This window comes from Cervus canadensis, chromosome 1, assembly GCF_019320065.1.
Source record: "Cervus canadensis isolate Bull #8, Minnesota chromosome 1, ASM1932006v1, whole genome shotgun sequence".
NCBI lineage: Eukaryota > Metazoa > Chordata > Mammalia > Artiodactyla > Cervidae > Cervus > Cervus canadensis.
In genome coordinates, this window is record NC_057386.1 from 64,272,618 (window position 1) to 64,344,706 (window position 72,089).

The 72,089-nt window shown below is 43.8% G+C and overlaps 1 protein-coding gene and 1 non-coding gene across 2 annotated transcripts; both read left to right on the forward strand.

The window, feature by feature from the left end:
- The first annotated feature begins 379 nt into the window (after positions 1-379).
- On the forward strand, positions 380-49,503 carry TMEM154 (transmembrane protein 154). Its single transcript, XM_043484515.1, has 7 exons — positions 380-561; positions 24,402-24,659; positions 24,750-24,788; positions 33,260-33,287; positions 34,427-34,512; positions 36,512-36,572; positions 46,873-49,503. The coding sequence occupies exons 1-7, from the start codon at positions 474-476 to the stop codon at positions 46,886-46,888; spliced, it is 576 nt and encodes a 191-aa protein (XP_043340450.1). The 5' UTR covers positions 380-473; the 3' UTR covers positions 46,889-49,503.
- A 17,389-nt stretch (positions 49,504-66,892) lies between these two features.
- Positions 66,893-66,999, forward strand: LOC122424896. The gene has a single exon (XR_006264604.1). It is a non-coding gene; the product is annotated as a U6 spliceosomal RNA (small nuclear RNA).
- Positions 67,000-72,089: the final 5,090 nt, after the last annotated feature.

Sequence of the window (72,089 nt, forward strand, 5' to 3'; positions counted from 1 at the left end):
AGCAACCTATGTAGCTAATGGCTACCGTACTGGACCACACAGATTCAGAACATTCCCATCATTTCATAAAGTTCTGCTGGAGAGCGCTGCTCTAGACTCTAGGCAGAACAGGACGCTGACCTGGGGATGGAGTAAAGTCACAAACCGAGAAGGCGTGTGGTCCACGCCCCCAGCCCCAGATCCTGAGTGACATCAGAGCGCTGGACACTGCTCCCACGGGGGCGATGTCAAAAGATGGGGGCCCACGCGGGCCGGGGTGGGGAAGGCCTTGAGAGGCGTGTTAACTGAATCAGTGCTTGAAGAGCAACTTCTCTTTTGCAATTCTTGCTGGTCTGACAGGCTCCTGCAGAATTACATCACTTCCTAAAAAACAGGCAAACACCTCTCCTTCAAGTTAGCACCGACCCAAACAAGCAGGAAACAGGAAATGTTCACGTTTCAGCGGGACTGAAGCTGCGCGCAGCAGCATCACCATGCCGGGGCGCGCGCCCCCCGAGGCCCCGTGCGCCGCCCTTTTCCTCGCCGTGGTCCTCGCTTCCCTCCCCACCCGCCCGGCGCAGGGTAAGCACCCCTCGGCTTTCCACTCCCGGCGAGGGGGATGAGGAAGGCTTGTCTGGTACCCGAGGCTACAGAACTCTGCCGGGGAGCGTAGCACTTAGAAAAACCTAAGTCTTCCTGTGAAAAAGGGGAGAAAAGTCTAGCTGTCTTTTTGTGGGGGGAAGGAGGGAGGAGGGACCTGGCTTCCTTCGCCGCCGGCTGATCCAGCTGCAATTCGCTCCTTGAATTTAAGCTTCCCGAAGCCTTTGTTTTCTAAGATGTAATTTACCGGTCCCAGTCATTTACCGGCTTTAATGGGCATATTAAGAAAATGATCAACTCTCTGGCAGTTCCTGGAAAAGACCGTTTCAATCAGCTGAAACAGAGAAATCATGAACTAACTTTTAGTAATGTGGGCTGAGAAGTCTGCTGGTTCCAAAAAGTCCTGGAAACACTGGGCTATGGAAATTTAGGACTGGAAAGTAGACTAAAGAAACACCATAAGTTAAAAAAAAAAAAAAAGAGTAAGCAGGAAATTGTCTGAGGAATCCCCAGGCATCCATTCCAACTTGTAAGGTCTTTCATCAGCTTTCCTTTGATCTTGTTACTTAGGGAGAGATTTTCTTTGCGTTGATTGTGACTAATGAAGCTTTGTTTCTAAAAAGTTATGTGGTTGTAGTGAATCAAAGGTATCAGAAAAGACAAAGTATTAAATCTCATAAGGTTGAGCTAAGAGCCGCAATTGACAGTTGCTACAACCAGCACAGTCTCTCTCCATTACTTCTTACCCTTGTGTGGATTCGCTCTTGGGTAAATAAACTAGGAGCCGTGGTTCCTGTCAGCGGACACCTCCTCCTGCTATTGTAGAACAGTATTGAACCCACACCGAAGGTTCTCAAGATGCGGTTCTTTAAATAGGATGTGGGGAGGGGCATCAGACACTACCTAACAGAGAAGTAACCTCCTGGAGATTAGTAGTCAGCACACAACCACCCCACCCTACCAATCTCCCTTTCCCTGGGTGTTCTCCACGTGGTTTCTCCAGGGTCCCAGGTGGAGACTGGAAAGGCCGACCATTCCAACTGGAGAGATATTTGGTTGAAATTGAGGTTCATGTTCAACATGAGTTTGGGGGACACTGTGTTTTTTAATGCACTAAGTTTTGGAGCAGATGTGCTGTGTGCTTAGTCGCTCAGTTGTGTCCAACTCTTTGTGAGCCCACGGACTTAGCCCACCAGGCTCCTCTGTCCATGGGAATTCTCCAGGCAAGAATACTGAAGTGGGTTGCCACGCCCTTCTCTGGGGGATCTTCCCAATCCAGGGATCAAACCCAGGTCTCCTGCATTGCAGGCAGATTCTTTACTGTCTGAGCCACACCCTTCCCCATTTGGAGCAGGAAGGGAGCTTAGAGATGATGCTCAAACTGTACTGCGTAGATAGCTGTGTTGGAGGTGCAGATGAAGGAACTGAGAGAAGAAAGGTGAGACCCACTGCCAGTCAGCTTTCCTGACTGGGACTCCAGGGTCCTTCCTCTCCAGCCAGGGAGGGAATCGACATGCCCCCTGCCAAAGCCTCTGGACCACATTCCTTTCCCTGACTGGCATCCGTCAGCACCCATGCAGCAGGGCCCAGCTATCCTTCTTCCCCGTTTAACTCTCTCTGCTACCACACTTGCCTCAAACAGGCTCCTGAGAGTGATATTTAACCTTAGCTGAGTAGTTTTCTTGAGCACCTGAAAATGATGGAATAAAGTGTCTGCAATTGAGGAGCTGCCGGAGGACGAGTGAAGAGACTCAGTGGAAGGTCTCCCCCGGGGTCTGTATGTGACCGGTGACCCTTCCCTTCTCAGAGGTGGCTCCTCACTCACGGCCCCTGGCCACTCCCTGCGGCCTCCTTTCCGCAGCATCTTCTTCCGTCCCTCCTGCTCCCCCGCTGCAGCCCCTGTCACACAAAATGGAGCGTGTGTTCCAGGCCTCTGTGGCTTTGGCTACGAGCAATGACAGGTTCCTTTTTTTTTCCCTACAAGTTGGATGCCTGTATAGCCTTAAAAGGCTCAGACTGAGCGTTGCCTCCTTACTGGTGTCTGTCTCTCTGCTCCTCCGTGGCAGCCTGCCTGTTCTGTCCCGATAGACCTAAACTTCTGCTCACCCAGCTAACCACCCAGAATCACATCCAGGCCTCTCTCCAGGCTGTGAGCACCTCCAGGGAAAAGAAGATTCCCTTTTGTTCATCTCTGATTTCCTCAAATCTTGTAAGGGGTCAGCATAAATTAGGAACTCGGTGGTTGTTGAGAAATACTGAAATCATCCTAGAGTGGGTGTGAGACTGATTGCTAAAACCGATGCGCTTCTGAAGGCAGGTGATGTTAGGATGTCAGGAAAGCACAAGGTGAAAAGCTGCATTTGAGGGGAGCACCGGGATTGTCTGGGTCATCCCACACACTCACTGGGCTCTGTCTCCATTCTCAGTGCCTGAAAATGCAAAAATGCCCACTTGCAAGCAGCTGGATAATCAAAACTTATTACTTTGAGATTAGCCACGGGAAAGGCTGTTCTTAATTAAGGACTGAATATGCATTGTAAAATTACGTAAGATATACATCCTTTTGAGGGGCTTCCCTGTGGCTCAGCAGTAAAGACTCTGCCTGCCAGTGCAGGAGACCCGGGTTCAATTCCTGGGTGGGGAGGATACCCTGGAGAAGGAAATGGCAACCCATGCCAGTATTCTTGCCTGGAGAATTCCATGGACAGAGGAGCCTGGTGGCTACAGTCTAGGGGGTTGCAGAGAATTGGGCACAACTTAGCGACTAAGCAACAATGTATCCTTTTGAGCTAATGGTGTCCAAGTGTCACCTGCATGCATGCTAAGTTGCTTCAGTTTTGTCCAGGTGATCTTCCTGATCCAAGGATCAAACCTGCATCTCTTGGGTTTCCTGCATTTCAGACACGTTCTTTACCACTAGCACCACCTGGGAAGCCAGGTGTCACAGTTGTATCTAAATATCTCCTTGAATTCTTCGAAAAATATCACGGAGGTGTTTGGTAGAAGAATGCAGTCTACCAAACAGCCTGATTCCCCTTCGCAAGCATAATCCAGGTTTATCTCAAATCAAATGGGCGACATTATCTAATACCAACAGTTACCTGAGACCAGCATCATTACTGCTGAGTCAGCATCTTTTAATCTTTTGCTTTATATAGATACAGAGCCTGGTACAGAATGGATTACTATCTCAAGTGAAGTCACCCACTTAGAAGTCACCAGGGGAGAAGTGAGAAAATAGCTTTTCTGGGATTTTGACCAAACAGATGAGAACAGTTACAGTATAGCTCTGGGCCTAGGGATCTTGGCCAGTGTAGGATGCTAAGAAAGTTCAGAATCAAGGCAACATTCTGCCTGTGGAAGGAAGGGCCACCTTGTTCCTTATCCTGTGTCCTGCCAGTGTCAGCTCAACACTATCAGAAAGTTCAAAGCAACTTCCTGGATACCAAAAGCATGGGATTTATTAGCTGCTAAAAGCAGAATGGTCTGTAGAAAGAAAGAAGTGAGAGACATGAGGCAGGAATAAGGCAGCTATAAATGTTTTGATGGCCAGAGTTAAACACTGGGTTTGATGGAGAGGAATGGGAGGTTTTCTGGGCTGTTTCAGAAGAGTAAGGATCATATAAAGATTGGATGAACCTTGAGAAGAAGAGAAGGAATAGAAGAAAATACTAGTTGCGCTTTTTGCTTTGGTGCCATCCCTTCGTTCTTTCTGGAGTTGTCTCTCCACTTCTCTCCAGTAGCATATGGGGCACCTACAGACCTGGGGAGTTCAGCTTTCAGTGTCCTATCTTTTTGCCTTTTCATACTGTTCATGTATCACCGACTCGATGGACATGGGTTTGGGTGGACTCCGGGAGTTGATGATGGACAGGGAGGCCTGGCGTGCTGCGGTTCATGGGGTCGCAAAGAGTCGGACATGACTGAGCAACTGAACTGAACTGAACTGAACTAATTGCATAAATGAAACTAAACTTTCTGAAACTGTTATTATTTCAATGACTGTGACCGCCATGTGCTATTTCCTGGGACAGTCCCAGTTTCAAGTACTAATAATGATGATGGCCAACATAGATAGCGCTCAGTAAGTATATGGCTGTTCTGAACACTGTACACATACCAGCTCATCTGATTCTTTTACCAAATGTTATATAGTGGGTACTATTACTGCTGTTTCTCAGAGGAGAAAACTGAGGCACAGAGGGGTTGAGCAACTTGCCCGAGGCCACACAGCTAAGTAGTGCATCTAAATAAGCTTTAGCCTCTGGAGTCCGTGGTCTAACAATACACCATATAGCCTCTGGGTTTTCAGGCTCTGCCAGGCTCTGTGCATAAGTTTCAGGTTTGGAGAAGTCTGTCTCTGGTGCCTTCCTGACTGTGTAGGTGCCTCAGCAACTGTTGGCTGGGCTCTCAGGCTGTCTCACTTGTGGCTGTGTGTGCTTGGTTGGACTGGAGACGGGCTCACAGGAAAAGGGACAGAGGAGCTGGGTTGAACTTTGGCCTGTGGAGAGGAAGGGAGGGGCCGAAAGGTACAGAGTGAGCAGCGGAGCATCTGAAGTTAGTACAGTTAAGACCAGAAGCAGGAAAAACAGAATGCTGAAGTCACCGGGTAAGGCTGCAGGATGTGGGAAGCAGGGAGTGGATGCACAGCCCTCGGCCAGCAAGTTACCGTGGGAGAACCCTGCTGAGATCTGACCCCCAGGAGTCAACCAGCCTCGGGGGCAAAAAGAGGAAAAGCAAGCGGAGAGAGATTTATTAAGGCTTAAAGTCCTTCTGTGTCTAAACCCAGGAGACCAGAGAGGGCAAGACCTTGGCTGGGCTGGGCTCAGTGCTGTAAGGCAGCAGTGCAGCCTGCGATCTGCCCACCTGGGTATGGTTTGCACCACCCTCCACTGTTGGCAAAGGTGGAGAAGCAGGACCCCTGCACCACCCGTGGGAGGGCAGATTAATGCCGTCCTCCCTTGTCCCTGCTGCTGAAGCTTTTCATTTCAAGAAAATTCGAGAATATAGAATGTTCATAAATATATATGTGTGTATATGTATAGTCTTGATTTTATTTTTCTTTATGTTTTTTATTCCTTCTTCTATGTCTTTTAAACATATTATTGACTATTTGATAATTCTTATCTGAAGTTTATGTAGCTCTAATCTTGTTGTATCTGTCAACTCCCATCATGATGGAAATCTTGGGGGCACTGAGGGCAAAACCTAGCACCCAGAGCTGGGCCCACCCGATTTAACAGGACTTCAAATTTTCTGATCCCATCATCAAGCTACTATAAATACTTTCCCAGTACAGTCACAGTCCTGTCACCTCAAAATAGGGTTTGGAAGAAACTCAGACGGGGTGTGCATGGGGCTTGAGGAGAGTGGGGGCTTGGACCTTAGGCTTAAACCCCAGCCCTGGGGTGTGGAGGGAGCTGGCCCCAGGGGTCGATTTCCAAGAGCTGTGTGAGGTGCCAAAACCTCATTAAAGGGGCAAGCTGGTAACCAGAAGCCTGTGACCAAAGAGACTGCCAAGGAGCATGAAGCAGACAGAGCCAAATTCACAGTCGGGCCTTGGGCCAGGGGTCCACAGTGTCAGGATGATGGTGAGGTCAGACTAGGGGAAGCACTCCTGACTTTGACCTTTGCCAGAATCATTGAAGCTGCTTTTCTTTTTTCCTTTATTTTTTTACAACCATGACCTGGTGTTTTAGCTTTAACTTTTGACCCAGTGGGTGGACTGGGACCCCTGAAAGCACTACAGAGCCTCTGATATCCCTGTGGGGTTCTGGGAAGTCCCTGTAGGTAGGTAGGGATGGCTGTGAATTTATATTTCCTCTACCAGCTGTTGTTTTGCTTTCTCTCTGTTTTCTGGGCCCTGGGGATTGCCTTCCTTTTTTGTGATTTCTTTATACATTCAAGAAGCTCCTTATATAGTCAGTCCCCTACGTACACACCTTCAAGTTGCGAACTTTCAAAGGTGCAAACTTGTGTTCGGTCGTCGTCAGGCGTGAGTGAAATTGCAGCTTGCTCTCCGTCTCCTGTTGCTGACAGCCCTTCAGCTCCACCATCTTCCACCTCCTCTCCCTCCTCAAGTCAGTAACTCTTCTTGCCTGTTCACTTGATGCTAGCTCATGTGTGCCAGCTTTTGTACTGTACTGTGAGATTAAAACCATTTTCTTTATTTTATGTTTGTTTTTTATGTATTATTTGTGTGAGAAAATATTATAAACTTATTACAGTAAGTACTATATAGCTGTTCATGTTAGTTGGGTACCTCAGCTAACTTTGTTGGACTTGAGAACAAATAGGAGTTATCAATGTGCTCTCAGAATGCTCTTGTTCATATGTAGGGGACTTACTATATTGCATTTGTATCTCTAGGTGTTGCATATTGGGAGAATTTTTCAGGTTACTTACTATGTGAGATTATTGGAAAAGGAAATGTTGCTATACAACCATTCCAGAGAACAATTTGGAAACATTTAGCCAACTGAAGATGTTCATACCCTTACAGCTTCAATAATCCACTACTAGGCATTTACCCCAGACCACTCACACATGCATAGCAAAGAAGTATGGCTAAGAATGTGGAGTGTAGCATTGTTGGTAAAAATGGAAAAAATAGAAACAATCTCAATATCTATTAACAAAAGAAAAATATAAAGAACTTGATATAGAATGAGATATCATAGAGCAGGTAAATTTAATGAACTATAGCCAAATGTATAAAGATAAATCAGTTTCAAATGTACTGTGGACCAAAAAAAAAAAAAAGTTGCAGATTATTATGCACAGAATAATTATATTTATTTAAAGTTTTAAAAACACTCCAAATTCTGCTTCTGTGGCTTAGGGACACAGGCATATTTGAAAAGTGTGGGATTGATACGTGCTGACTTGAGGAGAGCAGTTAATTTGAATGAGATCAGGGAAAGGAGGGCTTCAACTATATCTACAATGTTGTGTTTCTTTCAGACAAAACATGGTGGTCTGGGGTCAGCAAACCAGGCCTCAAGGCCCCAGTTCAGCCATCTTCCTGTTTTTTCCCAACCCTCGAGCTAAGGCTGGTTTTCATATTTTTAATGGTTATATAAAAACAGATAATAGCCTCTATTTGGCCTCTTGACCCACCAGGTCTAAAATCTTTACTCTCTGGCCCACTAATAAAAAGTTTGCCAACCCCTGTTCTAGTCATTATGGGGAAATAGAAGAGAATTGGGGTGGGTCCCCTGTTATTTGTTATATTCATTTCTACTCTCTTTGGTAGGTTAATGTTCATAAGGAAAAGTGAGTTCTTTTCCAGTTCTCCTGGGTCCCTGCTGGCTGTCCGCCCTCTTTCCTTTCCATGGCTTCCAATCTCTTTGAAAGATAGCCAGCACATCTTCATTTTCTCCCTCTTCATTCATCTTTCAGCCCCCTGTGATCTGGCTGCCGTGTCAAGCACAACACTCAGATTGCTCTACCCGAGTCAGCAGTGCCTCCTGATAGCTGAACCCAAAGGGCCCATTTCTGTCTTTATCTTCTGTTTCTCTCTGTAGCCCTTAACATAATTAATCAATTATTGAAACCCTCCTCTTCCTTGGGTCTTATGAGGTCATTTTCTTCTTGGTCTCCTATGAGTCTGGTTGTTCCTTTCAGGTTTGGGGTTGTGATCTTTCTCTTCCACCTGTTCCTTTCATGTTTTTCTTTTCTCGTCTCACTCCTTCCATCATTTCAGGACCATGTCTTCCAATTCTGTGGCTTCCATCTCAGTCCTTGGCTTATGATTTGCCCCGTATCACTTCTAGTTAGGTCTGAAGGCCCAGCCCTGGTCCTGCACTTTCATCATCTGTCCTCCCTGGGGATGTCCCAGGGGCCTTGGGCTCGGCCTGGCCAAAACAGAACTCTTTCTCTGCTCCCTGCTGGTTTAGGCCCTTCTTAGCTCTCACCTAGGGTACTTCATCAACTTCTTAACTAGTCTTCGTGGCTTTGTCTCCTCTCCAACTCCACTTCATATAACCGCCAGAGTGATGGTTCTCTAACAAAAATGTGATGATTTTTCTCTTGTACTTACCCCTTCAGTGGTTTTTCATTTCCTTTGGATAGACTCCAATCTCCCTGGCATCATCACAAGGCCCTTTATAAGCTGTGCTGAGCTCCTTTCCTGCTAGACCCTTCCCACCACACATCCTGTGATACATGTACTTGAATGTGCCAAGCTCTGTTGGGCCCTGAGTCTTTCCTTAGCTGTGCTTCAGCTGCGATGCCCTTGCTGCCATCATTGCTGGATGAATCCTGAGGTTCAATTCAGTGATCACTTCCTCTGTGAAGATCTTCTGAATCCCCCACCCCTGATGCAATGAGTGTCCTCCCCTCCCGAGTCCTCATGACACTCTGTACCCAAACCTGTTACAGCTTTGATGAAACTGTCATGTGAGTATTGGTTTGGATGCCATTGTCCCTACTTACCCACCACTTCCCAGGGAAGTGGTCTCATTCGCCTTTATGTCCCAGATAGGGCCTGGTATGTAACAGGGACACTGCTGACAGACTAAAGAAGTGAATGACGTGAAATTTATTCTGTCACCCAAGACATACTCGTGTTTCTGACAAAGTTATAATCATTTCAGTAATACAACGTGGTGAAAACTGGAGGAATGTGATTTTTTTGTTAATCCAGTTTTATTTTATTCTAAAATGTTAACTCTCTCAAATCATTTGGTCCGGGAATAGTTTAGTTCTGGCTCCTCAAATCAAACAGGCCACAGCTATTCCTCCTCCTCCTATGGAGAAAGCTACGTGGCTGCATCAGTGAGTACTTCCGAGAATGCCTTCTGTCCACCTCCCTCTCAGAATATGGAGGGAAGTTCAGGAGATAAGCACTGAGTGGCCTGACAATTTGCAGAAAATCCAAGTAGTTACAGAAGTACTTTGGAAAGAAAAATGGAGAATATAAGTTTCATAGACTTGAAATTTCAAGCCAGTAAGAGCTGATTTGAAAACTTGAAAAAAAAAATTATGTAACATAAAAAGGAGCGAAGAGTCTGCCTCAGGTGCTGAGGACAGCACAGAAGGACTTTCTGAGAAGCTAAAGAGGTGGTTGGAAAGGAGAGCTATCCATCAGAGCAGGGTCTGATGCGTGGTAGTATTTTTTTTTTTTTTTCATAAAACAAAAGCAACTAATCTAGTTTGTTTTTGAAATCTGAATTTTTTCTATATTTCTTTATCTTATATGAATCAAAACCATCTTAATTATTTCCCATTTCCCCATTCCATTGTGGTTTTCAGAAACAGGATCCCAGTAATTAGTAGGGTGTGCTGACTTTTTTTCCCCCTGACATCACTGTTGATCAATTTAAAATCTGTTTATTTTTTTCTAAAAATTATGCTTATTTGTCTATGATTAAGATGATGAGCCTAGTGGTAAAAAAAAATCCACCTGCAGTGCAGGAGACCTGGATTCAATCCCTGGGTTGGCAGGATCCCCTGGAGAAGGGAATGGCAACCCACTCCAGGATTCTTGCCTAGAGAATCCCATGGACAGAGGGGACGGGCAGGCTACAGTCCAGGTGGTCGCACAGAATTGGACACGACTGAGGCAACTTAACAAGCACACAGGGTGGCCAGAAGGCTTCCCAGGTGGCAGTAGTGGTGAAGAACCTGCTGCCAACGCAGGAGACAGAAGAGACTCAGGTTTGACCCCTGGGTGGGGAAGATCCCCTGGAGGAGGGCATGGCAACCTTCTCCAGTATTCTTGCCTGGAGAATCCCATGGACAGAGGGGACGGGCGGGCTACAGTCCATGGGGTCACATAGAATTGAACATGACTGAGGCGACTTAGCTTGCATGCACGCAAGATGGCCAGATTTAGCAAATAATATAAAACACTCAGATAGGTATAAATTTTAAATAAAAAATTTTAGTATAACTATACCCCATGTAATTTACTGTAACTATACATATAAATATTACATGGAACATATTTATAAAACATTATTTGTTGTTTACCTCATATTAAAATTTAACAGGTGTCCCATATTTTATCTACTCTATTTATGATTAGATGATCTTTTGCCAAGCAAAGACTGCTCCTCTTTTGGTGCATCACTAAACCCAGAGACATATTGACTATTTAGCCAGTTAACAAATATTAGAAGAATATTTAAACTGAGTCCTAGATCAATCATTCAAATAACAAGAAATTATCACTAAAAAAAAAAATTAAAACCAACAAAAAAACCTTGGTGATGAGGTAGAAGAAATCAGGAATACAAGGGTGGATCAACTTTAGAGAATATTTTGAGGTAATTTGTCTCATTAAAAACAAAGTGAGAAAAAAGCCATAGGGATATATTAATAAATGCAGAAAAGAGGTGGATAGAAGAGAGTGAGGCTAGCACGTCAGAATTTCAACCAGCAGTATAAAAATTCTGAGGGGGGTTTCTCTGGTGGCTCAGTGTAAAGAACCCATTTGCCATTGTGGGAGACACAGGTTCGATCCCTGGTCTGGGGAGATCCCACATACCACAGAGCTACTAAGCCCGTGTGCCACAGCTATTGAACCTGTGCTCCAGAGCCCAGGGGTCACAACTTCTGAAGCCTGCCTGCCCTGGAGCCCATGCTCCAAAACAACAGACGCCACCGCAGTGGACAGCTGCAGCGCTGCAAGAAACAGTAGCCCCTGCTCTCTGCAACCAGAGAAAAGCCCGTGCAACAAAGCCCCAGCACAGCCAAAAATACATAAATAAAAGTCTAAGAAAAGAGAAGTAGAGTTGTAATAAAAATAGTAATGATGACTAACCTGAATACTTTCCCATCACTTAAGAATCTTTTAAAAAAGTTTTAAAATACTTTTCACACTAGTGTATATAAAATAGATCATAAGGACCTACTGTGGAGCACAGGGAAGTCTGCTCAGTGCTCGGTAATAATCTATATGGGAAGGAAATCTGAAAAAGAATAGGTGTATGTATACGGATAACTGACCCACTCTGCCGTACACCTGAAACTAACATGACATTGAAATCAGCCAGACTCCAATATAAAATATTTTTTTAAAAGTACTTTTGTATCTATCATTCCACTGAAGATAGGAAGGAATTTTAAATGTTAGAAGCATATTCTGTGTCATATAAATATATACATTTCTTTAAACTGCCAGGTACTGACAGGCCAGGATAAGATTCCAGTGTATGAAAGGTACTCAGATGGTCACAAATGCAGCTTCCCGGGTGAGCCGCTTCAAGCCAGAGACAGCCTTAAAGTCTGGGCACGTCTGCTTAGATACAAGTAAGCTTTCTTTAAAAAAAAAGACACCAAGTGAAAAGTTTAAAATGGAAAAGACATCTGAGCACTGTGGGCCCTATGGTGGGGCATGTTTTCTGTTTTTTCTCTTTTTTGCATTTTGTGGCTCAGACGGTAAAGAGTCTGCCTGCAATGCAGGAGACCTGGGCTCGATCCCTGGGTGGGGCAGATCCCCTGGAGAAGGAAATGGCAACCCACTCCAGTACTCTTGTCCTGAAAATTCCATGGGTGAAGGAGCCTGGTAGGCTCCAGGCCATGGGATGGCAAAGAGTCGGACACGACTGAGCGACTTCACTGGTTCACGTAGTTGATTTACAGTGTTGTGTTGGTTTCAGGGGTACAGCTAAGCAATTCAGTTATGCGTATACTCATTCTTTGCCAGACGCTTTTCTCATATAGTTTATCACAGAATATCGAGTAGAGTTCCCTGTGCCATACAGTAGGGCCTTGATTATCTCTCTTATGTATAGTAGTGTGCAGATGTTTATGCCAAGCTCCTGATTTATCTCTCACCCACCCTTACTTTCCCCTTTGGTAACCATGTTTGTCTGTGTCTGTTTCATAAAAAAAAAGTTCATTTGTGATACAAAATTAGATTCCACATATGAGCAGGCATGTTGTATATGTAGTTGTATGATAGGATGTTGTAACCTGAGTGTAGATTGCAGTTGCTTCTCAAAGCAACGGGGTAAAACACAGGCCAGCTTCACAGGTGCTTTCCCACAGCAGACTGTTGTGTGAAGGCCTTCGTCAGATGACCTCCTCAGAATAAGCAAAAGTGTTTCTTTCTTTGACGTGAGGCGCTGTAACCTTTGGTCATCCGATGGCTGGAAAGGGTACAGACACTGCTTTACCCAAACTTCGGTGCTTACAATCTGCCACTAACCTTCGCTGATTTTGCATTGAGTCTGTTCAACCAACTATTTGTTCTTCTTCAAGTATAATGTCAGAAAAAACATCCTGAGTGAATATTTCCACTTATTAAAAGTTGTCCAGTATGTAGTGAACAGAGCTTACAGAGGAATTAATAGTCGCTCCACCCCCTAGTCCTGCTCCCCAGAGAGGGTTCAGTCACTCGGACTTTATGTGGGAAACCCTGACACGCCTGACTCCAAAACCAAAACCAGCCAACAGAAAGAAAACCCAAAAAGCTAGAAACATGAAATCTCATTATTAGAGATTCTTGTCTTTTCACTCAGTTCCTCTCATTTCCCAGTGTTTTCTTTAAGATTCAGATAAGTTTCTGAGAAAACCGCTGTAGATCCCTTTTCTCTCTCTGACTAAGAACACGCTGTGTGTGTTCCTGGAAAGGGGTTGATTGAAGAAGAAGATACCAGACTCTTGATAAAAAGGCGTGATGCCTGTCTAGCACTTTGCCTCCGGCTCATCCGGCCTTTCTCCTAAACACCTGTGTAGTGAACGGCATCCACCCAGCAGACGGGGCCCCCTGTGCTGTGGAGAGATGTGGGCAGAATGGTGGGCAGACGGTAAACGAACAGGTAGAGAAGTCACTTCAGATAATCAGCAGTTCACAGTACTATTTCAAAACTAAGTGAACTAGAGAAGGGACTGTGCTCCCAGGGGGATGGTGTCCCAGGGCAGCCTCCGGTCCATGCTGGAGCCCCGACATCAAGGACGTGGTCCGCCCGCTTGGCATCGGTAACCCCTGCCTCAGCACAGCCATCCTCCCCCGCAGCCCGGCTGGGGCCTGGGGTGTCTGGGAATGTTGTTTGTTCCTGTTTTATTCCCATTTTGCCCCTGACCACATCACAGTCAGATGTCACAGATGCTGAACAACTGATTAGAAGAAAAAGACACCAGAGCTGAGCAGATAGACTGTTTGACAAGTACACGCACAGGTGTTTTTATTGTTAAGGTATAGTCGATTTACATTTATATTAGTTTCAGGGGTACAGCTTAATGGTTCAGTATTTTTATAGATTATACTCCAAGTAATTACAAGATAGTGGGCTTCCCTGATAGCTCAGTTGGGAAAGAGTCCGCCTGCAATGCAGGAGACCCCGGTTGGACTCCTGGGTCAGGAAGATCCACTGGAGAAGGGATATGCTACCCACTCCAGGATTTTTCACCTTCCCTGTGGCTCAGCTGGTAAAGAATCTGCCTGCTGCTGGAAACCTGGGTTTGATCCCTGGTTTGGGAAGATCCCCTGGAGAAGGGAAAGGCTACCCACTCCAGTATTCTGGCCTGGGGAATTCCATGGACTCTACAGTCCATGGGGTCGCAAAGAGTCAGACATGACTGAGCCACTTTCCCTTTCTTCACTTTCAGTGGCTATAATTCCCTGTGTTGTACAATATATCTCTGCTGCTTATCTAGTTTATACAAGTAGTCTGCCTCTCCTAACCCCATATCTCTAATTTGTCCCTCCCCACTACGGTCTCCTCACTTGTAACCACTAGTTTGTCTTCTGTATCTGTAAATCTGTTTCTGTTTAGATCCCGCGTATAAGCGATGTCCTACAGTACTCTCTGACTTGTTTCACTAAGCATCATATTCTCTTGGTCCATCCATGTTGCCACAAAAGGCAGAATTCCATTCTTTTATGGCTGAGTAGTACTGTGCTGTGTATATGGACCACATCTTCTTCACCTGTTCGTCTGTTGATGGACACTTGGATTGCTTCCATATCTTGGCTGTTGTAAATAGTGCTGCTGGGAAGATTGGGATATGTGTATCTTTTTAAATTAGTATTTTCTGAATATATACCCAGGAGTAGGATTGCTGGATCACACGGTAGTTCTATTTTTAGTTTTTTGAGAAAATTTCATACTTTTTTCCACAGTGACTGCATCAATGTACGTTCCCACCAACAGTGTAGGAGGGTTCCCTTTTTTCCACACCGTCGTCAACATTTGTTATTTGTAGACTTTTTGATGATGGCTATACTGACAGGTGTGAGATAGTATCTCATTTTGGTTTTGATTAGCATTTACCTAATAATTAGTGATATTGAGCATCCTTTCTTGTGCCTGTTGGTCATTGTATGTCTTCTTTGGAAAAATATCTTTAGGTCCACTGCCCATTTTCTGATTGGGTTATTTGTTTTTTGATATTGAGTTGTGTGAGCTGTTTATATACTTTGGATATTAATCTCTTGTCAGTCATATCATTTGCAAATATTTTTGCACATTCTGTAGATTGTCTTTTTGTTTTGTAGGTGGTTTCCTTTGCTGTGCAAAAACTTTTCAGTAATTAGGTCCTATTTGTTTATTTTTATTTCTTTTGCCTTGGGAGACATAAAAATATGTTGTGGTGTATTCTGAAATCTGGGAGGGTTTGCTTCCAACTTTGTTCTTGTTCTTCAGGATTTCTTTCATGATTCTGGGTCTTTTATGGTTCCATAGGAATTGTAGGCTTAGTTGTTCTAGTTCTGTGAAAAATGTCATGGGTATTTTGATAGGAATTGCATTAAACCTGTAGATTATTTTGGGTAGTATGGCCATTTTAATAGTATTAATTCTTCCAATCCAAGAGTATGGGACATCTTTCCATTTCTTTGTATCATCTTCAATTTCTTTCATTGGTGTTTTATAGTTTTCAGTGTATAGGTCTTTAACCTCCTTGGTTAAGTTTATTCCCAGGTATTTCATTCTTTCTGATGCAATTTTAAACAGGATTTTTAAAAACTTTCTGATATTTCATTATTAGTGTATAGAAATACAACAGTTTTCTGTATATTCATCTTGTATCCTGAAACTTTGCTGAATTAATTTATTAGTTCTAACAGTTTGGAGCTGGAGACTTGAGGGTTTTTTATATAAAGTATCATGTGATCTGCAAGTAGTGACAGTTTTATTCTTTCCTTCCAATTTCAACGCCAGAATATAGCTTATTAATTTTGCTTCCAAAGACGTCTTTCTCTGTAGGGTTCTCCAGTCATCTTTGAAGCGAATAAAGACTGTCTTCATGAATAACAGCAAACTAAAGTTAATTGAATTATGATTTAACTCAGTAATTTTCAACCCAGCATAAATACTTAATGGACTCATCTAGGGAGCTTTAATAACATACCGTTGCCCAGGCCACAACGTCAGATGTCCTCAGGAACTGATCTTGAGTGGACCTTAAACAGCACAGGTGCTGTCAGCGCGCAGTGAGCACCATGAGCAACCATGGGTGTGACTGATAGTTAAACGCACCCCCATGAGGTTGTCTGGGCCACTCAAACCCATGGTTCTCAAGGGATGGCCCCCAGACCAGCAGCATGAGCGTTTTATTAGAGGGGAGAGCTCCTGGTCCCATCCCAGGCCTGCTAAATCAGAAGCTCTGGGGACAATGCCTGGCCGTGTGTGTGTGAGCCCTCCTGGTGATTCTGGTACACACTAATGTAGGTGGACTGCTGGGTGGGTAGTCCGGCAGTTACTTTTGCTTGAGGTGAGGTTTTAAGCTCTGGCATGATCTCTCTTGTTAATGCCTCTTATTCACATAATAAGGCATGATTGTCACAGCTCTCTCTAATATATCCAGGCCAGAGGCTCTCAGAGGGTCAAGGCTTCAGTGATGCTTTTTAAACGATCATGTTCTTATGACACAGTGGGCAGCTGCTGGGAGCTGGGAATCCACTCCCTACCTTGATTCTCCTCCAGTTCACCAAGAAGGAACATAGAGAAAGAAGGGTAGACTGGGGAAGGTCAGGAGTGGACAGGGTTTGGAGCCCTGGTCCTCAACCTTGGCTGCACACTGGAGTCTGTAAAACATACTGAGACCTGGGTTCAGACCGAATACCACAGGTATTTGGATGTACTGACTTGGGCTGGGCGGAAAGGTCCCCAGGTGACTCTGATATTCAGCCGAGGCTGAGAAGCTGGAGGATGGCCCAGTTTGGTTTGATCCTTCCTTCCTACGAATCTGGCTCTTTTCTGTAGACAGAGGCACAGGGTTAATGGAAAGTGGGCAGGCTTCTTGGGTTGCGTTTCTTGAGCATCCCGAAATCCTAAATCAAGTTTCTCCACCGAGCAGGACGACATTTGAACATCTGACACCTGCTCTGTGTGTGTATGCGTGTTTCGTTTCACTGCCTGAATTATAAGATGGTTTCAACCATCTGCGTTGGAATCAACATAACTGAAAGAATGGGGCGTCTGACTGAGGTCCAGTATGCTTCCTGACATTCTGAGTTTAATAATATTCTCTGATCAGTGTTATATTTTACATTATAATATGAGTGTGGCAACCTTTCAGTTGCTATTTAACACTTTTGTTTAAACTTTAAAACTAGAGCTTGATTGTGCGTTTGTTCCACTTTCAAAAAGAGAAGTTAGCGAGTTTGCTTCACCAGGAAGCAGAGTCACTTCCACTTGGGGACGAGGTGTGGGCGGTAACAAGGGGACGAGGTGCCTGCTTGGTTGCCGAGCTACCAGGCTCACCTCGCTTTGCCCACATAGGAGGACCCCTCCCAGGGTCCTCGCCAGATGTCTGAGACACACATCCCAGCTGTGTTTGTTTGGATACTGTCAACAGTCTTTTGTGACTCTGTGCACTGTCCGGTTATCTGGTCATTTTAGGATTAAAAGTAAAATGAATATTGCAGCTTAATTTCATTACTCAAATGGCCATTCCCATCATCTCCTATTAATGCTCCACTTTGTGAGCAGAGAGAGAGATGGTGAAAAGATCGCCCTGGGGAGACTTTGCATGGGGCTACAGGAGAGAACACGACCGAGGTCCCTGTGAGAGCAGAGTCCTAGCAGACCCGCCCTGAGTGCCCCCCCGACCCCCCAGCGCTGGCCAGGTTCAAGGTCACGCCCGCAGCCCTGCCCACAGCGCTTCTGGTTTCAACATCAGGTCCAGTTCTTTCTTCCCCTTTCTCCTCTTCTGCACTTTGCCGGAGGCTGCCTCTCTCCCTTCTCAGGCTTGAACCTCTCTCTTTTTTTCTGCAGCTTCTTCAGTTTTACACTCTGCCCCCACCCCCAGGCCACACCCCCCTTCTCTGAAATATGTCCTCTTGTAGATAGAAAGACAGCAATGAAATAAAGAAGTTATACCGGACAGATGAGTCTCCTGGGGAACAGAGAACAGATCAGTCTAGAATGGGAACACTGACTGGGCGGAGGATGAATAGCGAACTCCCAGGGCCGGTGTGAGGGAGGCCCCTTGCGGGACACACAGCATCTTCACGGCTGGGATGCCTTTACTCTTCATGTGATCACTGTGGGCTGGGCCGCGCTGGTGGCCCCCTTTGGGGCCTTTTAGGAAAGGTAGAATTGGAGGAGAAAGAGGCTCTTTCCAGGCCCCACGATCAAGAAGACATCCATCCAGTCGGCGCTCAGCGCGGGAACTGGCCCTATACGTTATGCAGGTGACTCGCTGCAGACTCACTTCCTGAAAGAGTGTGGGTTCGTCCACAGTGGCGGTGGACCTCCGAGTTTCTACAATGGCGCGCTTTTACCCAGGAAGCACAGGATGGTAGGATGGCTCCCACAGGAACTCACCACTGACAGTTATGGGCCTGACCTAGTGTTTCCTAGAAAAGGCAAGGTGCAGGGGGCTGTCTGGGCCACACAGTGACCCACTGGGTTAGGAGTTGCTCACAGGAGGAACTGCTGTCATGCTCTGGAGAAATTCCCGACCTGCCCTCCTTGGCTCCACTCCCGCCCTGCTCTTGTGACCTCTGGATCCTCTCTGGTTTCCACCTCTGATTTTCATGACTCCACCTCTGTCCCCCGTGTGAGCTACTCCTGGCTGGGGACTTGATAAAGTGGCCCACCCCAGGTTTTCAGCTCCCCCTTTGAGGACGTTTGATGCTCTTGGCACAAACTCTTGGGCTGATCCCCAATGTTTTCAACTTTTCCATCACAGATGCCCTGGGTACCAGCCCTTCCCCAATGTAGTTTCTGCCAGTCCTCATTGTGTGGGCACTGGGCTGGTGTTGTTGTGGAATAGATGTGAGGGCAGACCCCCAAGAGTGGTTTGGCATTGCACGCTCACCCTCTCCCCTCTCTGGAGATAATGATGCACAAGAGCAAGCTGACAGGTGTGCTGGCGTGACTGTGGCCACGGGAAACACAAACATCCAAACACAAAGGAAGGACCTAAGTCCCTGTCAACCGGAATAGATTGTGATACATCCAAATAATGGGAGGAAGAGGCAACTCTCCATAGACAGAGACAGAATAATCCTCAAAACCTAATTTTAAATGAAAAAAAAGACAAGGGACAGCATACTATATAAATTTTGCTACCATTTGTGTTAAAAAAGGAAATGAAATGATACGTATACCAGTATACGCAGAGAGTTTTCTGGAAGGTGGCAGGAAAGAGTGGTTACTTCTGGGGACAACTGAGTGGCTGAGGAAAGGGTATAGTGAAGAATCCTCTCTGAACTTAGTGCTGTGTTTGTAGTGCCTGTCAAAAAGTCAAATGAAAGATAAGATAAATGCTTCAGAATCAACACAGAGATGCAGAAATAGATAGGACCCTGGGGAGATAGAGACTAGATTAGAACATTTAGCCAATCCTTATTTGTACAAATTAAAACATTTAGCCATTATGGGGACTTGTCCAAATTCCCATAATCGCTAAGTGGCTAGAACCCCCACTCCTATTGGCACCCACACTCAAGGGAGGGCAGCTTCAAAACCCTGTGTATCACCTGCACCTCTGTGTTCATGCTAGCACTGTTTACAGTAACCAAGACAAGGAAACAGCCTCAATGCCTGTCACTAATGAATGGATAAAGAAGACATGGAATATTCAGTTCAGTTCAGTCGCTCAGTCGTGTCCAACTCTTTGTGACCCCATGAATCGTAGCACGTCAGGCCTCCCTGTCCATCACCAACTCCCGGAGTTTACTCAAACTCATGGCCATTGAGTCGGTGATGCTATCCAACCATCTCATCCTCTATCGTCCCCTTCTCCTCCCACCTTCAATCTTGCCCAGCATCAGGGCCTTTTCAAATGAGTCAGTTCTTCACATCAGGTGGCCAAGTATTAGAGTTTCAGCTTCAGCATCAGTCCTCTCAATGAATATTCAGGACTGATTTCCTTTAGAATGGACTGGTTGGATCTCTTTGCAGTCCAAGGGACTCTCAAGAGTTTTCTCCAACACCACAGTTCAAAAGCATCAATTCTTCGGCGCTCAGCTTTCTTTCTAGTCCAACTCTCACATCCATACTTGACCACTGGAAAAACCATAGCTTTGACTAGATGGACCTTTGTTGGCAAAGTAATGTCTCTGGTTTTTAATATGCTGTCTAGGTTGGTCATAGCTTTTCTTCCAAGGAGCAAGTGTGTTTTATTTTCATGGCTGCAGTCACCATCTGCAGTGTTTTTGGAGGCCCCCTGCCCCTGCTGCCCAAAAAAAAAACCAATCTGTCACTGTTTCTACTGTTTCCCCATCTATTTGCCATGAAGTGATGGGACTGGATGCCATGATCTTAGTTTTCTGAATGTTGAGTTTTAAGTCAATTTTTTCACTCTCCTTTTTCACTTTCATCAAGAGGCTCTTTAGTTCTTCTTTGCTTTCTGCCATAAGGGTGGTATCATCTGTGTATCTGAGGTTATTGATATTTCTCCTGGCAATCTTGATTCCAGCTTGCATTTCATCCAGCCCGGCATTTCACATGATGTACTCTGCATATAAGTTAAATAAGCACAGTGACAGTATATAGCCTTGATGTACTCTTTCCCCAATTTAGAACCGGTCTGTTGTTCCATGTCCAGTTCTAACTGTTGCTTCTTGACCTGCATACAGATTTCTCAGGAGGCAGGTCAGATGATCTGGTATTCCCATCTCTTGAAGAATTTTCCAGTTTGTCGTGATCCACACAGTCAAAGGCTTTGGCATAGTCAATAAAGCAGAAGTAGATGTTTTTCTGAAACTCTCTTGCTTTTTCAATGATCCAATGGCAATTTGATCTCTGGCTTCTCTGCCTTTTCTAAATCCAGCTTGAACACAGTTCACATAGTGATGAAGCCTGGCTTGGAGAATTTTGAGCATTACTTTGCTAGCATGTGAGATGAGTGCAATTGTGTGGTAGTTTGAGCATTCTTTGGCATTGCCTTTCTTTGGGATTGGAATGAAAACTGACCTTTTCCAGTCCTGTGGCCACTGCTGAGTTTTCCAAATTTGCTGGCATATTGAGTGCAGCACTTCCACAGCATCATCTTTCAGGATTTGAAATAGCTCAGCTGGAATTCTGTCACCTCCACTAGCTTTGTTCCTAGTGATGCTTCCTATGATCACATTCCTTGACTTCACATTCCAGGGCTTCTGGCCCTAGGTGAGTGATCACACCATTGTAGTTATCTGGGTCGTGAAGATCTTTTTTGTATAGTTCTCCTGTGTATTCTTGCCACCTCTTCTTAATATCTTCTGCTTCTGTTAGGTCCATACCATTTCTGTCCTTTATTGAGCCCATCTTTCCATGAAATGTTCCCTTGGTATCTCTAATTTTCTTGAAGAGATCTCTAGTCTTTCCCGTTCTATTGTTTTCCTCTATTTATTTGCCTTGATCAGTGCAGAAGGCTTTCCTATCTCTCCTATCTATTCTTTGTACTTCAATAACAGTTTTTTTTAAAAATCCTGTATATCAGTAGAACTGCCAGCATAAATATCAGGGTTATGCCACAGGGTGAGACATTTGAGACTGTTTCTTTGTTTGTATTGTGAACAATGAACTTGGGAAGATTGTTAGATGGTACATATTTATCCTAGTACTAGCATACTATATCATCATCTAATAAATGACTGTTATTTATTATTTGCAGCTATCACAGTATTGTTTGGGGAGGGAAGTGTATGAAGAATGTTGTCACAGGAGTGTGTGAAGATGAAGACTTGCAGGGTAAAAAAATAAAGCACACACAGAGAACCCTTGACTCATTTATTTAAATAATATCTAAAAATTTGGAGAGAGTAAATGATAGTTAACTTGGAAAACATGTTAGAGTGTGTGTGAGGGGTACTGGCGAGAAAATTTCACTCCAGAATGCCACTAAGAGCCGCTTGTCACCAGCATTGTTACTTGTGGTAAGAAAGAAATGTGCACCACCCAGGACCATCCGTGAGCTTCTCCATTTCTCTTTCATGCCTGATTGTCCAACACCCTCATTATTCTTGCTAGCTTATTTCTTTTCCAGTTCTCTCCTTTTCTGGGGCAACAGGTCAGGTGTGACTCAGAATGCTGAGTATTCTACTGGGAACTTGTTCCCCTTCCGTGGAGAGGCTGGAAGGATCCTGGCATTCTGGGCAGTTCTGCTCACAGCCGCCTGGCCCCAGGAGCCCAGTGAGAGCCCCCCGCTCCCTCTTTGTGCCAGAAATCTGCCCTCTTGTGGGCTGAGGGGCAAGAACGTGAGGCTGCCTCTCTTGGTCACCACTTCATCATTTGTAATCATTCCATTCCTGCCTGATGGGAAGGAAAATACCATGTGAGGGTCCAAGCTCAAGTTCTTCTGTCAGCCCTCCTGGGTTTAAATCTTCACTCCTCCACGATACCTTTGTGGGTGTGGGCTAGTTGTGTAACCTCCCTGCCCCAGTTGCTATCTGAAAAAATGATGGGAACAAAATGAGATAATCTGGGCACAAGGCAGAGCACAAGACTTGGCTTTCAGTAAATTATTTGTAAAAGTTAGTGTGAAAAAATGGCAGTAGCAATAGCATTAGCAGCAGTAAATAAACAAAAGAAATAAAAAGGAGGTCTGGGTATTGGAGGAAGGTCCATCAGCACTGACTTCAAGGAATGGGGGTCACCAACCCCATGTGTGTACGTGTACATGCCCACCCATTCCCCTTGCGGCATACAGTCTTTGCTGGCCTAGGCTACCAGTGAAGAATGATGTTTGATTCAATAGTTCTGCGAGCAGGGTGGTATGTCAAATCTTTTAACAAATACATTATTGACTTACCTTATTTCAAAGACATAAATGTAGAACAAGGTCACTTAACCCTGAAGGCAGAAGTCAATAAATGGTTGATATTTTTTGAGTCCTGCTTTTGGTGTATACACATGAGGAATACCAGTTACTTAGCAGTGTGTAATTGATTCTGATCGTTTGGGGTGGCATTGACAGATATGATTACCAAGTGGATCCCCTGGTCTTGGGGAAATTGAAGTGTTTATATAACTGGAAAATTAGGCTGTGATCAAACAAATATTTTTATAAATGATTGTCACGCAGACATGTGGAGAGCTCGGGCCTGAGCTGGCCATGCTGTGGCCAGTCGGTCATTCTCTGGGAGGTGGCCTGACCTGCAGTGCTGAGCGTGGCTTCAGGCAGTAGACATCTTCATTTGAAGAGTGCCTTGCACCTTAGGAAGAACCTGCATATAAATTATCTCCTTGTAGCCTCAGCTCATATGCTCTTTTTCACAATGGGTCTCCTCTGAATGATAGGCATCACTGTAGTACCATGATGCCTGACCATGGTCATGACAGAGCCAGGTGGGGAAGGAGTTTTTCAAATACTAGTATTTGAACAATCCTACTAGTCCTTTCCTGTCCCGTGATAAGCCAAAGGATGGTTTTCCAGCACAATCCAAAGTCCCGACAGAATAAACCTATTAATAGGGCAGGTTCTAAAGAGTCACATTATTCAGTAAATTTAAAGGTTGGTGCAGTTTCCTTAGTTTCTAAGGGAACATCCACTTGGGGATTTCACTTTACAAGAAAAATACACATGGTATTTTTAAAAACATTTATTTGTTTATTTTTGTCCGTGTTGGGTCTTTGCTGCTACAAGGGCTTTCTCTAGTTGCAGAAGCAGGGACGCTCTCTAGTTGCCGTGCACAGGTTTCTCACTGCCGTGGCTTCTCTCGTTGCGGAGCGCAGGCTCTAGGGCACAAGGGCATCAGTAGCTGTGGAGGTGGATCAACAGTTGCATCACCAGGGCTCGGTAGCTGTGGTGCTCGGGCTTAGTTGCTCCTTGGCACGTGAGAGACTTCCTGGATCAGGGATCGAACCCGTGTCTCCTGCATTGCCGGGTGGATTCTCTACCCCTGAGCCACCAATGAAACCCCCACACATTGTATTTTTATCTAGATAATTTCAGGATTTCTGTGAGATCATTTCCGATGCAGACTCAGTTCTTTGCAGAACTGAGGCCTGACATTGACATTTGATTAGTTACCCCGATTTGAAAAAATTCCTTTCCATTGGTAGGAAACCTTTTATTAAAAAAAAAAAATTAAGACACAGTCCATTCCCTTTACCTAAAAGTGTTATGTGGTGAGGGCTTAACTCTCAGAAAGTTGGAATTTAGATTTATTCAAAAATATTATTAGGATACCCTATAGGATATCCTGGAATATTGTGCCAGACACCGCAAAGCTTCTCAATGCCCTTTGCTGAAGTGCATCTGAACCTCCTGCCTTTGTGGGAGGTTAATCTCTGGGTTCTGATTCCACGTTGAATGTACTCCCAGCTTGAGCTCCATTTCTGTTCAGTCAATACTTTGTGTCATGCTGAACTTCAAGACCAAATCCAGTGGATAAGTTTCTGTGGGATGCATGGAGGGTAAGTTTCAGATCATTGAAAATATACCACACTAGCTTTGTCTCCATGACAGTCTCAATTTTGTATGTGTTCCCACAGGAGAGGAGGACACAGAACTGTCAGGAGACGTGCCCCCAGGCACGGAAGGCCTCGATGAAGAGTCAGTGGTTCTAAGCACACATGCTGCAGTGACCACAGAAACTTCCATCACCAGTATAAATTCTACCCTTATTGAGGAAGATACAGACCAGTTAGAGTTTATATTAATGGTGTTGATCCCAGTGATTTTACTGTCTGTCCTACTTCTATCAGCGATACTCCTTGTAATATACCATAAAAGAAAAAGGAATAAACAAGGTAAATATTTTGCCTATTCTCATTTCTAGACAACTGCTCCATGTGTTCATGAATAATTGGTAAAACACAATACTTTTTGCTTCCACACAGAGCCCTCTAGCCAAGGATCTCAGAGTGTTTTACAGACACGTGAGTATTATTCCAATACCTGCCTGGAGATGGGATGGGGTGGGAAAAGAAACTGAGATGGTTTTAAGTGAAGCAACTACATAAAATAATGAGTGATGACTTGTTTCGGTGACATTTTCCAGAGTTTAGAAATGTCATATTCCTTTCTATTTAAAAAAAGAAAGAGAGAATGCCTTCAGCCTAAAGTGAAAATTGAAATACACAGCTTCCATCTCTGTATCTAACCTGGATGAGGGCCTTGTGTAATTTGGGCCAGTATTGGTCAGTGTACCCAGTTGTGGATGTGACTGGTGATAGAAGCAAAGTCCGATGCTGTAAAGAGCAATATTGCACAGGAACCTGGAATGTTAGGTCCATGAATCAAGGCAAACTGGAAGTGGTCAAACAGGAGATGGCTAGAATGAACGCTGACATTTTAGGAATCAGAGAACTAAAATGGACTGGAATGTGTGTATTTAACTCAGATGACCATTATATCTACTACTGTGGGCAGGAATCCCTTAGAAGAAAGGGAGTAGCCATCATAGTCAACAAAATAGTCTGAAATGCAGTACTTGGATGCAATCTCAAAAACGACAGAATGATCTCTGTTCATTTCCAAGGCAAACCATTCAATATCATGGTAATCCAAGTCTATGCCCCAACCAGTAATGCTGAAGACGCTGAAGTGGAACAGTTCTATGAAGACCTACAAGACATTCTAGAGCTAATACCCCAAAAACATGTCCTTTTCATTAAAGGGGACTGGAATGCAAAAGTAGGAAGTCAAGAAACACCTGGAGTAACAGGCAAATTTGGGCTTGGAGTACGGAATGAAGCAGGGCAAAGGCTAATAAGAGTTTTGCCAAGAGAATGCACTGGCCATAGCAAACACCCTTCTCCAACAACACAAGAGAAGACTCTACACGTGGACATCACCAGATGGCCAACACCGAAATCAGATTGATTATATTTTTTGCAGCCAAAGATGGAGAAGCTCTATACAGTCAGCAAAAACAAGACCGGGAGCTGATTGTGGCTCAGATCATGAACTCCTTACTGCAAAATTCAGACTTAAATTGAAGAAAGTAGGGAAAACCACTAGACCATTCAGGTATGACCTAAATCAAATCCCTTACGATTAGACAGTGGAAGTGAGAAATAGATTGAAGGGATTAGATCTGATAGAGTGCCCGAAGAACTATGGACAGAGGTTCATGGCATTGTACAGGAGACAGGGATCAAGACCATCCCCAAGAAAAAGAAATGCAAAAAAGCAAAATGGCTGTCTGAGGAGGTCTTACAAATAGCTGAAAAAAGAAGAGAAGTGAAAGGCAAAGGAAGAATGGAAAGATATACCCATTTGAATGCAGAGTTCCAAAGAATAGCGAGGAGAGATAAGAAAGCCTTCCTCAGCGATCAATGCAAAGAAATAGAGGGAAACAATAGAATGAGAAAGATGAGAGATCTCATCAAGAAAATTAGAGATACCAAGAGAACATTTCATGCAAAGAAGGGCACAATAAAGGACAGAAATGGTATGGACCTAACAGAAGCAGAAGATATTAAGAAGAGGTGGCAAGAATACACAGAAGAACTGTACAAAAAAGATCTACATGACCCAGATAACCACGATGGTGTGATCACTCACCTAGAGCCAGACATCCTGGAATGTCAAGTCAAGTGGGCCTCAGAAAGCATCACTGGGAACAAAGCTAGTGGAGGTGATGGAATTCCAGTTGAGCTATTTCAAATCCTGAAAGATGATGCTGTGAAAGTGCTGCACTCAGTATGCCAGCAAATTTGGAAAACTCAGCAGTGGCCACAGGACTGGAAAAGGTCAGTTTTCATTCCAATCCCAAAGAAAGGCAATGCCAAAGAATGTTCAAACTACGCCCCATTGCACTCATCTCACATGCTAGTAAAGTAGTGCTCAAAATTCTCCAAGCCAGGCTTCAAGAGTACATGAACTGTGAAATTCCAGATGTTCAACCTGGATTTAGAAAAGGCAGAGGAATCAGAGGTCAAATTGCCAAGATCCCTTGGATCATCAAAAAAGCAAGAGAGTTCCAGAAAAACATCTACTTCTGCTTTATTGACTATGCCAAAGCCTTTGACTGTGTGGATCATTACAAACTATGGAATATTCTTAAAGAGATGGGAAAAGCAGACCACCTGACCTGCCTCTTGAGATATCTATATGTAGGTCAGGAAGCAGCAGTTAGAACTGGACATGGAACAACAGACTGGTCCCAAATAGGGAAAGGAGTACATCAAGGCTGTATATTGTCACCCTGCTTATTTAACTTATATGCAGAGTACATCATGAGAAACAGTGGGCTGGATGAAGCACAAGCTGGAATCAAGATTACCGTGAGAAATATCAATAACATCAGATACACAGATGACACCATGCTTATGGCAGAAAGCAAAGAAGAACTAAAGAGCCTCTTGATGAGAGTAAAAGAGGAAAGTGAAAAAGTTGGCTTAAAGCTCAACATTCAGAAAACTAAGATCATGGCATCCAGTCCCATCACTTCATGGCAAATAGATGGGGAAACAGTGGAAGCAGTATCAGACTTTATTTTTTTGGGCTCCAAAATCACTGCAGATGGTGACTGCAGCCATGAAATTAAAAAACACTTGCTCCTTGGAAGAAAAGCTATGATCAACCTAGACAGCATATTAAAAACCAGAGACATTACTTTGCCAACAAAGGTCCATCTAGTCAAAGCTATGGTTTTTCCAGTGGTCAAGTATGGATGTGAGAGTTGGACTAGAAAGAAAGCTGAGCGCCGAAGAATTGATGCTTTTGAACTGTGGTGTTGGAGTAAACTCTTGAGAGTCTCTTGGACTGCAGGGAGATCCAACCAATCCATCCTAAAGGAAATCAGTCCTGAATATTCATTGGAAGGACTGATGCTGAAGCTGACACTCCAGTACTTTGGCCACCTGATGCGAGCAACTGACTTGTTGGAAAGGACCCTGATGCTGGGCAAGATTGAAGGTGGGAGGAGAAGGGGACGATAGAGGATGAGATGGTTGGATGGCATCACTGACTCAATGGCCATGAGTTTGAGTAAACTCCGGGAGTTGGTGATGGACAGGGAGGCCTGGTGTGCTGTAGTCCATGGGGTCTCAAAGAGTCGGACATGACTGAGCGACTGAACTGAACTGAACTGAACTGGTCAATGTAACACTTTCTGACCTTTGGAGGAGCCAGTCGGGCTGGTGAAGGGGTGGGTTAGATGGGGGTGTGGCCACGACTGGAGTCCTTGAGTCATCCCCACGAGAAGAGGATTGTTCCATCTGTGATTGTCACAGGTGCTGTTTTCTCCACCATGCCATACACCCATTTGATCCTGAAAAGGCCTGGGTATAAGCGTGGTTCTTATTCCTATGAAAGCTGTGCTAACTTTTAAAATGAAATTCCTAATCAGCTAAAGATGTAAATAGTAAACCAATAGTAAAATAGTAAACCATCAGTAGTAAGCCAATCTCATAGATCATTCCCTGGGTCAGTGATACACTCTGAGAGGATTCACTTCTAATGCCCGGACTGTCAAATACAAGGTTTTGGGATGGTTTTGGGTCCAAAGCCAACTTGGGTTCTTTTTGCTTATGCTGCTAAAAATTACTCCAATTAGATTTTCAAGTTGAGCCTTTGGGCATTCCAAAAATCACTCAAGAGTGATAAGATATATATTTATATGTGCATACAAAACTCACTTTTTGTCTTTCACATCCACTAACAGGGGACCCCAGGCTTTGAGGGCATGCCTTAGGCCTGTGGGTCCCTACACTATCCTTGTACCAGGAGAAGCTTTAAGTTCTTGCAGAGCTGTAAATGGTCATTTTCCCTTATGCCAGCAGGTGACTTAGCAGCAGCAGCAGCAGGGCAAATGTGAACTGGGAAGGAAGCACTGAAGTGCATTACCTTTCATGGCGAGGACTGATGTAATAGATTCCAAGAAAGTAGGAATTTCACGTTTCTCCACTGCTTGCAATTTCAGGGTGACCTAATAACAGTGATCACGTGGGAGCTCTTTTGTAAGCCAGAGGAAAAGAAAAGGCAAACAGAGATGCTTGGATCTTTTTTTTGCAAAGTCCAGTGGCTAAGACTCCATGCTCCCAACACACGGGGCCCTGGTTCGATCCCTGGTAAGGGAATTAGAGCCCCACGCTGTAACTAAGACCCAGCACAGCAAAATAAAAACAAAACAAAAAATAGAGTAGGGAAAGTAGAATTTCCTGCCCAAACCGTAGGCTACAGCTGGTCTTACCTAGCAGAGTCCTGGGGTCGGGGGAGTTTGGGGTTGACTAGTCAAATGATCATGCTCTAAGTCACTAGATCCAGAAAGGGATTTTTCACTGAACTCCATTTCGAGACTCTCAAGACTCAGAAGCCGCTACCCAGTGAGCACTGACTTCGGACAGGGTCCAGGCATGTGTGCTGCTCCCTCCTGAAGGCCTCCGTACCTGGTTGATGCTGCGTCTTCTGTCTGGAATTTCCTTCTTGGCTGCTTGGCAGACTGCTACCCCATTCTACAACGCACAATTCTAAGGTTTTTATGAAGAGCTGAGTAGTCAGACCCCAGGCAAAATTAATCACCACCTCTCGACTGTGTTCACACTTACTGTGCACAGTCGTGAATCCTGTCATCAGTTGGTGACTTGCCTTTTTTTGGGTCTCTCTTTCTTACTAGGCGATGTTCTCTTTAAGGTCCAAAAGAATCAGGAACTTGTCTTATTCATCTTGTGGAATAGTGTGGCAGGAAGGTTATAGGGACAGATTCTGGAATACTCGGCTTAATTGGCTTTTCTCTTTCCTAGTTTTATAACCTCTGGTTCAGTTTCCTCATCTGTTAAACGGGCAAAACTCAGTACCACCTCATAGAGTTGTTGGGAGAATTAAGTGGATTCATCTATGTAAAGCACTTAGAAAAAAAACAGTACCCGGCATATTGTAAGTGGAAACTAATTATTTTCACCCTTTTATCTCACAGAGTGCCTTGCCCAACACATTACTAGCTGCTCAATAAATGTGTATTGCAGAGATGAGTTGATGAAAGAATGTGAGAACTTTTTTTTAGAGAACACAATGTCAGAGGTAAAAGTAAATTTGCACATTATTCTTAAAACAAATTGGCACCTTGCTTTTACTTTAAATGTGCCTCCCCTTAAGAAACCACAAATGGAAATCTTAGAATTTCAAAGCAGTTGCTTATCACCAAAGTTCTAGGTCAAGAGAGCTGTATTTGAATATTTTCTTTTACTCACCATTCCTTTAACATAGATACAGATGGTTAACGATGACTTTCTCTTCAGACAGCTAAAAATTTCACAAACATTGCCCACCAAAATCCACCCATTCATATTTAACATTATAATACAAGGCAGTAAAAGGAGACTATTTAAATGGACAGAATTTGATTTAAATGTATTTTTTATTTAACTTTCCAGGAACAATAAAACTGTCCTACTGGGTCAGAGGGCTGTTTGGTGGCAGGTCATAGAGGATGTCCTGTGTTAGGCATAGACACATTGTCTCTTTCCTTTCTGACTACATCCTGATATAATCTTCCGCACCAAGAAATGTCTTGAAATTTGACAGCTGGGGAGCATTTGGCCAACATCTTTGGAAAGAACAGGTCACCTGCAGAGGAATTACCCTTGTTTCTTTGGCCCCGCCTGTTCTGTGTCCAGGAAAAGGGAAGGCTAGGAGTGACTTGATGTGCAGTGGCCCTTCTCCCCAGACTCGCAGGCATTAGATCCGCAGTTGTTATTATTTAATATTTATTAGGTGCCTTGATGGGCTGCCTCTCTGGGAAAGAGCTGCAGGGGAAACAGCTGGCAGTAAAGCAGCGCTTTAAACAGGCTGTGGCTCCAGGACACCTGGCTCGCTCAGTCTGCAGAAGGATACTCGCGTTGAGCGCGGAAACCAGATGAGCAAGACGGTCTCCTGCTGCGCTCCGGCCCGCGGCCCCACCCTGCACTGCTCCGTCGGGCCCACGGGGAGAGGAGCCGCGAGGGGGCCCCGGGGGCTAAGCGGGGGGCTAAGCGGGCGTCCTGTGGGACCCGACGGAGGGGGACAGGAAATGGCGGGGCTGTAGGAGGCAAAGTGGAGTCAAGGGCAGGTGGGGGGCTGAGTGAGCGCCGCGGGGCGCACAGGGAGTAGGTGGCTGCTAATAAAGAGACGGGCCCGGTGCAGTGGAGCTGGCAGGGCCTGACTGCCGGGACGGCTAATTGGTCTCCCTCGCGGTTTAATGCCCTGCTCCGGGGCGCCCTCCCAGATGCTTTCCCGTTGCCATGGCGGCCGGGGCAGGGGTAATGGCCGAGGAGCAGGGCAGACGAAGCCACAGGAGGCTTTTTGCTCTGTTTGAATACTGATTACAGGAGCTTCGCATTCGTGCATCTGGAACACTTTTGTAATGGGTTTTTAAACTTTTCCATCATCTGCACGCAGGTCTAGCTCCAGCTCACAGCGAAGCCTGCAGGCACCCAGATTAGAAAGATAAATCCACCCCCTCAAGAGTCGGGCTGTGGGGCCATTTGTTCTGAAAGAAATTAGTAAGGGGCTATTAAGCAGAGAAAGAGGGAGAGCAGGGAGGCCGTAGTGACAAAACAGGAGCATTTTTGTGGGTCACCTGTAAAGCAGGTTCGGTTGTATAGGAGCTTTATTTATAGTAAAATCCTTTAAGGAAAGAGCCTGTGAGTGCTAGATGAAAACTGCATGTATATAAAAATAAGGTGAACATCCCTCCCTTTGCCAGAGGAGTCGGGTGTCTGCAGGGAGCTTCAGATACTTGCCCAAGAGTGGGAGGACACAAGCTACAGCCCCTCGAAGGGCAGCAGTGATGGCGGTGAAACTGGCAACCGTTCCCAGCTTCCCGGGGTTAGTGGTGCCATTAAAGCCTGCCAACCCACAGGAAATTACAGCGGCTCCTGGCTGCCAGGAGCTCAGTTCCAGGTGTCTGCTGGTTGTGCTCCCTCGCTGGGGCCTCCCCTCTGCCCCCCAGACAAAGGAGGCCTCTGATGGCTGAGAATCATGACCCTCTGAGTCTTCAGTGGATCTCTGTAAGGCAGTGTTGCTTCTTGGTGGTTCTTCACATCATAGGAGGCGCGGTGGGGCTGTGCTGTCCACTCACTGGCCATCATTGTCTCGTTTCTCTGGGTGCATCTGTCCCCCTGCCAAGCAAAAGAGAGGTTGACCTGGGGCACTTGGCTCTAATTCTTGCCACATGTCCATCTGGAATCTGATCCGCATCCAAGCCATTTTGCAGACTGTCACCTGACTCATGTCAACTAAAGCAACCAAAAGCAAGCCTGTTGGAAGTTTCACTATTATGAGATGCTAAATCCAAAACATTGGGCACGAATTTAAACCCAGCGTTGGACGATCCAGATGAAGACTTGTTCGTTTATTCAATTCATATGGGGTGTTTGTTGGGAACAGTGCAAGCTGGATGAGTGGGGATATCGCAATGAACAAGGCAGACGTGATCCCGCCCTTTGGGGAGCTATGGTCTAGTAGGAGAGACAGACAATGAAGAGTTAACCAGAGAACCGGATTGACGGCAGATCGTGGCAGACACTGTGAAGAAGCAAAGAGAAGCTGAACTGGCAGAGATGGGCCCTGTCTCAGACAGAGGAGATGGGGGAGGCCTTTCTGAGGAAAGCTGATATAACGGGGCAAAGGACTCTTGTGTCTGCCATACGGGAAGCCAGGCTCTGACAGTGGGAGTCTGCAGCAAAGGAAGGGTTTATTACAGGTTGCCATGAAAGTGGGCAGGAGAGAAGTCTCAGATCCACTCCAACTTGGTGGTTGAGTTTGGGGTGTTTTTAAAGGAGAAGAACAAAGAGGCTGCAATTAATCATCAACTGTGACATTTCTTAATCATGATTTTGGGAGTCAGGGTATCTCTGGTTTACGATTCTCTGGCCAGGTGGGCCATGGCTGGGGGTCCGTGAGCTTCTCTTGTCCTGGAGAGACAACCTGAGTTTGTGCTTTAATGATGACATCTACACAGCCATTTTAGTCATTGGACTCTGGTTGATTAATGTTCAGTTAGCCCAGGATTGAGGTCAGAGGGAACAAGAAAGGAAGAGAGATTAATCAACTGGCAGGGGTCCTTCTGCCTTAGGGGGTTGGTTTCATGGAGACCAGAAGGCTGTGAGGGGTACAGCCTTACAAAGAGCAGGGCTGAGAGGGGGGTGCCCCACGTCCTACTCCATGACAAGGGACAGGGTCACAGAGTTCAGTTTGCTGTGTCACAGGGAGATCTAAAAGAAAGATTTCACATAGACGGGACCTCATTTCACAATGGCAATCTGCCCTTGATTGACGTAGAAGTTAACTGTAGCCCCTTTCAAGACGTAATCTCTTGGAAGTCATTTCCCCTCTTTGTAGAGGAGATTTCAGCTGATGTGGAAATAAAATGTTCTTACACATACTGAACACTAACATGACTTTTATATTTACTGTCTTTTAGATGAACTGGGAAGTGAAAACGTGAAAGTGTAAGTCCCCCCAGCCCCCAACCCATGTCCAGTTCAGCTTTGGGGTGGACCAGGATGTTGGTGGAGGGCGGGGTGGTGGTGAGCAGATCAAAGGGCCAGATTTTCAAGAGTTCTGGTTTTGACAGCCCTGGCAGGGCCCTTCTGCTTCCCTAACTCCAAGAGAATGTGCTGGAGTTCCCACACCTTACCACAGGCCAGGGGATCTGACGGGGGAGAAGGTCCTCTGTTCAGAAAAGAACCTTTTTCTGACCACTGTCAATTCCAAATGCATTGATGATTGAGTATTCTGACCCTGGGTGTATTTCAAGGACTTCAGTTCATTTATTCTGATTAAAAAATTTATCACCAGGGAAGAGATTTTAGTTGGTGTTAAAGGAGGGGAACCCTAGTAGAAACCCAGAGTTTTTATGGTGAGAAGATCCTGGTGGGGAGTGGGGCAGGAAAAGAAATGGAGGTGGCAGGAGGGGATGGGGAGAGCGGATTCCGCCTGGAGGGGTGGCCTGGGGCGCGGTCCTGCTTGTTTGGACCCTAGGCTGGCTTCCTTCGCAGGGTGGCAGCCAGTGGATCAGAGCAGGTGGGCCCCTCCCCGATTCCTACCTACATTAACTGGGAACTCTTCCCTCCCCGGGGAGAGCTGAACCCCAGCCAGGGAGGGCCCTGGATTTCTGAGCACAACGGCTCCATTTCTTCCAGGCAGGAAAGCCTGGAAATGGAAGGGCGAGGTGGTGAAAGTGGCCCGTCAGTCAGCCTCCTGACCTGGAGCGCTGATCAAAAATCCCCAAAGATAGGGAAGTGAAATTGAGCAAGGCTAAAATGCTAAATGTGGCAGCTCCCTGGAGGAGCCTCAGACTCATCTCAGTACCTTGTGTGGAGCCAGCTCTCCTGTGCTTCCTCTCAGCCCATCATCAGTAATGGACGAAGGTTTAGTTTTGGTTTTGCTTTTTTTCCTGTTAGAGTTTGGTCCTCTTGAATAGAGCAAACTCCTAGATTACCCTGGAGCATAAGACATTGAATCAAGTTCACCTTCCTCATAGTCAACAGCCTAGGCTGTCCTCAAACAAAATTTAGCACATCACAAAACCTGTTGGTTTTGTCTTTTGTTCTGTTTTTCCAACAAGCTCTTGACTTTCTCTCTCTAGCCCTATTTTTGAGGAAGACACACCCTCTGTGATGGAAATAGAAATGGAAGAGCTTGATAAGTGGATGAACAGCATGAATCGAAACGGTATGTGGTGTGGAATAACCGAAGGTAGCTTTCTCTGTGCTCTCTGCTAAGAGAAGGCTGCCCTCTCTTCATAACTATGCCATTGGATCCTGGGTGGGACCCCGGGAGCCCACCTACCTTTCTTCCAGCGCATGCAAGGAGTTAACTGGGGCCTGACCATCCTTAAATATATAGTTTAGTTATTGCATAAGTTGTTGCCACTTATTTGTATTTTTGCACATTTTTTCAAATGAACTTTTTCAAGAAGAAAATGGACTCTTTTTTTTTCAGGTGAGGAAATCTCTTGAGACCAAACTCTCTGGAAAAAGTTAGCATCCAGCATTACCCGAAGTATTATAGAATTTAGAGATCTGTGATTTTAATGTGTGCACAGATGTAAAACTTTATCAAATATAGTTTACATAGATCTGTGCTAATAGGCACTAGCCATCTATGTCTATTTAACTTAAAATTTTAAAAACTAAATAAAAGTTTAAAACTTTATACCTTAGTCACTGCAGCCACCTGTGGCTAATGGCCATTATATCAGACTATGCAAATCTAGAACACTCCCTTCATTGTAGAAAGTGCTACTGGATTGTGCTAGCAGAGATAGTAATATGAATATCCCATTATAACTTAATTTCCAGTTGATATCTGACAGTAATTGTAGTATATGTTCCTTGCTGATGGTAGTTTAGTGCTAAATCATGTCTGACTCTTGCAACTCCATGGACTATAGCCCATCAGGCTCCTCTGTCCATGGGATTTCCCAGGCAAGAATACTGGAGTCAGTAGCCATTTTCTTTGCCAGGAGATCTTCCAGACCCAGGGATCGAACCCTGGTCTCCTGCATTGCAGGCAGATTCTTTACTGACTGAGCCACCGAGGAAGCCCATACATTCCTTACTTTTCATTAAATCAATATTTGGACTTAAAAATGATGACAGCTGTTTTTTTTTTTCTTCTATTTTTAATTTCTCTAAAAAAATCAATAAATTATCTTAATGCTCATGTTAAGTTAATACAATCCACTATTTATATTATCAAACCACTTTTTAAAAAACATTTATCTAAAAAACAAAAACAAAAAACAACCCAGGGATCTATCAGATTCAACAATCTACAATGGAGTTCTCAAAACCAGATACTTGTTATCAGAATTTTTGTACCAGAGGCTCATCAAGATGAACTTTCCAAAAGATGAAAACTACTTAACTAACATGGACAATTTGGGGGAAGAGTGGCTTGGTAAAGCATTTGAGCGTAGGGGTGAGTCATTGAGATAATCCTTAAAATAGTTTCCTTTTGTGGCTTTTAGTTTATAAAAGTAATGTACATACACAGCAGAATTTGGAAAAATGCAAAAAAAAAGGTAGAATGAAGAAAAGATTTCCACCACCCAGAGATAATCTCAATATTTTAGTGTATTTCCTTTTTTGTGGCTGAGATAATTGCAGTACAAGTCATGGTCCTGTTACAATCACTAAAACCATTTCCATTTGACAACTAAAGAAGAGAGTTGTTTTGACGCATGGAAATAGATCCAGCAGATTTCCCTCCCTTGAAAACAGCAGACATGTAACGGGAGAAAATTCTGGCTTTAAGAAGGTCGGTTGTTCCCCACTTTACCTGCTTCTTGCTCCCGACTGAAATCATTCTGCAGGCACAGCAGAAGCTCGGTGAAGCTGTTTTATTCCAGTGTCTACCCTGAACTGTGCAGATTCTAGTCTTTGGAGCCCCTGGGGGTTGTTCAGCAGCTGAACAACCAAGCAGTGATGAATTGTGCCCTTTGCTGCTGGGGCCAGAGACACGCTGAAGTCTTGCATCTGCACCATTAGTGCTTTTTCCATTTCAAGAGCCTTGCCATGATTAATCTTTTAACCTCTGAAATTCCCTGGTGAGGCTGTTTCTGCACAAGTAGCAGATCAGAGAGATATGATGTTCAACGGCATAAGTCTTGTGGATAAAAAGTAGAATTTCAGTGACTAATAATGAGCCTGGTTTTCTTCTGTCCTAGCCGACTATGAATGTTTACCTACTTTAGAGGAAGAAAAGGAACCAAACCACAACAACCCAAGGTACTTCTCGTTTCTACCATGGATTCTTTGTGAGTGGGGGAGGGGGGGTTGGAGGCCACAGTTGAGGACTTTCACTCACCTTCTCTGTGCCTATAAATTTTATGTGACCATTTTCATGGGCGTACATTGGTGTCTTGTGGAGAAATGGAAGTGTGAGTTATGGAAAATAGAAAAGTACAATGTAAATATCTTAGTGATTCTTTGTCTTTAGAAATAAATTAGTACTTATGTTTTCTTGCCCATCTAAAGAGACACTGTTGAGTAGGCTTCTGTTTTAGTTCTAAAAGTTTCTGGTTATAACAAACTGTAGGTTTGTTTATCTTGGATGAATAGATGTTTGGTCAGGAAAACAGATGGAGGTGACAGTCTCAACAGGATGACTGGACAAGAGTGAGTAAAAATGAACATATAACAAACAAAAGAAAAGAAAACCCCACTTAGGTTGGATTGTTCTTGGTGTTAGTGGCTCAGTCATGTCCAGCTCTTTGTGACCGCACGGACTGTAGTCCCCCAGGCCCCTCTCTCCTTGGGATTCTCCAGGTAAGAATACCGGAGTGACTTGCTATTCCCTCCTTCAAGGGATCTTCCCAGCCCAGGGATCAAACCCATGTCTCCCACATTGCAGGTGGATTCTTTACCATCTGAGACACCAGGAGAGAGAAATTAAATGAGAATTTAAAAACTCCAATACTTTGGCCACCTGTTGCAAAGAACTGACTCACTGGAAAAGACCCTGATGCTGGGAAAGATTGAAGGCGGGAGGAGAAGGGGACGACAGAGGATGAGATGGTTGGATGACATCACTGACTCAATGGACACGAGTCTAAGTAAACTCCGGGTATTGGTGATGGACAGGGAAGCCTGGCGTGCTGCAGTCCATGGGGTCACAAAGAGTCAAACAATACTGAGACTGAACTGACCTGAACTGAAAAAAAAAACAAACAAACAAAAAAAACAAACATATTCTGTTCTACCACTAGGTGGCTCTGCTCGATAGAAAATTTTAGTGCACCAGGGCAGGCGTGTTCTTCAGCCCTGCACAATTTTATTAAATTATATTCTCTTTTGTGAGGATAGAAATGACCATGTTTGGGTGTTTTTGATCAGAGAATTCTCAGTCAGGACTTGGGACGTGCTGGTAGGAAGTAGGATTGATGATTCAGCAAGTCAGGGACTCCCTCTGTAGAGCAGGGCTGTGGTTCGGTGGGGCGGGGGCGCTGGATTGTCGATGGGGTGACTCAGATGACCAGTGAGCAGGGAACTGAACTGAGCCCGTAACTGAGATGTCACACTTGCATAAGAATACATTTTCAAAGCAGCATAAATACCCACCCCCTCTCCCTCCAGGTTAACCAGAGGGCCTACACTAGTCACCTTAATTGTGTCCAGAGTGTAGTCACTTTTCATAAGCAGTTCCTGAAGCCAGCATGTAGCAGGGAAAGACTGGTTACTAGACTGACTGAGGCAGTCAGATGTTTGTCTGACTTGTTCTGCTTCTTCCGCTAAACTTTGCCTGGGAAGTCAGGCCACCACAGTCCTACTGGGTCAAACTTCCGCTCTGATGCAGAATCTACATCTTATTGTAGATGTCAGTCATTGTTACCTCTGTAGGTGCTTGCATATTAAAACTCATCACTGGTTCAGGAAAGAGTCTATCCTATTTAAATGGGTTATCAGACATTAACAAGCAGATAAAAGAAAATATGCTAGCGAGATTATCACAAAGCATATTACCAAGAAATATTTTCCTTGCATTTTTACCTAAAATGAACATCTATGTGTGTTCAGCATGGGGCTCAGATCACCACTAAACGCCTATAAGTATCTTATTATTGAATCTCTGATGGGCACCCTCTAAAGATGTGAAATGTCATTGGTTTTTATATACCTGCCTCTTGTTCTTTGAAATTATTGGCAACATAGGAGAGGCTTAATGTTAGAAATTATATGATGGTAAAAACTTTTTAGAAGTCACACTTCTTTGAAATATTGAGAGGCTGGTCTCTGAAATAAGTTCTACCACATTTCACCTGTAAGGCAAAAGGCCTTAACCTATTTGGAGAGCTGGTTTATACTCAATTACTGTTTTTAAAGGGAATGTCTACATTCCTCTGTTGGTCCAGAGCTTTCTGTTTTAATTCACAAGACAGCTCTCAGGCCATCACTTCATTCTTTCTTGATGAAACCAGGCCCAGAGTTATAGAACTGAAAGTGGCAAGTCCCCAGTCTTTGGAGTTGGAGACACTGTCTGATTACTCCAAAGGGTATCTTGATATTGCAAAGCAAATTTAGTTTTTATTTACTAAAACTCTTAAGAGTACAAAGCACTTAGAACAAATCTTGGTACAAAATTAGCTCTTAGTTAATATTATTTTTAATTAGTTAGAACTGATGTACATAAACTCACTGCCTTCTGGGTTAATGCACCTGTGTCCCAAGGCCGAGGCTCATCCACTACATGAAGCATTATTTTTGTCCCTGGTCTCCCTGGGGACTTCTTTTTGGAGCTTGCCAATCCTGAGAAATCATGAATTTGTTTAATTCCCTAGGAATGATCTGGAGACTTTAAGTTCCCCGTCCACTATCAGCATAGGTTCCATTCATGTTGATGATTTCAGAATAGCCATTTTAGAAGTTTGGAGGCTCTGAAAGGGTACGTAGTGTGGATTATCTCACAGTTTGTATAATCTTCTTTTCCATCATGATTTTGTTTACATCTCTTTTTTTAAATTGCCTTCATTACATTGATAATTGAGGAAACATTTATTTGGAATATCTAATCCAGGACAGAAAGAAGGTCCTTTTTTCTCTGACAGCTTGTGAATCTTTAGAGACATATGTGGCAACTGCATTGGTCTTTGGGCTTAGAATCAGATGGCTGGTTTTAAGACCTGATTTGGATGCTCATCTGTTCTTTGTGCTAAGACAAGTCACCTGAACTTTGTAAGGTTCGATCTTCTTATCTTGAAAAATGGATATAATGCCACCTGTCCTCCTAGTTTCACAGAATCTTAAGAGAGAAAAAACATCTTGGAAGTTTCAAAGCACCACGCAGATGAGACGATTTCTTTTATGCTCTGCAATAGTTCTCTCCATCCCTTCCAGTCAGCTTTTTTTTTTTTAATCTTCTATTTTGAGCAAATTTAGGTTCACAGCAAAATCGAACAGAAGTTCAGAGGAATCCCGTACACCCCGGTCCCCAGCCTTCCCCACTGTGACATCCCCCGCCAGAGTGGGACCTTTCTTACAGTCAGCCTCTTCTGACACACCAGTACCTCGAGTCCCACCGGCTTCTTTCTTTACCATCTCAGCAACATACAGGTGATTCTGCTGCTTCAGATACCCAACTAACACAATCACCTATATACCACTGCTTTTGCATTTGCTTCCTGACATCCTAGGCTTGACGGAAGGATCCGTACCACTCTACTCTGTGTGGTACCGTACAATAACGGGCACAGAAGCACAGCCTCCTGTTGCACATATTTGACAGTATGCACCAGATATGTGAACTAATTATGTGATTAGACACTCGAATGTGTGCTCACATCTTTGAAAGTTTGCATCTTGAAGCTTTGTATGTAGGGGATTTGCTGTACATAGAAGTCACTGGAGATTGAAGTTACAGATGGAAAGAGTGATGGAAAGTACACTTTTCCATCCTGCTTAGATTAGCAGGAGGATGAGCAACTAAGACTTCTGGAGTCCATTTACTTGATGCTAGGGAGACACCCTGACACAGAGCCTCTGTTATCCATGAAGTCCACTGTGCTCCTGGGAGAGAGGATTTGATCTGGTCACCAGCCTACACTTCATACTCTATGTTGTGCATTAAAGACTTCAACCCTTCAACCTTCTCTGTTTGGGTCCGTAATCTGAGGTCTTCCAGAACTTTTCCCATTATTGCCTTGTCCTCACTGAGTGGACATTTTCTTTGAGCTGTGGAATCTAAAATTTAGCACAGGATTTTGGTAAGGGCCAGAGATGTACAAAGTACAATGGGAATTTTGCAGTATGGCTTTCATGTTTTCAAAAAAATCAATGGGTAAAGACAGCAAAGGAATTATGGGGGAAGGAGGATTCTAGATTCTTATTTCCCACCTTAGCATGTTCTCCTATAGTTCATACTTGTTATGTGCCAGGCCATGTCTGAGGAACTGGGAACATCATCAGTGGAACAGAGTCCAAGGGGTGGGCAGGGCTGAGCAGAGGTCTGCGCTGGAGTTGAAGAGAATTTCATCCCTGACATTGTTCAACCTTGTCAGTGCATGGTAAAAACACAAACAGATCCACTGAGTTGGTTTTATTATTGTTTAAACTCTCTGTAAAGAATTCACTCCCTTATTGTCTACCCCCACCCTTACCATACCTTTTCAGATACCTCTGGATAGTGGCAAAAGCAAGATAGAATTCCTTTCATCCTGGTGCTTTTAGTCTAGGCAGCCTCTTCCTTCTTCCCGAGGCCTTTGTAACCAGACAATTTCCTGAAAGCTTGGTGTTTCTGTCTCTGTAAGCTTAAGTGAATAATCTCAGAGAAGGAATTGCAAATATTAGCCAAGTGCCTGTCTTCTTTCCCTTTATGCCTGTTGGCCACAGTGATGATTTTATGTTGAATAACAGCATTGAGAAAGATTAGGGGGAAATTAGATTTGGTTTCATTGAAGCAGATTTATAATTTTGAAAGTACAATAATAACAAAATAATGAGACATTTATTCTAGATGTCGGATGCCTGGGTAGTACTGCCTAGGAAATTAACCAAGTCAGAGAAGGTAGGTAACAATATTCTGGTTTTGAAATAATTCTGTTATTCATTTTATGATTCATGTCTGAGCTCAATAATGTAAAAATGTATCACTTCAGTATTTTTCAGGAAAATCCAGGTTAGCTTAATAGAGAATTTTTAAAATTTTTCCTGTTTCTTCCCTTCTCTTTGTTTTTCTTTCTTTCTTTCTTTTTTTTTTTTTTTTGAGAAAGTACAATCATGGCTGTAGTTTTTCACGATACATTTATTGAGTGCCTAATATTTGCCTGGCATAGTCCACATCATGTCAAGACAACCAGCTAAAGATGAAATAAGCCATCTGAGTAAACCTGGAACTCAGAGAGGTTAAGTAATTTGTCCAAGTTTACACAGCAAGTTTATGATGAAGCACTATCTAGAGAAGAATTTCTTTGAAAATTGCATTTTCATTTTCTTTAATTAACTAGTAAAACAAAAGAGATATTCCAAAAATGAAAAGACAAATTAGAGGTTTTTTTTTTAAAGAACCTTTAGCAACAAGAAAGCCAGCCACCGTGAGACTGATCTATGAAAGTCTTTGGTGGCCAACGAGTCCATCATGCAGTGTGGTCATTGACAAGAGTGAACCATGAATTGCCAGAAAGCAGCAGTTTTGTGTGAACTCTTTTGGGCTCTCCACTGCAGTAAATCTCTGTGGCCACTTCCAATTACTTTATGGGTTTCTTCCCTCTTTTTCTCTCTAGTCCCAAAAGTCATTTAAAAATCAACAAGTATTAAACACTAAGTATATTAAGCGCCAACTGATTTCCCTCAGATCCAAGCTCAGTATCATGAGGGGTACAAAGTAGCAGTTTATAATCCTGCAGCATGCCAACCTCCAGTGAGATGGCTGACCTGCGGGTGTGTGTGCGTCTCATACATGTGTGTGCGGGGTGAGAGGAGATGTGCTAAATCCAATCAACCACAGCCTTGCTTGAACAGTGGCCCAGATTGTGTCTACACTGTGGGCATGATCTATGTGTCTTGGACCAGTTCTAGGTCTGGCTCTGATGTCAGCCAGATGCGTGTCTCTATAATTCCACCCGGGCCAGGCCTCTTACGGGAAGGAGAAGGGATGTGCTACTGATGAAAAGGAAGAGAGCATGAGCTAACTGTTACATGATTTCGTGCTAAATTGAACTCTGCACTCCCTCAAAGCCAAGTGAGAGAGCATCATAACTAGAGAAAGGTTTAGCATAGGTTTATTGCATCTTGGAAGACAGAACATTGGCTGCTGTCAGAAAGAGGGACTGTTACAAGATAAACTGGTCAGAAGGGCAGAGATGGCTTAACAGATCCTGACTGCAACGAAGGGACAGTTAGGAAACAAGGTGTCAGAATTGCGCTTCCTCATTTGACTGGTGGCGTTCCATTAAATACTTTCTTAAAAATCACCAGATGATGCTTTTTAATCAGTTCAATTGGTTTTTAGAGTTTGGAGGCCTGTTACTATACAGCTTTGGGGAAAGCTGTCCCACATTCTTAAAATACCTATCTAACACTCCGAGAAAAATCACTCACTCATGCCACTGTCACAGATAAGTGACTAAAACCGTACGAATTACCATCAAGGCAAGCAATAGAGGTTTGAAGCAGGATCACTGGTTTTGTTTGTTGCAATTCCATGGCAGTCTGCCAAGATATTTTTAACAGGGAACTCTAGGATTTGCCAGAACTGAAAACGCCTGGGCTGATTCGATCATTTCACAGAGATGATAAATAGCCACAAAGACAGCAGGGAACACATTTAAAGGAATGAGCAGGAGAGAGAATAATGCCTCCAGGCTCGGGTGTGGGTGGGGGCCAGGTCTGGGTTGCTGAGGCGCTAACAGGCCTGATGGCCCTCACACCACCTGCAGCCATCCCGTGTGAGAGCTGCGACCCTAGGAATGACCTGATGCCCCGCAGCTGAAGCAACTTGTATCCCCACTGGGACTGTCTCTGGTGTGGCGAGGCTGGGACGCTGTCACAATGCCCAGATCCATAAGCACGTGAGCACCACATGTAAATATCATGCATGGAGTCTTGTGCTCTCTGATGCTTTAAATGAAAGTGTTCTGGTTGGTAGACAGTCTCACATGCTAAGCCTTCATGATCCTTGTAGCATGTTCTGAAGAAATCACGGTGAAGTACATTCTCTTCAGAAATTGCAAGTTTGGGGGCTTCCTTGGTGGCTCAGTGGTAAAGAACCTTCTTGTCAATGCAGGAGACACAGGTTCGAATCCTGGTCTGGGAAGACCCCACATGCCGCAAAGCAACTCAATGGGTGTGCCACAGCTGATTTACTGAGCCTCTGCTCTGGAGCTTGTGAGCCATAATGACTAACCCTGAGCGCCGCATGTGGAAACCCTCGTGCCCTACAGCCCATGCTCTGCAACAAGAGGAGCCACTACAGCGAGAAGCCCATGCCTTGCAGCTGGGGAGGAGCCCCTGCTCGCCACCGTTAGAGAAAACAGCAATGAAGGCCCGCAAAACCCAAAATAAAAAAATAAATAAGATAAAATTATTTTTTTAAAAAAGAAATTGAGTTTGTTTTGGAAGATAGTTTCTTAAAGCCTTTGGATATGTGAAACAACGTTCAAGGTCAGGTTTGATGGATGAACGTTCACTAGTGTAGAATCTTCACCATCAGAGCATAGGTTCCTGTGTCTGGAGGTCAGGCCCTTGGTATTGAGCTTTACTTACTTTTCCTCATTGATTTTTTTTCCAGTACCCCACTAAGGTACATGGTATTATTAGGTATGCTTTGCAGACAAGATGAGAACAGAACATTTGAGCTGAGGAATGTTTGCTTGCCCAAGGTCACACAGCCAAGGAAGTGGCTGAGCCCTGATTCAAGCTCTGGTCACCTGACCCCGTGCACAAAAAGCCCCCGTGAGCACGTGCCAGCATTGGCTCAACCAGGAAAGAGGCCCACGAAGAGGAATCCCCAGGCAAAAGCTTAATCAAGAGATGTATGGGGTACTAGAAAAAGAAAGTGTTCAGATTTTTATGGAGGAACATAAACGATTTAAACAAATAGAGACATACTGTGTCTGAATGAAAGACTCAACATTTAAAAAATCTACATTTAGATTCAACTTAGTGTCTTAAAGAGCCCAATGGGCATTTCATCTGGAAGGATACTTGGGCACAAATAGCCAGGGTAATTCTAAAAGAAGAAAAAAGAACAATCCTGTATAGGTGGGTGGATTTGCAGGGAAAATGTCCAATAATTAAAACTGTGTACACTCAGAGCTAAATAAGAAGTTTTAGTGGAATAGAGTATTCAAAACAGCCTCAAGTATATGTAAACATTTAATATACTCTAAAAGTAACAAATCATAGCAAGTGGAGTTTTCAATAACTAATCTTAAGACAACTGACTAACATTTGGAGGGAAAATTTAGAACTCACACTTTAGATTAAAATAGACTCCAGATAAGTTTAAATGTGAAAAAGAAAGGAAAAATTCAGAAAAATTATAGATAAATATTATTATAATTGTTAAGCAAGGACTGGCTGAAAAGTCAGAAACTGTATCAGAAAAGAATAGACTTAACTACATTAAAAACTCAAATTTTCTGTACTTCAAAAAACACAAATAAATGTGTCAAAATTGCAAGAAGAGAATTTAACATACTTAAAATTTCCTGGCTCTTTGAATGACATTACTTTAAGATAAACAGATATGCTCAATGCTCTTTATTTCTGTAGCCAGTCTTTTTAAAAATCATAAAGATTAGTTTTTGAAAAATTTCTAAAAAGCACAATAAATAAAAGTAGGAGGAAAATGACAAACTAGGGGAAAGCATGTGCAGTATGTGTGATGAAGAAAAATGACTGCTGTTGCTAATACATAAATCAATAAGAAGGCAATTGTCCCATATGAGCAAAGAATGGTAATAAGCAATTTGGCAGAAGAAGAAGTTAAAATTACCAACAGAGCCTTGAAAAAATCTTTAGTCTTCCTAGTAACACAAAAAGTAACACAAGAGGACATTAAGGTAAATATTATATTATTTTCACCTATTAAGTTTACAAAAACTGAAAATAATAATATTAGAGAGAATGTTGGGGAAAGGATATTCCCCTAAAGGAAAGTGTCAGGAGAAGGTAAATTTTTAGGGAAGGGGGGGTCACAATGGACTGGCTAAGCTTTAAAACTGCATACATTTTAACCTAGTAATTCCTCTTAGATATTTATGCAAAGCTAACAACTGGAAGCATGCAAAGATGTAGCAATTTTTATAATAAATGAAAACTAAAAATTGGAAATAGCTTAAATGTTTAACAATAAGGATATGCCTAATTTTTTTTTAATCTAGTGAGACAATGGTGTGCTCTGTAGTCACTAAAAGATGTGGCATATTTATTAGCCAGGAAAGAGGTCTGTAGATGAATGAGAGTGAAAAAAGCAGATTATATTTCAATATGCAAAATATGATTCCATTTTTGTACAAGAATATATATATCATTATCACAGAAAAAAATTTTGAAAAGTAAACACCAAAATGTTAACTGCAGTGAGATTGTTAGTACTTTTATATTGCTTATTTGTATTTTCTATTTTCAACAATGAATATGGATTGGTTTTATAGTAATATATTAGTTATAATAATATAATTAATTTCAAAAATCACTTTTCTTGTAACTGCTGGACACAGATCAGCCTTGTGGACAAAAGAGGGATTGTGCCTCTGGCTGTACAGCCCTGTGTTTGGGTCTGCTTAGAGTAGCTGGGATGTCAAGATAAGGCCACAAAAGAAAAACATGCAATTCAGAGACTTATGCTCTGTAGAGATGAACTCCTGGATGACACTGGACCCTGATAATCATCATTCAGACACAGGTCACTTTAAGTAGAGATATGCTACAAAGAAAAGAAGGGAGTGAGGAGATCGAATGGTCTGCTTTCCAGGAGACTTGGGTTGGGTAGGAGCGTGGTCTCACAGGGAAAGAGCCACAGAGCCAGACGTGTGGCCAAGGTAGCCACGTTAGAAACACGAGCAGAAATGAGTCTGCCGGTTCGCTATGTGCAGATACCACGTCCATAGCTTGTGTCTCCTCATGCCCCAGGACGCCTGGTGATTGAATTCTAAATGGCGCCGAGAAGGTCCCTCCAGATCTTCTGTGGATGTGCACAAAACGGGCTTTTGAAACCATGCCAGAACCACAAGCTCTGGGAGAAAATAACACATGGAAATTTTTTTTTTCTAAAGGAAGAAAAAGGCAGTTTGGCATCTATTCATAGAAATGGGATTAGATTTAATTAAAGGGGGAACCCCAGCTCCATCTGGTTCTCTCTGTGTCAGCCCTGGGGAGGGATATTACTGCAAGAGCTAGGGATTATGTCTTGGCTTTTCTAGATTTCCTCCTCAGGGTTCAGATGAAAAATCCAAACTGACCTTTGTTTGGGAAATTGTAATCTGGACACCGTTGGCTCCCTGACTGTTTATACTCTCCTGATCACCTCCATAGCTGAGTGACCAGCTCTTGGGAACCTCTTGGAAATATACTGTTGTTCTGTTTTTTACAGTGACAATGAATCCTGAAACTGAATGTGCTAAAGCTTTCCAAGAGAAGCAGCCCCGGAGGAAGCCCGCGGGGCCTGCCAACAGAGGATGAAGAGGATCCGAATTTAATTAACTTCAAATCAATGTAAACACAAGAACCTTTTGCTGTCGCTTCCAACGCCCACTCTTCCGACGCCCAACGCATCACCTTTACTTGGAAGAATGCTTGATTGAGAAGTGCTGGGAAAAGCCTGGATGCCACCCATCGCTGAGGGTGGAGGAGCTGCGAGGTGCGGTCAGGACTCATCACGGGGTGCTCCCTCCGCTCAGCTGACCTCTGAGTGACTGGACCCCCACTCTGACCATGCTGAGTCCCTGTTACCTTTCTGCTTCATTCCTTCGAGTACAAAACTGGAAACTGTCTTATCTCTGGTTTCCTCCTGGGTCACTTTGGGTCACCTTACAACCTAAATAGCTAGATAATTTCTCCTGATTAGTCAAGTCCTCTGATAGGTCAGTTACGTTCAGCAGGAACTTTGCTCAAGGTGAGTTATGTCATGGAAAAGACAGCAAACAAAGCAAGTGTTTCAATGTGCACGCCATCCCAGGGGGGTGGTAAGCTTGTTCCTGCCTGCTGTGAGACGCAGGGTGAGATACACAGTCAAAGGGAGGCTATTTGGTGACGTGTGGACTAAGTTGGCCAGGTGACAGAGAAATGGGAATTTTCCATGAAAGATCAACTGTTTTCCTTCTCAGCTAAAATCAGCTGCTTATTTCCACTTCCCCATGGCTCTTTCTTGTCCTCGCCACACCTCCCTGGCGTGTGATATGTGGGTAGATGGGAGCAGCTGGGCCTCTTCTGTCACCTTCTGTGTCCCGGAGATCTTTAAGGTCAGCTGGAACAAACAGAACAGCATCGGGCTCCCTCTGTGCGGGTGGCGGGGCCTCTCCCCGCACTCAGGACCTCTCCTGCCCCCTGGCACAGGTCTGATGTGCTCAACACCACTCCCCAGGAGGCCAGCACCTGTCCGTCAGAGATGACATTCTACGTGGTATTTGTTGACATCCTCCTGCTAGAAGTGATGGCACAAAATCAGAAGGGCCTATTTATCACTCCCACTCATGTAAAATCAATCTCCATTTAATCCTTAATTTTCCAATTCTGACCTTTAAAGCAGTCTAGCAGATTAGGACTCCTCAGCTCTTCCACAGCACCCAATATTTTATTCCAGGAAAGAAAGAAAGAATGAAAACTGTCTTTTACTCCCCATACTGAGGAGTATGGGTATATACTTTTATGGGGTATACTTTTACACCCATAAACTGAGGCAGGGGTGGGGTGGGGTGGTTGAGGTTCACCAAACATTTGCTGCTGAATTTGGGGTCTTGTGTTTGAAAGGCTGCCTTAATGCATGAGACAAACTGCCCTCCCCCTTTTCCAAATCCCTTACCTTCTGAACTCTGCCCACAATTTTAAAGGCAGAACTCCAGGCTAAGGAGATTTTTCTGTTCCACTGAAAAATAGAACTATCCGGCTGTGTTTAACCACTGCTCTTATGCCATCCTGGGACTGTGCAGAGCTTTGGCGAAAAAACAGTCTTCATGGTACAGAACCACAACAGATCTGTCTGTTGTATTCTTTTTAGCACATCCTAATATGGCATTTTTGTTTTGCATATTTTCTGAAGTCTTTTTCTGATGTGCACCATTTGTTAAAGTCTTTATTGAATTTGTTACAACATTGCTTCTGTTTTATGCTTTTGGTTGGGGGGCGTGGTTGGCCAAGAGGCATGTGAAATCTTAGTTCCCAACCGGGCTCAAACCTGCAGCCCCTGCATTGGAAGGTGAAGTCTTAACCACTGGACTGCCAGGGAAGTCCCCTGTTTCGTGTATTCGTATTCAACTTGTGGTCCACAATGACTCTCAGATATTTATGCCAGAATTGCCATTTTACCAAGTCGTCATTTCTGCCTCTTTCATTTCTTTGTTTCTCATCAACATTTTGACTCTCTGAAGAGTCTTTTCTCTCCTAGCTAGCTGTGTAAGACTTTTGCTGAATGCTTAGGTGGCAAACATCACCCAACCCTGTCAAATAATGGACGTTAGCAGTTCAGAGAAGGACAGGGGTTCTTGGAATCTCACTTGATGAAGCAATATTTCATAATATGGTAAAAATATTCTTATTCAGTATGTGAAATTACTTCAAATTCCAAAAGAAGCCAACTTCAGCAATATGTCATTGAATTTATATCTGAAAAAAGTACTAACCCCTCTAATTGCACAATGTGCAAAGCACTTTTAAAAACAGTTTATTCTGGCAAGATATATGACGTTAGTATGGGTCAGAACCGCCAAGGGTCGCTTCTAGTGCTCTGTATATTTTATTTTTTATCCAGTCAAAAGGCATCATAGGTTATGGTCCTTCTGAGAACTGTTTTTTAACCCAAACTAAATTTTTATGTTTTAGATTATTGTTACTAAAAATCTTAATAATTTGCCCTAATTAGGCCAATCAGAGCATAATGTGGCTTTAGAATATTTTCAAGATGTTTACATGTTATTGCAGTTTTGAACATCTTAAGCAAGCTAGGTTAACAACATTGCCTCGTTGAACTCCTCAGGAAACTTGTGGTAATAAACGTATGAAAACCTCAGTCTGAACTCAGTGATGTGACTCCTTTCTCTGGGAAGCACACAGCGCACGTCAGTCTTGACATCCAAGAGGCGACGGGCCCCTCTCATCATCCTCACAGCTCTGACAATGTAGAGGGGCACTTTAAAAATACATCTGTCTAGTTGTTCGTTTTGGTTGTTTAAACTCTCAGTTTTCACCATCTCTGGAAGAAGTCCCTTATGCTGAGTCAACATATAGTGTACACATTAGTTTCAACTCTATCAGAATTGTACAAATTCTGAATATAGTAGAGAGAGAAGATGTAGCTTCACGCTGGGAGGATGGCTGCAATTCTCACTGTGAGGAAAACAGTGACATTTTCTGCTGAAGTACATTTATACATGCTGCTTTTTCACACTCAGGATGAAATCTGGGTTTTCCATTTAGATCTACAATAAGCACTCCAGAGTAGCTTCATAGACTGTATTTCTTCTCTCTTTCGATAACCAGAAGATCATGGTATATTAATGTGGCATAGAAGTAATCAAATTGGTTGTTCATAATTACATAACCCCACCAACCAATTGCCTGAATTATTTATTTTTTTGAACAGCTCTTTGACACTGTCTTGTCTGACACCCTAATTTTACTTTCCTTTTAGTCATTTTGGGGGTGGTTATTTTGGGGGTGTTATATTAGATATCTGGTAGGAGGTTTCTAGTTTGTTTTGGTTTTTGCCCTTTTCTAAATAATATATCATGTTCATGAGATGGCAATCCATACAAGTATATAAAATAAACCTTTTTAATCAACTCAATAGATGCTCTAAGCCCTTTTTGAAATTATATTTTAAGAAGTTAAATTCTTAAGGCAAAGTGTTAACGGTCACATGAAGGCTTTAATCTCATTGCTCTACAAGATTAGAAATATATGTTGAACCATTTATGACAAGCAAAGGTGGATGGAGTCCCTTGCCAGTTGGACTCCAGGTGGAGAAGCCTCACTTAATCGTCCTCATTCGTTCCCATCATATTACTATCACTGGCCTCTGGTGTCTGCATGCTGAGTTGCTTCAGTCGTGTCCAACTCTCTGTGACCCCATGGACTATAGCCCACCAGGCTCCTCTGTCTATGGGATTCTCCAGGCAGAAATACTGGAGTGGGTTGCCATTTCCTACTCCAGAGGATCTTCCTGACCCAGGGACTGAACCCATGTCTCCTGTGTTTCCTGCCTTGCAGGTGGATTCTTTACCCACTGAGCCACCTGGGAAGCCAAATTATAGGTAAATAACTGGACTTTTTTTTTTTTTTACAAAAAGCCTATTCACATTTTTTATTTCTTTGGTCTGCGTGGACTCAGTTAATAGTCTCTAGATACTGCAAACAGTAAGCACCATCTTTTCCAGTGTAAAGACCAGTAGAAATTGATCTCTATTCCTCTGACTTAGGTGAAATCCCTGAAATTACAAATAACTAAGGAACATGGGAAAACGGCATGTTTAATAAATGTCAGTTTTCAGAAAGAGCAGGAATTGTAGTGATTCAACAATTTTAAACAACTTTAAAAACAATTGTTTAAAAACAATCTGATAGACTTAGCAATAATTACAGAGAAGGAAATGGCAACCCACTCCAGTGTTCTTGCCCGGAGAATCCCAGGGATGGGGGAGCCTAGTGGGCTGCAGTCTATGAGATCGCACAGAGTCAGACACGACTGATGTGACTTAGCAGCAGCAGCAGCAGCAATAATTAATATATGTGTATCCTGCTTTTAAAATAAAAAATGAGATTAATGTTAAAAAAATTCTGTTGGATGCTCTCACAAGCAGTGTAAAGTATTTTCTCAAGAGGTCAGTAAGATCATCATATATCATATTTATCACTTGGCATTTGTCCCAGCAATAAGTAAATTCTACCTTGTAAGCCTCATATAAGAAATGGACCCATTACTACTGAACAGAACTGATTTGCAAAGCTATCAAAGTTTTACAACTGATTGAGGGTTTCAGGCTTTTTCTCCCACTTTGCATGCTGAGAATGATATTTTATAATATTTTTTCTTTATGGCTTTACAAACATCAGGTATACATGGTTAAATATGTATGTATAGATTATTCTACCCTCAGCTGCATAGTTTTTGATAAAAATAAGTACATACATGTGTATAATCCAAATTGCTCATTTAGCAGTGATATACTGAAAAGTATTTCTAAATTTAATTGAAAAGCACAAGATAGAAGGAAAGAATATTTTCTACATTAATTTCTATATAATTAATGTATACCAATATTTAGAATAAACATTTATTTACAAGGAAATCTTTACTAAAATGTTGATGACTAAGTGTAAAGAGGTGAATTATGCCTCTTTCTAAAGGAAAATCCTTTTAACTTCCACGACTATTAAAAAGGTTTCTTACCTTCATAATCATATTCTTTTGCTCCATATACCTCTTAAAATAAAGGAAGCCATATCAATTCAAAAAGTTCTTACAGAGTTGAACCCGTTTCACCTGAAATTGTCTAGACTAAAAATTAATTGGATTCTCTGAGTATCTAAAAGGTATTATCACACATTTTTGTCCTTTTCTTTCTGACAAAATATTTTTAAATTGAATGAAAGTTTAACTATCCATGGGAATGTAATTTTTAAGAGTATTTTTTAGTAAAAATGGAGAAATTCTAGAGATGAAACTGTCTGTTTTTCCTGATTGCTCACTTTTCTTCATCGCTTTAATTCTAATTGTGACAGAGTGGGGCTGACTGGCAGGTTCATAATATGTAGATAGCATGAAGACTTCCTTGAATGAGGGTGCATTCTTGCAGGTCACAAAAAGTAGTCAGTACATTGACAAATGCTGAGCAAAGGTTGCTCCTCATGGTCTCACCCAGAGTAAAACATGGTCAGTTATGGCATTGATCAGCCTCTGAAGTCGGCTGGCGTGTGAATTTCCAACTTGCTTTAACCAGAATGACTGAGCAGCTAAAGTGGTGGGACAGATCAGCCTGGAAATGACTTGGCCCCAAAGAGCACAGAGTTTCACAGCGTTAGAGAAAGGATGCTAAGAGAGAACATACCAGCTTGCCTCTGTACTCCTTCATGTGTGAAGGAAAAATAATAGATCTTGTCAAAAACAATTTTATGCATCTCTAGAATTAGAGGCTGGACTTAATTCCTCCCTGATACACAGGTGCCTCAGCTCTGGGATTCTCTTCTTTGCCCTCTGGGCAGGGGATTTCATGGAGAAAACAAATACGAGTTTTATTAACGAAAGAGTAAATAATTTATTTAAGGTGATGATACAAGTGCAAAACATGGATTGTTTCTTCTCCAGCCAGCACTGAATGTCGGTGAAGCCAGCTTAGCTGTTTATTTTGAACCTCCATGAATCTGTTCAGAAATGTCCCCATCTTGTTCCAAGTGGTGACGGGTGACTTCCCACCGGGTGTGAGTGTACCCACCCCTGCTCCATCCCAGATGGCCCGCCATTCGTCGTCTGTGCTTGTACCGCCCAGTTTCCACCTCAGGGGGCTGAGTAGGTATCCCTGAGGAAGCAGCCGCACAGACTTTTGTCAAGATGCCTGTTCAGAGTGGGGCTGAAGTGAGCAATGAGAACTCAGTGGGCCGGGGGTGGCGGCGGGGGGAAACGTGAGGAAAAATTCTTAGGGAGTTCTCTGGTTAAACGGGAGAAGCCAAGATTAGTGGTGAGGATCCAAAGGGCAAGAGAGAAAACCAAAACCAAAACAACCCAGACAAAGAAAGGGCCGGAGAGGAGCCACAGTCTGGGACACGGATTGGCGGCCGCCGTCAGCAGCGGACAGGGAGGCGCGGGGTGAGGTGAAGGGTCCGGGTGACCCCAGGGCGGGCCCGCGCTGCGCACAGCGGCCTCTGCTGGCCCCGGCGCGCGCGAGCGGCGGCCGGCCTGGCCTGACGCGGGGGCACACCCTCCCGCCGGCGCCGTCCCTTCGTCAGAGCCGCCCTTCAGTCCTGCTAAGTCGGGAACTCCGGGTCCAGGGCGACAGCGTCCACAGCAGACCCTGGGCGAGGGCTCGTGTTCTCGCCACCCAGGGCGCGTCCCCTGCCTTCCGTCAGAGCTGACGGGGAGCTGAGGGAGGCGGCAGGTCACCTGCGCCTCTGGCCAGATCGAGAGTGGGGACGTGAGGTGTGAACAGGATCAGGCCCAGAAATAAATAAGGAAGCTTCTCCCGGAAAGAAAGAAATATACTTCTCCTAGTTTCCTTAAATGCTGGTGTGTTTGTTTAAGTGAGACTCTTGGTTCCAGTTAGAAGATGTCCCACTCAGACCAGGAAGCTTATGGACTCCTGATCCAAACTGGGGAAGGCAGGACAGACAGGTGTTGGTGGGATGAGGCACACCCTCAGGGGGACTCCAGCACAACCAGGCTTCTGCTTTCCTATCTTTCCTTCATTCTGAGACCCACTTTCTCCACAGCTAGTGGTTCCAGGGCTCATCCTTCCATTTTTACCATCAGAGCAGAAGGGAGTCTCTTTCCTTGCATCTGATTACTCCAGAGGGAATTAGACTGGGCCCTTGGGGTTTTATGTCTAACCCTGTGAAAATGGGGGTTGGAACTGACTGGGGTGGACAGGTTTTCTCTTGACATGGCTTGGAGTGTGTGCATGTGTGTACATGTACTGTTGCTTAGTTGAACGAGTAGATGGGTAGGGGGGTGGTTGACTGGTGAGTTGGTTGGTTGGGGAAAGAGGATGTGGGGGAGGCCGTTTCCAAGGGGAACCCGAGTTCTGTGACCAGACTGGGGCATTCCGCCCCGCCAGGGACGCGGTTTTTCACCACTGGCTGTGTTCCTCTTTCCTGACCCACTTACCCAGGCAGAGTCAGAGCTCCAGAACCATCCAGGTTCTCAGGATGGGATTCACTGATGCTTTTCACATTCTTTGGGCATTTAAAATATTTCCTAACTATTTTGCAGCAAATATCCATTACCTTTGTAATATAAGGTTTTGTTTTGTTTTTTAAAGAACAGAATGGGTAAGTTTTTAGTAATCAAGGCAGAAATATTAAGAACCAAAATATAGAAAAATTCTAATTTTAGGTTGATGTTCTTGCAGTATGTCTTTTGAAACTTAGTTGCAAAGCTGACAATATATTTAGGTGTACTGACCAGGACTATTTCTTTTCTAGGTAGGGGAAAGGATACTGAAAAACAAGCAAACATAAAAAGTAAGAGACCCTCAAAGCTTTGCTCTATAAGGCAGAATAAATAGATTTTTCTACATCTTATGTAGGTAGTTTATTTTAACCCCTTTCTCTTTGGAGACTATGAGAGAAGCAAGAAAACTTCTGGATATCTGTATATACCTTGTGGATGAAGTCACTGTTTAGGACAAGATCAGTGGGGGTTAAAGCAGTTGTCAGGACTCTTATAAACTAAATGAGAATAAGACAGAACAGAAAATATCTTCTCTTCCCATAATGCATAATATCTAATTACTCAGGTTCTTTTCATTTTCTTGCCCTAAGGGTCATTTAACATTAAAGAAGATTTTGAATAAAGAGCAAAAATATTCTCCATTTAAAATTCTCTTTCTCATGTATTTTTGTCACTGTCAAAGTTTCCACAATGAATACACACAACTTTGACAAAGGAAAAAGCTATTGAAAATAAATTGCAGTTAAAATCTGCTTTCTAAGAAAGAAGTGAGAAGAGGGCTGGGGGTGGACCTCGGTGGGGTGTCCATGGGGTGACTCCCTAGAGACGGCCAGCAGGAGCGAGTTTTCCTTAAAAGGGCAGGTACACTTACCAGCTCCTGTTGGAGAGTTTAGAAAGGTCAGTGAGAGAGGAAGCCAGTCAGAAATTTGGATAGAGAAAATACTGGAAGTCTTCCCTGAAGATGCCACTGGGATTCATTCATTCAGCAAACATGTGTTGAGTGTCTATTATGAAAGGGGAGGTAGAGCAGCAAGATAAAGCCCAGAGCCCTTGGAGCCAGCTGCCTGGGTTGAAATGCTGGCTCTGTGCCTCTGGGCAGGTCACTTAACATCCCTGTGCTCTTGTTGCTTCATGAGATTTTGGGAAGACCGCACTAGATGATCCACATGAATGCTCTGAACAGTGAATGCCTGCTGCTGAGTGTTCAGAATTGTATATTGCTGGCTGGCACACTTATGGTCTCTGTCCTTAAGGAGGAGGCTGAAACAACACAAACTGGAAGTCTATGAAGCAAGATGAAAGACTTGCCAGGTTCATTTTGTCAGGTCACAGAATTGCTGGGAGGCTCCCCAGCTGAATGGCTTATGGGGAATTGTGCTGCCCAGGGCTCCTGCCCCAGGCACCCTTTTGTAGGTCACTGGGTCACAGAAGGCATTTCTCATGAAGGGAGTTTCATTCTAAGTCAGCATGACAGGGTGATGATGAAGACTTTTACTGAGAATTTCCTCTGTAACAGGTACTTTTCTAAGTGTTCGTGGGAGTTAACTCCCTCACCTGCCCAGGCAGGTATATTATTACCCCCATTTTACAGATGCAGAAACTGAGGCACAGAAGGAGGAGATAACTTGCTCATGGTCACACAGGTGGTGTATGGTAGAGCTGGGATTTGAACCCAGGTCATCTATCTCCAAAATTAGCCTGAAGGTCACCATGGTCACCCTGGAGATGTACCATTTTTATTGACTTCATAGAAATTTTACATAGTGTGACTCTGGAAGCTATTTGCACACTTACTTGAGTTTCATTCATCTGTTCCTTCAGTTGACATTCACTGAGCTCCTTGCTCTAAATGGGGCACGGTGTAACCTATTAGGTGCAGAAAGGAAGCCAGAATCCTCCCATCAAGCTGTTTCAGGAGATAAGGCTTGTGTCCAAAGGCAGAAAGTGATGTGTTTCTGGTGAGAAGTGGCAGATCAGGGCTCAGGGACACAGGAGCAAAGATGGTTTGGGGATGGCAGAACAGGCAACACCTCAGCTCACTCAGAGCAGAGTCTTGAAGGACAAAAATTTTGCCAGATGATCATTCAAGAAAATGTCATTGTAGTCAATGAGAATTTCTTGGTTTGACAAATGTTTCATGGTCATGTGTCATTTCCTCATGTGTAAGCTCTTTACACTATATTTGCAACTTTTCTGAAAGTTGAAATTTTTTCCAAACTAAAAAGAAAATTATTAAAAAAGTAAAGCAGTAGAATATGAAAGTCTATAATAAGTTTTTGGATACATTAAATGTCCATTGAATACTGTTTACACATGAGACAGTGAATCTCCATATGATATATTTATTTACTGCAGGGCAGTGCCAAGATTACATCTGTACTATAACATTTTAATCAACATATAACAAACTATGACTTTGAATGTATGACTACTAACTTGCTAAATTAACATCACACAATTTTACCTATCAGGCAATAATATCTATACTAATTTCATAATTATTTAAATGTCCTAGTAAAATCTTCATGTTGATTTATCAAATTATTTTTCATTTTTGTTTAAAAGCACATTTTGCATCTTCAGTATATTATGTCTCATACATTATCATACAGGCGATCTTAGGAGTATGTAACAACTTAGATATAATGGGTGTTTAATAAATAGTTAAATAAATTTAATAAATAGGCTGAGTCAATTTTAAAAAGTTCAGGAAGAGAAGCATGTGTCACAGCAGAAGGAATTCAGAAAAGAGGAGGAAAGAACTAGGAAGGACACCACCAACGTGGACAGGTCAATGTCCTCCCTTTCTTTGCCCTTAAAACCCTGTGGATGGCTTCCTGTGAGAATGAGGCTCTAAGTCCTTGTCATGCCTGCTTTCTGTCTTGCCTCTTGGATCCCTTGAGGCTTCTAGTGCCTCAGCCAACAGCCTTCTTTCCACTCATGGACTAGAGGCTGCTCTTTCTTCCTTGGGGCCCCATCCCCCTCTCTGCTCTTTGTCACAGTAGGTCCCATGCATCCTTAAGGTTTCAGCTCGGTTGAAACCTTCCCTGGCCCCCACTGTGTGTTGTCAGCACACTTTTTTTTTTTTTTTTTGTAGCACTTGCTTGTTTGTGTAATTAGTCAACTAACGCTTGCTTTGATGATAAGTGCCATGAAAACAGATAAATGCTTGCCCTTGATTGTACACATCATAAGAACAGATAAATATCTGTTTGGCTTACTCTCATACCCCGGCACTGAGCATTCTTGAGATAATATGTCCTCAAAACATTAGATCAGTGAATGGAGAAACTACCAGATTTGATAACTGATTAAGAGGAGTGCAGGTTTTTGAACACTAATGACAGAAAAAGTGGAGCTACCATTTGCTACGGAAGGGAATATAGGATCAAAGGTTTCCAGGAGTTATTTATGAACCCAGCATCGTACATACTGATTTGGAGGGCCCGAAGGTCATGAATTTGTCCAGCAGGACATAGCAAATTTAACACTTAAGGGAAATGTTACAGCTAAGGAAAGAAAGAAAGGATGAAGAGTTTGTAGGTATATTAGTGAGAATTAGTTTAGAACAGCAAATAACTCCAAAAGAACAGCAAAAAAAATCCAAAAGACAGAGATTTAAATTTGTAAGAACTTCTTTTTGCCTCCCCTAAAAGAGTCTTTGGCGGAAAGTCCCAGGCTGTTCTGGTGGCTTCATGCTCCCGGAGCCTCTCTCTCCCTCTCTTCTCTGTGCCACCATTCTTAGTGTGTGGATTCGATCCTCAAAGTTGCCTTTGGCCCCAGATGTCTGCTGGCGCTCCAGTCATCAAAGCTGTCTTTCTGGCAGCAGGAAGGAAGGAGGAGGAGGTGAAACAGACTCCCCTGAAAGCTCAATCCACTTCCGTCTCACTGGCCAAAGCTTAGACAAGAGGTGACTCTTGCTTTAAGTTAAGCTGGGGATGTAGCCTTTGAGATGTGTGCATTGCTACCTGGAAGAAAGTCAGTGATTCTTTTACTAAGAATAGCAATGTTTCTCAGGTGAGTGAGGGCTGATTGTACTACAGCCCAGAGGAGACAGTCGAGAGAAATGTAGTTTCATAAATACTCCCCCCTGCTGAGAGGCACAAGTCTCCAGTAACAGATGTATGGAATGTTAGCCCAGCAGGGAAACTCAGGAGTCCCCTGGTCAGTACCCGCGTGTTGCTGTTGAAGAGACTTGACCCCAGAGATGAGGAGACAACAACATCACACAGCAAGTGGAAGGCAGAGCTGGGCAGAACCAGAGTTCCTGGAGGAAGTCAGGGAACATTTGACAGGGAGTTTGTGGCAGCTCCATCTGAACCTACCCAAATAAGGGCTCACTTTGCACAATTTTACAGTCACTCAAAGGAGACCTGGCAGGGGGCGGGCTTGGATCTGCATCTCAGCTGACCTCTGAGCCTCAGACCCTCTGCTGTGTGAAGGGGCAATGCACCCCATATTTGGTAGTCAGTATTATCATTATCATTAGAAAGCAGTAATCTTTTGGGGATCATGGAATAAATTGGTGAACAAATAAAACATGAATGAATGAAATGAGAACAGCCAGCCAGCCCTCTGAGATGACTTCACTGTAAAACTGGATAGGAGCTTCTCATGAATGAATGAAATTCATTGGATGGTTCACCCGTCCATCTGAGATATTTCAAATGTGAAGCTGGTAGGGAGCTTCTTGTGTGCCCAGTCTCCCATTCCATCATTCCAGTTCTCCACATCTGTCCTCCTGCCGTCTGTGCTCCTTTGGGTTCATTGCAGCCTGCCTGCCAAACCATGCCACTCCCCTTGTGACACTGATCCCCTTCCAAACACACCAGTCCTATAAAGGCTTCCTCCACACCTTGATTTAATTTTCCTTTTCTCACCTTCACATATCTCCTCTCCCACTATTTCATCTTCACCTCAACCCCCTCTCCCGTTCATTGGGCAATATATTTTGAGTGTTTCCATGAGGCTGAGCTCAGGATTGTGGGCCAGTATAAAGAAGACAACAGTCACAGACTCTGGCCTTGAGTTATGTCCAGTACGATGACAAATGCCCCAAGAGGTCATGACTTGAAGGTAAGATACAGACACCCATACTGTAGCTATGTCTTCCCTGCCATCCCCCTTCATCGCTGACATTTCTCAACTCTGTCATGATCTACTGTTTGCCGCTTAACACAGTTTTGTGTTATCATTAGTAATTCTTATCAAATTTAAAACGCTGAGAAATAGTTACATTTATGGTTTTTTCTTTTCTATATTAAGAAAAAAAAACACATTTCATCAGTTCAATATCAACACTCCAGGTAAAATAGCATTAAATTACCAGATGAAACACACAACATCCAGAAACACTGTAAGTGAGATCCTCATTAAAATTAATTTGTTTTCATTGAGCATATACCGGATTGGAGTTTTATTTGGAAACACAGAATTTATATCTGTTGTAAAATATGGCAATAAGTCTCCTGTGGCTGTGGCCAGGACTGTGTGCCAGCTGGAGCGGAAACAGAACTCTGGTGTTAGCTTGTCTGGGGAAGCTTCGCATCCAGAGAGCCTGAAGCCCTCTCTGCGGCGAGAACAGCCCGAGCTTCCTCTCCCAGCACTTCTGCATCTACCACCAACCAGCTGGGTGACTCTGGGACAGCCGCTTCACTTCCCTGGCCTCAGTGTCCCCATCTGCAATATCAAGACGCTAGATTAAACCATTTCCAAGTCAGTAGTTCTTACACTAAACAGTGCACAAAAAGCATCCAAGCAGCTGCTTAAAAATTCCAAGTCCAGAGTCTTCATCCCTGAGGGGGTTTGGGCCCAGGAATCAGTGGTTTTAATAAGCATCCCAGATTATTTTCCAGGGGAGAGTCTGAGGACCATGCTGTGGAATCCACTGTAAGCTCTTTTTGAGATCCAGCACTTCAGTATGCTGAGTCTTCCTCAAAAGCATATTTCAAATAAATTCTCAAAGAGGAAAGAAGAGAAGAAGGAGGAAGAAAAAAGAAAGGGAATAAGAGAGGACCCTATCATTCCTGAAAAAGAGCTCTGCAGTGCAGGCGTCGTGGTCCCAGGGCTGAGTGCCCCCCTCCCCCCCCCACACTGGGGGGCTTCATCAGAGGGGGCCTCTTACATTACTTACTGTTCCCACACTGCTCCGATGATGGAGTCTGCTTTGACATACTGGACATTTTTAGCAGCCCTCACAGTGCCAGGCGAGCCCCCCAAGACTTGAGACACCAGCACAAGTGAGGCATAGCCAACTGAGTCCAGGGAGAGGAGGCGTCTTCGATTCTCCACCAGCAGGAAAACACAAGCCTGAGTCCCTCAGCGCCCAGGAGCAACCTCTGTTAAAGACCAGCTCCCTTCACTAAGGATCTGAGAGGCGGCGGGAGAGACCTAATTTCCCTTAGTGAGGTCTTCTTGTTGATCTAGGGTGACAGGTACCACTAGGCACTTTGGGGCATTTAAATCAGGAACTGCTTAGTACAAGTGTGGAAATAACAACAGTGCCCCGAACTCACTTTGTGCCAGGGAAAATTCTAAGTAATCTATCTGCACTAATTCATGTAAGCCTTTCAGCAAACCCCTGCAAGAGGAATTATGACTGTGGTCATTTTCCAGAGATGGAGGGTCATGGCTACGAAACAGAAGACCCGGGATTCCAGGTAGGGCAGTCTGACCTTGCAGCTGAAGTTCTCCACTTGGCTCTACCACTGTTCTGAGAAGTCTCAGCTCTCCCTCGCTGTAGCTCATGACCCCAAAGAGCTCCTTGCTTTTCCCTTTCTCAGCTTGCTCATCCTCATCTCTTTTTCCCATCTCATCTCTGTTCTGCAGGAGGGTTTCGCAGTGGGAGAACCAATCAAAGAGGAGTCCGTGCTCGGGAGGATAACAGAGGGCAGCCTCGTACCCTCCTTGGCCGCAAACATTCAGAAATCTGGGGCAAGCAGAGTCTGGTGCCCAGAGAAAAATACAGGAACCACACAGCCTCGATGATCAGACTCTTCAGGGTGCTGCTATTAACACATAATTGCAAGAAAAGCTGGTGCAAGCCCCTCTCCAACCCTCTCCACTCGGCTCAGTCACCTTCAGAGTGAAGGTCTAGTTCATTTTCCTTTGAGGGTTGTACTTTTTGTTTCCCCCATGTAGGCTCTTTTTAGTCTTCAGGTGATGAGATGAAAAAGATAAAATGCCTTCTGCATGTAAAGTTTCCTCTTGCAGGAGGTGAGTGGCTGGGAGAGAGGCTCTGTAATGATGAGTCACCGGCTGGATTTGAAACATCTACAAAGATGCACAGGGTGAAGACTGAGGAAATAACCAGCTGACTGGCACTTCTGAACCCAGTTTCTGCCACGGATTAGCTTTCCTAATTTTTTTCCTGGTCGTTTTTCACTGCTGTGGCGCTAAGCAGCAGCCTGCTCACCGGCCTCATTAAAATGCAGATCTAGACTTCCTCCTCTACCTGGAGTCCTGGGAGCCAGACTCTGCACAGAGGGGAGAAATGAGAGCAGGGCTAAAGAGGAACATATAAAAAATAAATGAGCCATTCATAAAAGTGAGTATTATTACCAAAAGGAGCCGTCTGCCAACGCCTCTGTGTGTATACTGACTCTGGATGCTGAGCTCTTTAACAACATGGAATTAAGCCAATGCATCATCTTTTTAGCAGTTGCTCACTTGATCTACTATTAACTTTAAACAAACCAATTGTGAAATGAGCGCTTGGCTCTGCCATAATGATGATGAGGCTTCACCCGGTACTATTTTTTATAATGTAAGCTTGAAAATTGTGAAAATAAATTCAGCTGTGCTTGGTACATGCTCACAGTTCTGCAAAGAAGCCAGACATTCGGATCAGGTTGTGGGGGGTGGGGGGCGGGGGTGGCCTTGTTTCACTCAAACAGCTTTATGAAGTCATTTGCACACATTCTAAAAACTGACTTTATTTTTCTTTAACTTAGCATATCTTTCCCTGAAAATCCGATATGCCAATATGTTGGGCTTTTTGCTGTCTCCAGGAGCAACTGCAGATGGCTTTTTTTTCTTCACACTGAAAGATGTACATGTTCGATGCCTGTCTTTTCTTCTAATGCCTGTGAATCTACTGAGGAAAAAGTAGCAAAGAATCCCACCAACAGCCTTCTTGTCATCAGCAAGGTCCCCAAGACAGTCTGAGCACCTGTTTCTTTTCTTTTCTTTTTTTTAAGTTTTTTTTACTGCTGTATAGTTGCTTTGGGGCTTCCCAGATGGCGCAATGGTAAAGAATCTGCTTGCCAGTGCAGGAGACACAAGAGACATGGGTTTCATCCTTGGGTAAGGAAGACCCTCTAGAGAAGGAAATGGCACCCCACTCCAGTATTCTTGCCTGGAGAACCCCATGGACAGAGAAACCTGGCGGACTACAGCCTGTGGGGTCGCAGAGTCGGACACGACTGAACAACAGGATGTGTGCACATAGCTGTTTACAATGTCATGTCATTGTCTGCTGCACAGCGAAGCAAATCGGCTATACGTATACATCTATCCCGTCTTCTTTGGATTTCCTTCCCATTTCGGTCACCACAGAGCACTGATGAGTTCCCTGTCAGAGCACCTATTTCTTGCTCAGCTGCATGAGTCTTTTATTGCTCTTTGCTTCTCACAGTTGGAGCTGGACTCAAGCCCCTCTGGTGAACTGTGTTGAAAAACAACAGCTGGTTCCCACCGGTGGCTGGTGGAATCAGGGTTGTGACTCTGCAGTCACCCCTTGTACATCTCTGCGGGCTACAGGCTCGCGTCTGTCGCCCACAGTTCTGAGAACAGTCCGCTGCAGACGCTGGCCGGAAGGGCCATTATGGTTGCCGATGTCCTCACCATCTGGAATGGTTACAGTTGTCGGGATCCGAGCTGACTCACGGTGCTGAGGAGTCGTTTCACTAATGGCAGCTCTGATCAGGAGGGACGAAGCCATTGCTTAGCGCTGTGGCAGGAAGCAAATGCCCGCCAGATAAAAAGGAAGGGCCATTGATTTGCTCTCGCCTATTTGAAAATAAAGTGGCTTGGAATCTCCTGCTCAGCTGCATCTGATAACAGGTCATACTTCCTGCCAGGAGCTGGGCTGTGTCCACGGGCAGAGGACCTGTCCTTCCTCTCTCTGGCCTCTGGTGCCCTGAGGAGCTGGAGCAATTCCCTGGTAGAGACTGAAGCAGTTTGGTGTGGAGAGGCTGCACAAACAGATGAGGATGTGATTTTTTATGCAACACCCTCCCTCCAGCATTTGCCCTTCGGTTGTTCTGTGCAAATCCTGACCTCGACAGAGACACCGGGTGGCTGGCACACTCGGGCCCTGCGGAAAGCCCCATCGGCAGCTGGACGCTCAGAGGGTCACTCATCCTGCACTTCAGCTCTTACCTCCAGAAGGAACCAGCCCTGGCCACCCTTGATTTGGGACTTCTAACCTCCAGGGCTGTGAGTGAACACACTCAGTCTGTGGACATTTGTATGGCAGCCCTAGGAAACCAGTCCCACGGGGACCTTCAGACCTTACACGTCATGAGAAGCAGCCGGCAGACCAGAGCCCAGCAGACTCTCCTTGTGACCGAGGCTTTCATCAGCTCCTCCACGAGATGCGGCACCAAATATCCTTAGAGTCTGTGCTATAAAATACAAAAAGTTTCATCTCATGGGGGGTTGATTTCTTTGAATCGACTCCTTTTGTCACCATCATGGATCCTGAGTCTAGGCTGAAATCTCCCCTCTGTCCTTTGCAGGTTGGGCAGAGGCAGGCATGCCATGACAATTTCTCCTAGAGGTGACAGTGCAGGGTGTCTTTTTACACCATTTCCTGTTCATTGCCATGTGGCGGTCACGTCATCCTCTTCTCTCCTCGTCTTTCCATCCCCTTTTCTCCTTGGTCTTGCCTTCTGCAGGCGCTTGCTCATTTCACCTGTGATCCTGAGGACCCTGTTGTCAGGAAATCTACCAGCATCCTTAATCTTAAAAGAACAGTGAACATTGAAGTCGCATTTACACATTATCCAATAAGCTCATTTAATCCTTACAACTAACCTTACATGCTCCTTTCATAGACGATGGAACTGAGGCCCAGAGAGGCTAACTTGCCCAAGGTCAATGACCAATGAGTGACAGAGGAAGACATAAATCCACAAAGTCTGACTCAAGAGTCCTATGCGTAACTATGGGATAAACTACTTCCAAGAAGGGCAGCAGAGGAAAAAGTGCCATTGCGGCTGGTGATCAGATGCCACCTTCTCCTTCCCACACCCACCAGCCCTTTGGGACCGTCCCACTTGAGACAAGAGCACCCCCTCATCATGTACAACTCCCCCTTGGCCCAGAAGACACATGAAGCTATCTGCAATTTCTTACAGCCACAGCCATGAGTGAGCTAAAATTAAGCCTAAATGAAAGCTGCAGAGAGTGATTCAGGATCTGCTGGCTCCCAGAACAAGCCTCGCCATGCTGCTCCCAGGTGGTCCCTACAGTGGAAGCCACCTCACTCCCCCCCAGAGGGGCGCGGCTGCAGATATGTCTAAATGATGGCCCAAGGGTAGGGGGCGCTCATGAGAAGAAGGGGCTGCCCTTCCTGTCTGTCCACACTGTCCTCCCACTTCTGGATCCTTCCTGAGGACCAGCCTCCTTCCCTGGCAATGACCAATTCCCCTCCCCACCCGTGCCAAGAAATGTCCTCTCTTCTGCCCGCCCCCCAGGATGGAGTCTTACCCCATGCTCTCAACAAGACCCCTGTCCTGACACAGCACAGTAAACCCAGCATCAAACATCCTCTGTACAATGGAGGGGCAGGTTCTGGCCATTGGAACTGTCACCTCCTGACCCTGTAACCTGTCAACACAGACACACTCTTATTCTACTAGCCATTTACTCCCTGCTATAATCAAAATGACGTTCCTTTAAAGAAAGAAGATGAAAGGAGTTAAGTTTACTGGGGAGTATAAGGAACACTGGGCTTTCCAGTGGTGCTACTGGTAAAGAACCCATCTGTCAATGCAGGAATTGCAGGAGACCCAGATTCGATCCCTGGGTTGGGAAGATCCCCTGGAGGAGGAAATGGCAACCCACTACAGTGTTTTTGCCTGGAAAATCCCATGGACGGAGGAGCCTGGTCTATAGAGTTGCAAAGAGTTGGATACGACTGAGCAACTTAGCACATAAGGAATGTCTGTTTCTTGTTTCAGGTATTCCTGGCCACAGGGGACTCACGGCGCTGTCCAGTCAGCCCCAAACCTTTAGGAAATGAAACTGACATTGACACTGCAGTAAAAGTTATCGCTTGGCTTCTCGGAAGCTGTCCTGACCCTAATTGGTGTATTTCATTTGTTCCCTACTGCCAAAAACCGGCATCTGATTTCTGCCTGTGCCAATGACTCCAGTTGTTAACTCGATGCCAGGGTGTGGCTCGTTTGAAAATTACTGCAAATTTAGTGATGGCTTGGTGCTGGTCAAAGGCTGTGCACACTGCAGAAGTGAAAGTGTGGTCTTTGCTTCAGGAAAATCTGCAGAACACTTTCTTAAACCACTGCCTGACGTGGAAGGGAGGGTTTTGCTCCTCCTCCAGTAGAAACCAATTTCTGGTTTTGACATAAACAGAAGCTGTATGTTATGTGCTGAAAATCAGGTTATCTATTTTTTAAGTCACTTCTGATTCAAAAAAGCAACTTGCTATCATGACAGTGGTTTAAGATCAAGTTCTTCAAAAGACAAATAAGATTTTTCCAAATGTTATCATATTGAAATATTAAACATTAGAACCTCAATTTATCAACAGTTCATACTCAGGATATCAGAAAAGCAACTGACTCAGTTATAGGGCAGAATCTAGAACGATGCTTAGGAAATGAAAGTTATTGGTTTTTAAGTTAAGGAAGGAAACTTAGTGATTCAACTTCTCATCTTAAAGATGAAGGGGAGGGACTTCCCTGGTGGTCCAGTGGTTAGGACTCTGTGTTTCCATTGCAAGGGGCACAAGTTCGATTCCTGGTCGGAGAACTAAGATCCTGAATGCTGCTAGATGTGGCCAATAAATAAATAAATAAAAATAAAAATTGATGCAACCCCCCACCCCCGACAAAACACCATGATTAACAACAGCAAAAAAGAAAAAAAAGAAAAAAATAATGAAGAAGGTGGGAGAACTTCTCTGCTGGGACTCTGCACTCCCAAAGCAAGGGATGTGGGTTTGATCCCTGGTTGAGGAACTAAGATCACATATGCTTCATGTCATGGCTAAAAAATGAAAATTTAAAAGAATATGAAGGGGAAAAAACGGTTTGCAGGTAAGTTTGGGAAAAGTCATTAGGCCCCAGAAGGGGCATTTTTCAGCCCTGCCGAGTGTTCACATCTGGCCGCCTGTGCTGGGCTCAGCCCTGCGGGCTACTGATATTTTTGGTGTCTGACCTGAGCTGAATGCCACAGGGCCGCCTCGGTGTTTTTCACACCTCCCTTGCACTTCGCTCCTGTCCAGCTCACTTCAGGATGGAAATGTTTCATCTTTTAAAACCTCAGGGTTGTGCTCGCTTCGGCAGCACATATACTAAAATTGGAACGATACAGAGAAGATTAGCATGGCCCCTGCGCAAGGATGACATGCAAATTCGTGAAGCGTTCCATATTTTTAAAAAAGAAAAAAAAAAAAAAAAAAAACCTCAGGGTTGACTGGCTGCACTAACCACGTCAACCACACCCCTACTGTCTCACCAGCCAGCAGGGAAAGCTAGTGCTCACAGCATCCGTTCTTGTTTGCTTGCTTTCTCTCTCGTGGTTTTCTTCTGTTTTAAACCTAATTATATTCCTCTGCACCTCTGGCTGGCTTCATTTCAGCCCATCTACTAAGATAAGAACCAGAAAGTCTTACCGTCAAGTTTCTGAACTTAAAAAGGCTCTTAATTTTGCCAAAAGCTATCCAAAAGATGACCTTAACTATGTCATCCTTATAGATTTCCTCTGTTCCTTCTCTGGATTACGCTTTTTTAAAGGGATCAATTTGGGCAGAAAAAGAATTGATCCTGTATTCATTTAGGCAAAAGAAATCAAGGGCATTTAGCTTTTAGACCAATTTTTTTTTAATAAAGTAGAGCTGAAATTTACCTTCATATGCTAATAAACAATACAAAACAAACAAAAAGTGATTATCTGGGTAGGACCAAGAGGAAGGCCCTCATGTAAAGAGATCCTTGTACATTGTTTACATCAGCACTCTAGTTCTGAAACTATTTTTTTAAATAGTAAGTTTTATTGTAAATATAATAGCTACCCATTATAAAAAAATAAAATGAATTTGGATATCAGAAACAAACAAGAATAACACAAAAACACTCAGGAGAGCTGAATTTGAAGCTCAGTCCTGCTGTCACACAAGAGTGTGGGTTCAAAGTTGTCACTCGGACTCTCTTGCAGCACATTCCTCATCTGTAATATGGAACTCACAAACTAAATTGTTTTTAATTTGCTGAGGTCTTGGATGCTCTCTAGGGCAGCAAAATATATTTTCTCTCCTTTTTGTAGATGGAGAAATTGAAAACAAGGGAAATTAAATGAATTGCCTGAAACTATCACCCCAAAGGACTGAGAATAAAAATAAAATGATAAGCAAAGAATATATCATAACATCTAATATCTGAATTTATAGTTGTCTTTGGCACAATATTGGGGAAGATAAAGCCTATTTTTCTTAGCTGCCTTTCAGTCCCCACTGCTCTCTGAACACCACTTGTATTTGCAGCCATTGTTTGCCCAGAGGGACAAGACAAGCTGGTGATGCTGTTGTATTAATAGCTGTCTGATGTGGCTTTTAATGTTACACTTCAGGACAGCTGGATTGGTATACCTCAGAAAATACGCTATGAGAAATATTGCAAATTCAGCAACTTTTGGAAGTATGCATGTTGCCTGCTGGTAGCTTCTCAATCTTAGCCTTTTATGACTGCTACAGTATCTTGAACATAAAAAGGTTAGGGTGCAAGGAGACTGTGCCTGGAGATAAATGGACAAGATGCTGGCAGCTTGGAGGATAATTTCTGGGTATGAAAATCATGCTCTGTTCTCCCTTCCTAAAAAGCCGATCATTTGGAAGGCAACCCAATACAAAGCAAAGTTAATTTAGAAAAGGGCATGTGAATGAAATGTGATTTATTTTCAAATTTCTTCATTTCAGTATACTTTAGTTATTTTAGGTAAAAAATGTTGGTCCAAATTCCTAAAGTAGACCTAGAACTGCATTGGTTCAGGGCTGCAAACAAGAGCCCAGTTGCCAGAGGTTTGTGTTGGACTTTGGACCAACAGCATTAGAATCACTGGGATACGTCTTTAAAGTGAAGGTTTTCTACTTCTGTTTCATTGACTATGCCAAAGCATTTGACTATGTGGATCACAACAAACTGGAAAATTCTCAAAGATGAGAATACCAGGCCACCTTACCTGACTCCTGAGAAATCTGTATGCAGGTCAAGAAGCAACAGTTAGAACCAGATATGGAACAATGGACTGATTCAAAATTGGAAAAGGAGTACAACATGGAGTATATGGAGCGTATATTGTCATCCTGCTTATTTAACTTCTGTGCAGAGTACATCATGCGAAATGCCAGTCTGGATGAATCACAAGCTGGAATCAAGATTGCCATGAGAAATATCAACAACTTTGGGTATGCAGATGATACCACTTTAATAGCAGAAAGTGAAGAGGATGAAGGTGAAAGAGGAAAGTGGAAAAAGCTGGCTTAAAGCTCAACATTCACAAAACAAAGATCATGGGATTCAGTCCCGTCATTTCATGGCAAATAGATGGGGAAAAAGTGGAAACAGTGACTGACTTTATTTTCTTGGGCTCCAAAATCACTGCAGATGGTGTCTGCAGCCACAAAATTAAAAGACACTTGCTCCTTGGAAGAGAAGCAATGACAAACCTAGACAGCATATTAAAAAAGCAGAGGCATCACTTTGCTGACAAAGGTCCATCTGGTCAAAGTGATAGTTTTTCCAGTAGTCATGTATGGATATGAGAGTTGGACCATAAAGAAAGCTGAGGGCCAAAGAATTGATGCTTTCAAACTGTGGTGCTGGAGGAGTCTTTTGAGAGTCCCTTGGACTGCAAGGAGATCAAACTAGTCAATCCTAAAGGAAATCAGTCCTGAATATTCATTGGAAGGACTGATGCTGAAGCTGAAGCTCCAATACTTTGGCCACCTGATGCGAAGAACTGACTCATTGGAAAAGACCCTAATGCTGAGAAAGATTGAGGGCAAGAGAAGAAGGGGATGACAGAGGACAAAACAGTTGGATGGCATCACCAACTCAATGGACATGAGTTTGAGTAGGTTCCAGGAGATAGTGAAAGACAGGGAAGCCTGGCGTGCTGCAGTTCATGCGGTCACAAAGAGTTGAGCATGACTTTGTGACTGTACAACAAGAACCAGGTTTTTTTGAATCAACTGAAGTGGAGTGGAGCCTGGTCATCTGTGCTGTTTTAAATGTCCAGGGACTTGTCAGTAGCTAGTGGCCATAGGCCCAGGTATTCTTTGAGAGGTATTCAGTTGTTTCAGGACTAAAGTAAAGACAGTTTGTAGTAAAAGTTTAGTGAAAGTCAAATCTGGCAGGGAATAGATGTCATAGTCAAACTGGGTAATTTGAAGAAAAATTAATAAAGAGAAGAATTACCAAAACATGAGTAGAGTGTGGGGAAGCCCATAAGACATGATGCAGAATCCAAGTCGCAACAGTAGGGATCCTAGAGGGTGAAGAATAGAGAGTGTTACCGGAACAAAGGGCAGTTACATGGACAGGACCACCAGACAGAATTTGTAGCCTTCGGAAAAGATGCACACATTGCACACATGTCCATAGCAGCATTATTCACTGCAGCCAAAAGGCAGAAACAACTCAGATGTTCAGCAACAGATGAGTGGATCAATAGAATGAGGAACAGCCAGACAATGGAATATTATTCAAACTTAAAAAGGAATGAAATTCCAATACATGCTGTGGCATGCATGAACCTTGAAAACATTGTGCTGTGTGAGAGTGTGAGCTAAGCCAGACACAAAAGGACAAACACTGGATGATTCCCCTTATAAGCCATACCTAAAGGAAGCAAATTCATTACACAAAAAGTAGAATAAAGGTTACCAGAGGGAGGGTATGATGAAGAGTTATTGCTTAATGAGTATAAAATTTGTGTTTGATGAACAAGTTCTTGAAATATATAATAGTGATGGTACACCATGAATGCACTTAATATCACTGAATTTTACAACTACAAATGGTTAAAAATGTAAATGGTATGTGGTTTTTTTTATTATTAGAGTTTAAAAAATGCAGATAAAATCTTAAAAGAGGATGCAGCCAACCCATAGCAATTCTTCAAGAAGCAGACTAGGGGATAAAGACGCAAATACTTTCTTCTTTCACCCCCTAGTTGTGACCAGACTCATTTTGAATCCTACTAGAATGCATAAAGCAAGAGATCTTGTTGATGGGATGAGAAGTCTGCAGGCCTTAAAGGAAGCTAGTTAGCTGGGTCCTGTCACTCAATCAACTCTCCTCTAGAGGAAGCAGCAAACCTCCTGTGCTGTGCGTGCTAAGTCACTTCAGCTGTGTCTGACTCTGTGACCCTATGGGCTGTAGAGTCTGTCGATGGGGATCCTCCAGGTAAGAATACTGGAGTGGGTTGCCATGCCCTCCCCCAGGGGATTTTCCCATCCCAGGGATCGAACCCACATCTCACGTCTCCTGCATTGACAGGCAGGTTCTTTTCCATTAGAGCCCCTTGGGAAACCCTAAGCCTAACCCTAACCCAACCCTAGTAGTAGTAGTAGTTTAGTCGCTAGGTCGTGTCCAACTCTTGCGACCCCATTGACTGTAGCCCGCCAGGCTCCTCTGTCCATGGGATTCTCCAGGCAAGAATACTGGAGTGGGTTGCCATTTCCTTCCCCAGGGAATCTTCCCGACCCAGGAATTGAGCCCTGGTCTCCTGCACTGCAGGATTCTTTACCAACTGAGCTACGAGGGAAGCCCAACCTAAGCCTAACCCAATGTCAAAAAAGTGTTGAATGAGAAAAACTGATGACAGGTGTTTTTTTCCTGATCCAGAAACCACTGCACACAACCAGTAAACACAATGGTGTGTTTTCCAATTTACCCAGAAAATATCTGTTTAAATGCCATGATCATTTCTATCCTTTGATCTAGAAATTCCACTTCTAGGAATGTACCTGGAGGAAATAATCAGAAAGTAGACTAAAAATTACATAGGAGATTCACTGAAAAATCCTTCATCACACAAAAAAGGAGCAACTAAACATTGAGCTTATAGCTCAGCTGGTAAAGAACCTGCCTGCGATGCAGAAACCCCAGTTTGATTCCTGGGTTGGGAAGATCCCCTGGAGAAGGGAAAGGCTCCCCACCCCAGTATTCTGGTCTGGAGAATTCCATGGGCTGATATCCATGGAGTCACTACTAAGAGTCAGACACATCTGAGCCACTTTCACACACAATTATCCAGCACGCATAGTATGCTACTGGATGGGACAGCAGGCAGGCTACCAGTTGAGTACAGGCTGTAATGCTCGTTGTGTAATGCTGCAGCGTACACTAAAATATTTGAATGGCCATCTTTGAATGAAATAAAAATGATTCTTTTCTTTTTCAAGGTTTCCTATTTTTCAACATTTCTGTATTGAACATGATTTACTTTGATAATCAAGAAAAACC

What these genes read in the sequence shown, in the direction of transcription:
- TMEM154 (XM_043484515.1), top strand. Translation starts at nt 474, where the DNA reads ATGCCGGGGCGCGCGCCCCCCGAGGCCCCGTGCGCCGCCCTTTTCCTC. An exon ending in AAGAAAAAGGAATAAACAAG is followed by an intron (nt 24,660 to 24,749) that starts GTAAATATTTTG and finishes GCTTCCACACAG; the next exon opens with AGCCCTCTAGCCAAGGATCT. An exon ending in GGAAGTGAAAACGTGAAAGT is followed by an intron (nt 33,288 to 34,426) that starts GTAAGTCCCCCC and finishes TTCTCTCTCTAG; the next exon opens with CCCTATTTTTGAGGAAGACA.